We start from the raw sequence: 72,089 nt of genomic DNA, 5'->3' as shown, positions 1-72,089 counted from the left end.
ATAGCTGCCTCAACTGCCGCTCTAGCTCGAGAACGGCGGCTAGTCAGGGGCCTCTCGTGCACCCATACACCCCAGGGAATAGTAACTTCCTTGTCGTCGTCATCTGGAGGTGGCGGTGTCACGTCATTGTCCTCCCACGGGACATAAGCTAGCTCAGCTAAGCTAGTAACCAGTGTCGGAAACGGTAACAAGCCGCGAATATGAGCTCTCCACATGCTATGCCTAATCAGTCGGGGAAAATATACTTCCTTCCCCTCCATGACACACCCAATCAAGACTAGCATATCCATCGGAATCTCTGAAAAGTAAGTGGTAGGGAAGACATAGTGGGCAAATATTTGTTGCCAAGTCCTAGCCTCCCTAGTCAGATATGCAAATAGCATGCCCTTGGGCTTTGTGTTGCTCGAATCCATTACCCAAGAAGCATCTGGTGTAGCAATCACGCGCCTAAGCGCCTCATAGTTGAAAGTCATGGAGAGGAGAGCTACCTCTGCCTGCTGGTAGGCACAAGTCTCAGGAGTACCAACTCTGCAGAGCAGTGCATCCCTCAAGGCATCCTCAGTGATCATAATCTCTCTACCCCTCAAGTATACTGAATCCAAGCTTGGTCGAAAGAAATTGCAGTAAAATTCCTTGACCCACGAGATGTTAATCCGTCCCAAGTCCCTATCGACGAAATCCAAGCCCAGCTCAGAAATACGGGCGTTTATGGCACGCCTCACATCATTGGGAAGATTCAGCTTCTTTTCAATATTCAGATTTTTCTTTGCATAACGGGAAAGGCGTAGCTCGCAGTAGAGATTTGGAAATTTAGTTGGATCAGTGGACGGGAGAAACTGATTTTCTTTCTCCTTCTCATTCAGGGGATTCCTCGCATAGTTAGCATATGGTGAGGGTGTGGAGGTCTTGGAGCGCTTCCTCTTTTTGGAAGCAGTGGCGATAGCTTTTCCTTTATCCGACATCCTGAAAACATAGGTAATATAACATGAGCCTATAGCCAAGTAGATACACGGCATCCAAAGCAAAGCATATTCATGAAGTGAATAAAGGAAGAATGTTTCTTGGAATGCAAGCAACAGAATATAAAATTCAAATCGAACTTCAAACCAAGAATGCAAACCATGTCTTGCACATTATTCATTAATTGAGTTCAGAAAGCACCATATCCAAAAGAATGACATAAAGAGTTAGGAGGAAAACCAAAAGAAGTTAGTTGGTTGAACGAGTTAGACTTAGAAATCAGTTTGAAAATTAGTGATATGGTAATTACTATCTCAATTTGAAATGAGTGAACAAAACAATGCTGTAGGCACGTTCACAATCATGAATTGCAACAAGTCATGGATGAGGAAATATGATATTGCTAGAAAGCAACTAATATGAAGCAAACCATCAATCAATGTGAAGATCACTAAAATCATAGGAATTTATGTTGGTGGAATCAATTCATCAAGGAATGAACCGATCAAAAGGCAATCAACAACAAACCCAATGATACATCAATGTCACAAGTCGACAGAGACGTGAAAAAAAAGATCTTCAACTTGTGTGTTGATGGAAGAGAGGCATGAATAACAAGCAATGGTCAATTGAAAAGCTTACTCAACTATGCAATGCAAGGAAGCAAATCGGCATGACTAGCAAGCAAGAATACGAAAAGCATGACCAAAGAACTTGTTCTTAAGGAGTTTCAAAAAAAAACATTTAAGCAACAGCGCCCTAATTGAACAGAACTTATCAACTGGGGTTGTTACATTCATCAAATAAGAGCAATATAAAAACTGTGGTTAATGAAAATCCGGCAGCATTTCAGCAGCAAATTGGCTAATCCCCAAAATTAAACAGTCGCAACAAATTCCATACGGATTCATTAAGGAATCAGAAACACAGAAATCAGGTTTTGAATTCATATGAATGGGCGAACAAGCCAGTAATGCAGCACAAACAGCAATGAAACAGAGCAACTCCACAGTGACAGGAAAGCAAACAATGCCTAAATCCACTACTCAGCCCAGATTCGCTAACCACCTAAATCAAACTAAACTAACTAACTAACCTAATTCTAAATACATTAACAAAAACAAGAAGAGGCAGGAAAGGGAAATAGAATAGGGGGGTATGGAACCTGGGGTGCTGGAAACTGAGCGGAGCAAAGGGAAAGAAGGTGAAGCGGAGTGGTGAAAAGAAGAACTGGCCGGGGCAGCGCGGTTGAACTTGCGCAGGCGGCAGCGGCGGTCGCGGCGAGTGGCGCTGGGCGGCACTGGGACGCTGAGAGGCAGATGGGTAGAGACAGAGAAGAAGGGTGAGTGGAAGAGAGGGGGCGATGAAGGGAAAAGGGCGAGGCAATGATGGCAGCGGCGTCGACGTAGCGCTCGCCGGAGGTTGCTGGGAGTTGAGTGGTGGGAGAAGAGAAATGGAACGTTAGAGGGGAAGAAGTGTGGTGCGCGAATGCGCTAGGGTTCGCGTCTCTGGGGTAAGTGAAAATTCGAATCCGCACGCGCGCGCACTGTGCGCGTTCGCGTGAGTGGAGGGAATGGATGAACGGTGCGGAAGCGCCAGACGCGCAGGCGCGTATGTGAAGGAATCGGGATGGGCGCGGGCGCGCAAGGTGCGCATCGGCGCGGATGTGCTGGGCTGGAGGTTTAAAAGAGGCCCAAAGTTGGCACAACTCTCGGGTCCTTTGGCCCTGGGTGATGCTAATACGCATCGATGCGCACGCGCACTATGCGCGTTTGCGTGGACGGCTTGAGCTTATTGGATAGTTGCGGAGGCGTGATATACGCCAACGCGTGGACAGCGAAACAGAGAGGGGTGCGGACGCGTACAGCGTGCGTTCGCGTGAGTTGAGTTGAGCTGGGGGCTTAAAGTTGGCCCAGATCCAGCGCAACTCTCTGGATATTGGCCCAGAAGTCGTAGCAGCGGATCGACGCGTATGCGGCAGGTGCGCGCACGCGTGCGTTTCCTGATAGCTTTATAGGCGCGCACGCACGTGGTGCGCGTCAGCGTGGATTGAATTGGGCTCGAGGCACAAGGCTGGCCTAAGAGAGGCCCAACTCTCTGGAAAATGGGTGATGAGGCATCCGCTCAGGGGCGCGTGCGCGTATGGTGTGCGCACGCGTCCTTCCCACCCTTCTTCTCTCTTCTTTTTTTTTTTTTTAAATTTTCAAACATACTAAAACCAAAACTTATACAAGTAAAATGCAAATTAACAACAACTAAACTAATCAAAACAAACTAAGAAGCAACCAATCAATCAAAGCAAAATGTATAAGAGTATAGAAAATAATAAAAACTACCTACAATGGTAACTCCAATCACTTATTAACCAAATCTAAAAGAGGGTGGAAAGAGTTTACCATGGTGGGGTGTCTCTCACCTAGCACTTTTGGTTTAAGTCCTTAAGTTGGACATTTGGGAAGCTCTTTGTCATGGTGGCTTATGCTTGTACTCATCCTTGAATCTCCAAGGATCATTGTTCTTCAAATGGTTGACAGAAATTCCAACCAAATTCACCATCCTTGGGCAAAGTTCTACCCAAGAAATGAGCTCCCATAGTTGGTTGACATGCTTCGATCCGGGATCCCATATCTTATTCTCACACCCATCTTCTAGTTGATTGTCATGATTCTTCCATCCGGGTGGTTGAGACATAGAATTCTCTTGAGTATACCAAGTCTTCCTCCTAGACCAACACAAGGTAGCATGCATCCAATCATAGTTCCCACATTTTGAAGCTTTGACCTCAATGAGCTTAATTCCAAACTTCCAACCACTACACAACTCATTCTTGCTTTTAATTCCACAAAGAGCTCTAAGTTGTCCATCCGTTTCAATCAAACCATATTCAAGCGAGAAAGCGAAGCTTATGGATAGGAATATTACCCACTTGAATGTTGTGTTGGATGGTGACTCGGGAAGGGAGACCTCCCCACACTTAGACAATGCAAGGTCTACTTCCTTGTGCTCTTCTTTGTGTATTTCCACCTCTTTGCGAGCTTCCTTGATTTCAACCCTTCCCCTTTTATCACATGGCTTAGTGTTGTCTTCAAGAACTTTGATTTCTTGCCTAATGGGAGGTGGTTCGATTTTGGATAGAAATTCATTGATGAATAAATCCATTTCTTGGTCAACCTCTTCATATTCTTCAATTTCAATGTACACCATGCCGACGTTTTCCTCTTGGTAGCTCTCTTTCTCATCGCTCACCAAGGGTATAGGTTGTGCACACTCTTTTATACTTTCAACTCCATGTCCAATGGGAGAGGATTCCATTGTAGAGAGAAATTCATCCATGATTGAATCCATCTCTTGATAAACTGCTTCCAAGTCTCCAACAACGGTATGCCTTAGAGGTTGCGCACCTTCTTCAACTTCAATATCGAGCTCCTTGGAAGAGTGCTCCATGAGGCTACATTGCCTTGGACTTTTAACATCTCCTAAATCTTCAACCACTTCTTCCTTTTCTTCAATGATTATAGCTTCCTCTAGTTGCTCCAATACAAAATTTGACTCCTCCTTCTCCACCGAATTTTCCAATTTCTCTTTCATGCTTTGCTCTTCTTTTGACTTCTCACATGTGGTCACGGAGGTACCTTGAGTATTCAAGCATTGGTGGGCTAAAGTGTGCACCACCTTGGTCAAATTGGTCACAAATTCAAGTGTATCCCGCTTCATGGATTCTTGTCTTTGAAGTAACAAAGTGAGAGGATCGTCTATTGGGGCTTGGGGTGGGTGGAGAGAGGGTCCATGGTAGGAAGGTGGTTCTTGGGGGTAATCTTGATAGGGTTGTGGTGGTTCTAAAGGTTCTTGCTCATAATGATCACAAGGATGTGGTATGGGTGATTGGTTATATGATAGATAAGGGTCACATAGAGGTACTTGGTAGAAAGGGGCTTGTGAGTATGGTTGGGAGTTATGTTGAGGGTATGGATCATAGGCATATGGTGGTGGTTCTTGAAAATCGCAAGGTGAGTCACCATAGCCATTGGATTGGTATGCATCATAGAATGGCTCTTCTTCATAGTGCATTGGTGGAGGTTGTTGCCATGAAGATTGATCATATGCATATGGCTCCTCCCACCTTTGGTCATCCCATTCTTGATACACATCTTCATTATAGTCCTCATTTCCTTCAACATGTTGATAACCAAACTCATAGCCAAGGTGAGAATTCATGATAGCAAGAAGAAAATGAAAACAAAATCAAATAAGAAGCAAGAAAATTAAATCCTAAAACTAGCAAGAGCTAACAAAAGCAAACATATTCACACTATTCACATATATACAATAACCAATAACATAACACCATTGCAATTCCCCGGCAACGGTGCCATTTTGATGATTGGATTTTTGACGGTTTAGAATTTCACTAATGAAATCTCGTTGTAAAGTATAGTTTCTAAACCAAGCAATAATCCTTTCATACAAAAAGTTGTTTGTCACTAGTACAAACCCCTAAAATTTATAAACCGAAGTATTGGACCTCGGGTCATTCTCCCTAGGAATTACAATAAAGTGTCTTGTTATTGGTTGTGAGTTATTTTGGGGTTTTGGATAAGAAGCATGAAAAGTAAATGGCAATGAAAATAAACTAACAACTATAAAAGCTCTTGGCAAGGTATGAAAATTAGAAGTCCTATCCTAGTTATCCTTCTCAATTGTGATGAGAATTGTTCATTGCTCCCACTTAGTTAACCTCTAACCATGGAGGAGAGTCAAGTGGATGAATCAATTTGATTCCTCAAGTCCTAATTAACTCCTAAAGGAGAGACTAGCTTTAGAGGCATTCAAATCAATTAGCAAACTCTAATTATCAATCAACAAAGGAATTAGATAACTCAAGAGTCACTAATCACTCTACCTAGGCCAAGAGGAACAAAATCTATACGAAAATCCAACCAAGCATTTCATCAAACACTCGGAAGGCACAAAAGAAAAGTAAAGCAAATCACAACAAGAACGAATTCTAACTACAATTGAATACAAAGAATTAACAACAACAATCAAGGAAATCACAATTATCATGAATTACCTCAAATTTCATTATTGAAAGGGAATAAAAGAAATAACAATCTATCCAAAACAAAGTGAAGAATTACAAGAATTAAAGTACATAACTAAAGAGAGGGAGAGGAGAAGATTAAGAATTGGCAAAGGAGAATTGAATTAAGGCATGAATTAACCCTAGATCTAAGAAGAGATATTAACCTAAACCTAATCCTAATCCTAGAGAGAAATGAGAGCTTCTCTTTCTAAAACTGCTTTAAACTAAAGCTATCACTAACTTCCAATCTCCTTCTTCCTACCCTTTCAATCCTTGATCCTTTTATTCCTTGCTATCAGCAATTGGCGCCAAAAAATGGGTTCAGAAACCCCTCAAAATCGCCAGGCACGTGTTGCCTTAATGAAGTCATGTGCAGACATCGACGCGTGCACGCACGGTACGCGTGCGCGTCCCTGGCTGATTCTGCAATGTGCGCGCGAGCGCCTTGTGCGCGTGCGCGCGCTTGGCCGTAATCAATTCTTTGGCTTTTTGTGCTTCTCCCCACTTGCATGCTTCCTTCCTTGCTTTCTTTGATCCTTGCCTGGCCTATTTCAATCCTGGAATTGCTAGCAAACACATCAAGGCCTCTTATGGAATCAAGGAGAAATAAAAATTCATCAAAATAAGGCCTGAAAAGCATGTTTTTACACTTAAGCACAAATACGGGAGAGATAACAAAACCATACTAATTCATAGGTTAAATGCGGGAAAAGGTCATCAAAATACTCTAAATCCAATACAAGATAAACCCTAAAAATGGGGTTTATCAATGCCTATACTTGTGTTTTACTTGCATTGTAATTAATTGTGTTTTCTACTGGGATTGAGGAGGCTCGGAATGCGGTGGCGATGGGATCGCATGGAGGATAGCTTGGTGAAGGCTGTGGGACAGCGGAGAGTTGTTAGTTAGAGAATCCACTAAGTTAGATTACCATTTTATTGTTAAGTTTTAAGTTATGCTTTACTGTTTTAGTCATGCTTTAAGATGAATCTTGTGATGGATATGAAGTTCTAGGATTGCCTCTGGCGTCCCGGAGTCTTATATCTTACATCACTAAGCACTGTTACCATACTGAGAACCTCCGGTTCTCATACCATATTCTGTTGTTATTTTTCAGATGCAGGTCGCAACCCACCTCAGTGAGTTGTTTCGATGGTGACAGAGTCTTTTTGCTTCTTTTGTTTATATCTCTCATCTTTTGTATTTACTTTTGCCTAGAGGCTTGTTTTGAGAGGAAAACTTGTATAAGATATTTTTTAAACTTTTAGTTTTCTGTATGGTCTGTATATAGCTAGCCGGCTTAAACTCTGTGAGCCATGGCTAGATCTTCATACTATTATACTATGATATTTTGTTATATTATATATATCTTGTGCATTAAGTTAGTAGCTTCGTGTGTACGTTTTGCGCTTTTCAAATCTTGTTTTTCAGCTGTATCATTCATCGGGCTTCTAGAATATATTACTCCTTCCATATATAAATATGTAAAAGTTTTAGAATTATCGTAACCTTTGATTAACCTTTGCTTTACGACGCGAGGTAAGGCTTAGGCTAATTAGGGTGTTACAAGTAGTACCAATTTTCTTGTATAAAAATTCTGAAATTATAAACATGAGTAACAATTTGTTTATTAACTTCTCTATATATAGAGTGTGTGAATGTAATGTCTTGCAATTATCGATCTCTTCTTCTCTTTCTAATGCTCTTCTTCTACTTCTTATTCTTCTTATTTCTCTTCTTTGTTGTGTGTAAGTTTTTTTATTAATATTTTGGGTAATTTTTTTTATTCATTTTAGTTATATAATTTTTTAAGACTATGATAGTTAGTTAATTCGTTTTATTTATTGTAATAGAAATTAAATTTTCGTAAATCACAAAAATGAATAATAATATTAGTTTTAAAATTTATTATAATGGTCAAATTTTATCTGAAATAGCTGAAGGTGTGATATTTATGTGTAATAATTCTTGTACATCTATTCTTTCTTTTATGGTGTCATTCGAAGAATTTAAGAGTTATATTTGTCAAAATATAGATCCTCATATGCTAAAGAAGGTGACAAATATTTTATACAGACGACCTATATTAGTGTTTGGTAGGTTCGTTCAATTTCAGGCGATGTACATCAATGATGACACAAGTCTGCAAGAGATGTTCTCAATCTACTATCAAGCCCAATCACAATTGTCTGTTATTGAGCTGTATGTGGAGTTTGAACAATTACCAAATACCGTCGAAGAACATGATCATGATTTCAACTGGAAAAGTTATAACGGTGACAGCGAAGAGGAATATGAAGGCAATTACGATTTCATTGATCTAAATGCAGACGAGGAACAAGAGGACTGCACCGTTGAGTCAGACATGGAAGACGTTGCAAATGCACTAGCAAGTGAGCATCCATTCGAAGAACCATCTTTCATGTGCGCTTTGGATCTCGATGCCATGAATGCTTCAGAATTTTCAGAGTATGCCAATGTGGGTTTGTAGTTGCATCACACGGTATTTGGATTAGTAATTTAAATATTATGTTTGTATATTAATATTATGCACTGTATAAATATGGTGTTGCGGTGTTACTGCAGATCCACCTGTGGTCGTAGATGGTGAATTTGTCATAGGGATGGAATTTAATTCTAGATAGGCCGTGATAAAGGCAGTTAAAAATTATACCATTCACAGAGGTGTTGATTATCGGATTTTTGAGTCTGAGCTGACGGCATTTTACGCAAAATGTGTGCAATATGGGCAAAGTTGTGATTGGCTTATCAGGGTTAGTATGATGCGAAGAAAGTATTGATGGGAGATTAGATGATACAATGACAACCATACTTGTACTAGAGCCATCATTTCTCAAGATCATTCGAAGTTGGACTCAAACACTATTGCAGAAGCGATTAAGCCATTGAAATAAAAATCACATTTCTGGACTTTACTATGAGTTTGTGTGTTTTTCTGTGATTTCAGGTATTTTCTGGCTGAAATTGAGGGACCTGAGCAAAAATCTGATTCAGAGGCTGAAAAAGGACTGCAGATGCTGTTGGATTCTGACCTCCCTACACTCAAAGTAGATTTTCTGGAGCTACAGAAGCGCAATTGGTGCGCTCTTAATTGCGATGGAAAGTAGACATCCTGGGCTTTTCAGAAATATATAATAGTTTATACTTTGCTCGAGATTTGATGGCCCAAACAGGCGTTCCAAGTCAGCTTAAGAATTCTGGCGTCAAAACGCCAGAACTGGCACAAAAGCTGGAGTTAAACGCCCAAACTGGCACAGAAGCTGGCATTTAACTCCAAGAAAAGTCTCTACACATGGAAGCTTTAATGCTCAGCCCAAGCACACACCAAGTGGGCCCGGAAGAAGATTTCTGCATTAATTACTTATTTCTATAAACCCTAGGCTACTAGTTCTCTATAAATAGGACCTTTTGCTATTGTATTTATATACTGAGATAAACCTTTTCACGTTTGGGGGCTGGCCTCACGGCCATGCCTAGACCTTGTTCTTATGTATTTTCAACGGTGGAGTCTCTACACACCATAGATTAAGGTGTGGAGCTCTGCTGTTCTTCATGAATTAATGCAAAGTACTACTGTTTTTCTATTCAATTCATGTCTACTTCTTCTCTAAGATATTCATTCGCACCCAAGAACATGATGAATATGATGATTATGTGACATTCATCATCATTCTCACCTATGAACGCGTTCCTGACAACTACTTCCGTTCTACATGCAAACAAGCTTGAATGTGTATCTCTTGGGTTTCTAATCTAAGATTAGAACCTTCGTGGTATAGGCTAGAATTATTAGCGGTCATTCCTGAGATCCGGAATGCCTAAACTTTGTCTGTGGTATTCTGAGTAGGATCTGGGAAGGGATGACTGTGACGAGCTTCAAACTCGCGAGTGTTGGGCGTGTGACAGACGCAAAAGGATCAATGGATCCTATTCCAACATGATCGAGAACCGACAGATGATTAGCCGTGCGGTGACAGCGTGCGTAGAACATTTTCACTGAGAGGACGGGAAGTAGCCATTGACAACGGTGATGCCCAACATAAAGCTTGCCATGGAAGGGAGTATGAATGATTGGAAGAAAGCAATAGGAAAGCAGAGGTTCAGGAGGAACAAAGCATCTTCATATGCTTATCTGAAATTCCTACCAATGAATTACATAAGTATCTCTATCTCTATCTTTATTTTATGTTTTATTCATCTTTTAATTATCAATCCTCCATAACCATTTGAATCTGCCTGACTGAGATTTACAAGATGACCATAGCTTGCTTCAAGCCGACAGTCTCCGTGGGATCGACCCTTACTCACGTAAGGTATTACTTGGACGACCCAGTGCACTTGCTGGTTAGTTGTGCGGAATTGTGACAAAGTGTGATTCACGTTTGAGAGCTCCAAGTCTTTGGCGCCATTGTTGATGATCACAGTTTCGTGCACCAAGTTTTTGGCGCTGTTGCCGGGGATTATTCGAGTTTGGACAACTGACGGTTCATCTTGTTGCTTAGATTAGGTAATTTTACTTTTTATTTTCGAAAAAATTTTTAAAATACAAACAAAAATTTTATTTTGTTCTTCAGATTTTTTAAGAATGAATTCTAGAGTTTCATGATGATCTGTTGAAGTCCGGCTGGCTTTGAAGCCATGTCTAATCTTATTGGACCGAGGTTTCAACTTATCATCACAAGAGCTTGTTGATTTCTATCGATTTTGCTGTTGTTAGTAATGATCTGCTAAAGCTTGGCTGGCCATTAGCCATGTCTAGTGTTTTGGACCGGAGCTTTCATTGAAAGCTTGGCTGGCTAGTAAGCCATGTCTAATTCCTGGACTGGAGTCTTAGACTAGCATTGCAATGATTCCTGGAACTCTTATTAAAAATTTTGAACCCCTTTATTTTCTTTTCCACTCAATTTTCAAAAAATCACAAAAAAAAATTATAAAACCATAAAAATCAAAAATATTTTATGTTTCTTGTTTGAGTCTAATATCAATTTTTAAGTTTGGTGTCAATTGCATGTCTTTATTCTTTGTTGCATTTTTTGAATATATGCATTATGTTCTTCACTAATCTTCAAGTTGTTCTTGATGATTTCAGTGCTCTGATCTTTAATTTCTCTTATTTTGTGTCTTTTGTTGTTTCTTATATGTATTTTCAAATTGTTATAGTCCTTAGTATACAAACTTCTAAGTTTGGTGTCTTGCATGCATTGTTTATTTGATCTTAGTTGTATTCTTCTTATTATTGTTTCTCATCATTTAAAAATTCAAAAAAATTTTAAATTGTGTCTTTTCAAGTTAATAACACAGAGAATTGAAGATTCAGAACATTCACCAGAGGAATTACACAGAAAAAGCTAGGCGTTCAAAACGCCCAATGAAGAAGGAAAACTGGCGTTTAAACGCCTTGGCTGGGCGTTTAACGCCAGGAAGACACTAGAGGGAAGATTTTGTTTTTAATTCAAATCTTTTTCAAATATTCATAATTTTTCAAAATCAATTTTTTTCAAATCATATCTTTTCAATCATATCTTTTCAAAATCAATTTCTTTTCAATTTTTTTATTACTACTATTTTCGAAAATCCTTGCCACAATTAGTGATTTAATTCAAAATTTTCAAGTTATTACTTTCCTAGTAAGAAAGGATCAAAAGTTTTAATTCTAGAATCATATCTTCTAATTTCTTGTTAGTCAAGTAATCAACTTTAATTTTCAAACTTTCCTTTTTCTATTTGATTCCCAATCATATCTTTTCAATCATATCTTTTCAATCACATCTTTTTCAAAATTAAGTTTCAATCATATCTTTTTTATTTCTAATTTCACAATCTCTTTCAAAAATCACTTAATTTCTTTCCCAATCTTAGTTTTCCAAAATCATCAATAAAATTTTCAAAATTTCTTTTAATTATTTCAAAATCTTTTACTTTAATTTCGAAAATTCTTCCCCTCTTTTCACACCCTTCTATTTAAGGACTAACACTCCTCCACTGAGCAATTCGAACTCTATTTCCCTTGATAAATTCAAATTCTCTCTTCTCTACCTCCTCCTTCTATTCTTCTTTTCCTCTGACATCTCAAGGAATCTCTATACTGTGACATAGAGGATTCCATATTTTCTTCTTCTCTCTTTTTATATGAGCAGGAGTAAGGACAAAAACATTCTTGTTGAGGCTGATCCTGAACCTGAAAGGACCTTGAAGAGAAAGCTAAGAGAAGCTAAATTACAACTCTCTGGAGAGGACCTAACAGAAATTTTCAAACAAGAAGAAGCCATGGCAGCCGAAAACAACAACAATGCCAACAATGCAAGGAAGGTGCTTGGTGACTTTACTGCACCTACTCCTGACTTCTATGGGAGAAGCATCTCAATCCCTGCCATTGGAGCAAACAACTTTGAGCTTAAGCCTCAATTAGTTTCTCTAATGCAACAGAATTGCAAGTTTCATGGACTTTCATTGGAAGATCCTCATCAGTTCTTAGCTGAATTCTTGCAAATCTGTGACACTGTCAAGACCAATGGGGTTGATCCCGAGGTCTACAAGCTTATGCTTTTTCCCTTTGCTGTAAGAGACAGAGCTAGAACATGGTTGGATTCACAACCTAAAGAAAGCCTAAACTCTTGGGAAAATCTAGTTAATGACTTCTTGGCAAAGTTCTTTCCACCTTAAAAATTGAGCAAGCTTAGAGTGAAAGTCCAAACCTTCAGACAAAAGGAAGGTGAATCCCTCTATGAAGCATGGGAAAGATACAAGCAATTGATCAGAAGGTGTCCTTCTGACATGCTTTCAGAATGGAGCATCATAGGTATCTTCTATGATGGTCTGTATGAATTGTCCAAAATGTCATTGGACAGCTCTGCTGGAGGATCTCTTCATCTGAAGAAGACGCCTGCAGAAGCTCAGGAACTCATTGAAATAGTTGCAAATAACCAATTCATGTACACCTCTAAAAGGAATCCTGTGAATAATGGGACAAATCAGAAGAAAGGAGTTCTTGAGATTGATACTCTGAATGCCATACTGGCTCAGAATAAAATATTGACTCAACAAGTCAATATGATTTCTCAGAGTCTGTCTGGAATGCAAGCAGCAACAGGCAGTACCAAAGAAGCTTCATTTGAAGAAGAAGCTTATGATCCTGAGAACCCAACAATGGAAGAGGTGAATTACATGGGAGATTCTTATGGAAACAATTACAATCCTTCATGGAGAAATCATCCAAATCTCTCATGGAAGGACCAACAGAGGCCTCAACAAGGCTTCAATAACAATAATGGTGGAAGAAATAGGTTTAGCAATAGCAAGCCTCTTCCATCATCTTCTCAGCAACAGACAGAGAATTCTAAGTAGAGCCACTCTGACTTAGCAACTATAGTCTCTGATCTAATTAAAACCACTCAAAGTTTCATGACTGAAACAAGGTCCTCCATTAGAATTTTGGAGGCACAAGTGGGTCAGCTGAGTAAGAAAATTACTGAACTCCCTCTTAGTACTCTCCCAAGCAATACAGAAGAGAATCTAAAGAGAGAGTGCAAGGCCATAACCACATCTCACATGGCCGAACTTGGAGAGGAGGAAGAGGCAGTGATTTCCACTGAGGAAGACCTCAATGGATGTCCACTGGCCTCCAAGGAGTTCCATAATGAGGAACCATGGGAATCTGAGGCTCACACAGAGACCATAGAGATTCCATTGAATTTACTCCTGTCATTCATGAGCTCTGATGAGTATTCTTCCTCTGAAGAGGATGAAGATGTTACTGAAGAGCAAGTTGCTAAGTATCTTGGAGCAATCGTGAGGCTAAATGCCAAGTTATTTGGTAATGAGACTTGGGAGGATGAACCCCCTTGCTCATCAAAGAACTGGATGACTTGACTAGGCAGAGATTACCTTTGAAGAGACAAGATCCTGGAAAGTTCTCAATACCTTGTGCCATAGGCACCATGACCTTTGAGAAGGCTCTGTGTGACCTAGGATCAAGTATAAACCCCATGCCTCTCTCTGTAATGGAGAAGCTAGGGATCATTGAGGTACAAGCTGCAAGAATCTCACTGGAGATAGCAGACAATTCAAAGAAACAGGCTTATAGACTTGTAGAGGATGTCTTGGTAAAGGTTGAAGGCCACTACATCCCTGCGGATTTCATAATCCTAGAGACTGGGAAGTGTATGGATGAATCCATCATCCTTGGCAGACCCTTCCTAGCCACAGCAAAAGCTGTGATTGATGTTGACAGAGGAGAATTGATCATTCAAGTGAATGAAGACTCCCTTGTGTTTAAAGCTCAAGGATATCCCTCTGTAACAATGGAGAGGAAGCATGAAGAACTTCTCTCAATACAGAGTCAAACAGAGCCCCACAGTCAAACTCTAAGTTTGGTGTTGGGAGGTTCCAACATTGCTCTGAACATCTGTGAGGCTCCATGAGAGCCCACTGTCAAGCTATTGACATTAAAGAAGCGCTTGTTGGGAGGCAACCCAATTTTTACTTATCTATGTTAAATTTCTCTTTTCTTTTGTTATTTTATGTTTTCTGTAGGTTGATGATCATGTGAAGTCACAAAAACAATTGAAAAAGCAAAAACAGACTGAAAAACAGAATTAAAAACAGAACACCCTGGAGGAGAAACTTACTAGCATTTAAACGCCAGTAAGGGTAGCAGAATGGGCGTTAAACGCCCAGTCTGGCACCATTCTGGGTGTTTAACGCCAGAAATGGGCACCAGACTGGCGTTTAACACCAGAAAAGGGCAAGAAGCTGGCATTAAACGCCAGAAATGGGCAGCAGCCTGGCGTTTAACGCCAGGATTGGCAGAAAGGGGCATTTTTGCACGTCACTTGGTGCAGGGATGAGATATCTTTGACACCTCAGGATCTGTGGACCCCACAGGATCTCCACCCACCCCACCTCTCTCTCTCTTCTTTACCCATTCACGAATCACCTCAATACCTCTTCCCCAAAAACCCCTCACCTATCAAATCCCACCATTCTCTTCACCACTCACATCCATCCTTCATAAAACCCCACCTACCTCACCATTCAAATTCAAACCACTTTTCCTCCCAAACCCACCCATAATGGCCGAACCATACCCCCCCCCCTCTCCACTCCTATATAAACCCATCTTCACTCATTTATTTTCACACAACATACCCACTACTTCTCCCCCTTGGCCGAAACACTAAGCCCCCTCCATCTCCTCTATTTCTTCTTCTTCTACTTTCTTCTTTCTTCTTTTGCTCGAGGACGAGCAAACCTTCTAAGTTTGGTGTGGTAAAAGCGTTACTTTTTATTTTTCCATAACCATTTATGGCACCTAAGGCCGGAGAAACCTCTAGAAAGAGGAAAGGGAAGGCAAAAGCTTCCACATCTGAGTCATGAGAGATGGAGAGATTTCTCTCAAGGGTGCATCAAGACCACTTCTATGAAGTTGTGGCCAAGAAGAAGGTGATTCCTGAGGCCCCTTTTAAGCTCAAAAAGAATGAGTATCCGGAGATCCGACATGAGATTCGAAGAAGAGGTTGGGAAATTCTCACCAACCCCATTCAACAAGTCAGAATCTTAATGGTTCAAGAGTTCTATGCCAACGCATGGATCACCAAGAACCATGATCAAAGTGTGAACCTGGACCCTAAGAATTGGCTTACAATGGTCCGAGGGAAATACTTAGACTTTAGTCCGGAAAATGTAAGGTTGGCATTCAACTTGCCTATGATGCAAGGAGATGCACACCCATACACTAGAAGGGTCAACTTTGATCAAAGGTTGGACCAAGTCCTCATGGACATCTATGAAGAGGGCGCCCAATGGAAAAGAGATACAAAAGGGAAGCCGGTTCAACTAAGAAGGCATGACCTCAAGCCCGTGGCTAAGGAATGGTTGGAGTTCATCCAACGCTCAATCATTCCCACTAGCAACCGGTCTGAAGCTACTATAGACCGAGCCATCATGATCCATAGCATCATGATTGGAGAGGAAGTAGAAGTTCATGAGGTTATATCCCAAGAACTCTACAAGGTGGCGGATAAGTCTTCTACTTTGGCAAGGTTAGCCTTCCCTCACCTCATTTGTCACCTCTGCAATTCAGTTGGAATTGACATAGATGGAGACATTCTCATTGATGAGGACAAGCCCATCACTAAAAAAAGGATGGAGCAAATAAGAGATCCCACTCATGGACAAGAGCATGAGGAAACTTCTCATCATGAAATTCCTGAGATGCCTCAAGGGATTCATTTTCCTCCACAAAGCTATTGGGAGCAAATCAACACCTCCCTAGGAGAATTAAGTTCCAACATGGGACAACTAAGGGTAGAGCACCAAGAACATTCTATCCTCCTTCATGAAATTAGAGAAGACCAAAGAACCATGAGAGAGGAGCAACAAAGGCAAGGAAGAGACATTGAGGAGCTCAAGCACTCCATAAGATCTTCAAAAGGAAGAACAAGCCGCCATCACTAAGGTGGACCCGTTCTTTAATTTTCTTGTTCTTTATTTCTCTATTTTTTCGAAAATTATGCTTTATGTTTATCTATGTTTGTGTCTTTATTACATGATCACTGGTGTCTAAGTGTCTATGCCTTAAAGCTATGAAAATGAATCCATCACCTTTCTTAAATAAAGAGTGTTTTAATTGAAAAAGAAAAAGAAGTGCATGAATTTCAAATTTTAAAATAGTTTAGTTATTTTGATGTGGTGGAAATACTATTATTTTTCTGAATGAATGCTTGAACAGTGCATATTTTTTGAATTTGTTGATTCATGAATGTTAAAATTGTTAGCTCTTGAAAGAATGATGGAAAAAGAGAAATGTTATTTGATAATCTGAAAAATCATAAAATTGATTCTTGAAGCAAGAAAAAGCAGTGAAAAGCTTGCAGAAAAAAAATATATATGCGAAAAAAAATGCGAAAAAAATGCAAAAAAAAGAAAAAGAAAGAAAAGCAAGCAGAAAAAGTCAGTAACCCTTTAAACCAAAAGGCAAGGGTAATAAAAAGGATCCAAGGCTTTGAGCATCAGTGGATAGGAGGGCCCACAGGAATAAAATCCTGGCCTAAGCGGCTAAACCAAGCTGTCCCTAACCATGTGCTTGTGGCGTGAAGGTGTCAAGTGAAAACTTGAGACTGAGCGGTTAAAGTCGTGGTCCAAAAGCAAAAAGAGTGTGCTTAAGAGCTCTGGACACCTCTAATTGGGGACTCTAGCAAAGCTGAGTCACAATCTGAAAAGGTTCACCCAGTTATGTGTCTGTGGCATTTATGGATCTGGTGGTAATACTGGAAAATAAAATGCTTTAGGTCACGGCCAAGACTCATAAAGTAGCTGTGTTCAAGAATCAATATACTTAACTAGGAGAATCAATAACGCTATCTGGATTCTGAGTTCCTATAGAAGCCAATCATTCTGAACTTCAAAAGGATAAAGTGAGATGTCAAAACTGTTTAGAAGCAAAAAGCTAAAAGCCCCGCTCATCTAATTAATACTGATCTTCATACGTGTTTTTGGAATTCATTGTATATTCTCTTCTTTTTATCCTATTTGATTTTCAGTTGCTTGGGGACAAGCAACAATTTAAGTTTGGTGTTGTGATGAGCGGATAATTTATACGCTTTTTGGCATTGTTTTTAGTATGTTTTTAGTATATTTTAGTTAGTTTTTATTATGTTTTTATTAGTTTTTAAATAAAAATTACATTTCTAGAATTTACTATGAGTTTGTGTATTTTTCTATGATTTCAGGAATTTTCTGGCTGAAATTGAGGGACCTGAGCAAAAATCTGATTTAGAGGCTGAAAAAGAACTGCAGATGCTCTTGGATTCTGACCTCCCTGCACTCAAAGTAGATTTTCTGGAGCTACAGAAGCTCAATTGGTGCGCTCTTAATTGCGTTGGAAAGTAGACATCCTGGGCTTTCCAGCAATATATATAGTCTATACTTTGCCCGAGATTTGATGGCCCAAACAGGCATTCCAAGTCAGCTTAAGAATTCTGACGTCAAAACGCCAGAACTGGCACAAAAGCTGGAGTTAAACGCCCAAACTGGCACAGAAGCTGGCGTTTAACTCCAAGAAAAGTCTCTACACATTGAAGCTTCAATGCTCAGCCCAAGCACACACCAAGTGGACTCGGAAGAAGATTTCTGCATTAATTACTTATTTCTGTAAACCCTAGGCTACTAGTTCTCTATAAATAGGACCTTTTGCTATTGTATTTATATACTGAGATAGACCTTTTCACGTTTGGGGGCTGGCCTCACGGCCATGCCTAGACCTTGTTCTTATGTATTTTCAACGGTGGAGTCTCTACACACCATAGATTAAGGTGTGGAGCTCTGTTGTTCTTCATGAATTAATGCAAAGTACTACTGTTTTTCTATTCAATTCACGTCTACTTCTTCTCTAAGATATTCATTCGCACCCAAGAACATGATGAATGTGATGATTATGTGACACTCATTACCATTCTCACCTATGAACGCGTGCCTGACAACCACTTCCGTTCTACATGCAAACAAGCTTGAATGTGTATCTCTTGGGTTTCTAATCTAAGATTAGAACCTTCGTGGTATAGGCTAGAATTATTGGCGGTCATTCCTGAGATCCAGAACGTCTAAACCTTGTCTGTGGTATTCTAAGTAGGATCTGGGAAGGGATGACTGTGACGAGCTTCAAACTCGCGAGTGTTGGGCGTGTGACAGACGTAAAAGGATCAATGGATCCTATTCCAACATGATCGAGAACCGACAGATGATTAGCCGTGCGGTGACAGCGTGCGTAGAACATTTTCACTGAGAGGACGGGAAGTAGCCATTGACAACGGTGATGCCCAACATAAAGCTTGCCATGGAAGGGAGTATGAATGATTGGAAGAAGGCAATAGGAAAGCAGAGGTTCAGGAGGAACAAAGCATCTTCATACGCTTATCTGAAATTCCTACCAATGAATTACATAAGTATCTCTATCTCTATCTTTATTTTATGTTTTATTCATCTTTTAATTATCAATCCTCCATAACCATTTGAATCTTCCTGACTGAGATTTACAAGATGACCATAGCTTACTTCAAGCCGACAATCTCCGTGGGATCGACCTTTACTCACGTAAGGTATTACTTGGACGACCCAGTGCACTTGCTGGTTAGTTGTGCAGAATTGTGACAAAGTGTGATTCACGTTGGAGAGCTCCAAGTCTTTGGCACCATTGTTGATGATCACAATTTCGTGCACCATGCGCACATACAACCAACGAAGTTTTACAAGATGTGCGCACGCACACATTAGAAGGTGCATTCTGTTGAGAGTGTTCACACGCCTTGTGCGAGTGAAAAAAATTGGAAAATCTTGAACTTGTGCGTACGCACACCTCTATGTGTACGCACACTTTTTGAGAATCTCCTTGGGCGTGCGCACGCACACCCCTGTGTGTACGCACATGTCCTCTTTTTCAACTAAAACTTTGTTTTTAACTATTTCACCTTCCCAAGAAGCTTGTAACCTTCTGTGACACATATTTAAGACTTTTTGACTTATTTTTAGCTAACAAAACATGGGAATGGTCCTAGAAAATTTAAATTGGTATTACTTTGAAAAGTTAGAGAATGGAGGCTTAGATTTCTGGTGTACTGAGGATGGGTTTGGTGGAGTGAGAAAGGAGAAAGATATATGAATTGAGAAACTGATGAACTAACGAGTTCGGAATGGAAATGTTGAATTGGCAGTGATTGATATGAGTCGAGGACTTGGAATTGCAATGATGAATCATTGATATACTAAAAATATTTTTTGAAAACCACTGTATCACTGTTTTATATTGAGATTGTTGAGACGCTATGCGCCAGCAGGGACGGTGGTTGGATCCTGCCAGTCGAGGTAGCGGCAGCAGCGTAAGGGCGGTGGTTCCTCCCGCTTGCGTTGAGATGTGAGGTCTGTGGCAAGAGTATCCCGCTCGCATCCCTTCAGATTACTAGAGTGTGCAGGCACAAAATCTTGGACGGTGTTCCGAGCACCATATCTCGGGGGTTTCCAATTATGATTCCGAAGGGCGACATCTTCATGGAGATGTGTCGGGTTGGCAGTTGAACCGACAATGTGATATCACAGCCAATAGGACAGACATTCATCATGTGCATTTTCTATTTGCTTGTATGCTTTGCCGACTTGTAATTGCTTGCCTAATTGTATAACATGTCTAATTGCCTATTTGAATTACTTGATATATATGCCTATACTTGTGTTTTACTTGCATTGTAATTAATTATGTTTTCTACTGGGATTGAGGAGGTTCGGAATGCGGTGGCGATGGGATCGCATAGAGGATAGGTTGGTGAAGGCTGTGGGACAGCGGAGAGTTGTTAGTTAGAGAATCCACTAAGTTAGATTACCATTTTATTATGTTAAGTTTTAAGTTATGCTTTACTGTTTTAGTCATGCTTTAAGATGAATCTTGTGATGGATATGAAGTTCTAGGATTGCCTCTGGCGTCCCGGAGTCTTATATCTTACATCACTAAGCACTGTTACCATACTGAGAACCTCCGGTTCTCATACCATATTCTGTTGTTATTTTTTAGATGCAGGTCGCAACCCACCTCAGTAAGTTGTTTCGATGGTGACAGAGTCTTTTTGCTTCTTTTGTTTATATCTCTCATCTTTTGTATTTACTTTTGCCTAGAGGCTTGTTTTGAGAGGAAAACTTGTATAAGATATTTTTTAAACTTTCAGTTTTCTGTATGGTCTGTATATAGCTAGCCGGCTTAAACTCTGTGAGCCATGGCTAGATCTTCATACTATTATACTATGATATTTTGTTATATTATATATATCTTGTGCATTAAGTTAGTAGCTTCGTGTGTACGTTTTGCGCTTTTCAAATCCTGTTTTTCAGCTGTATCCTTCATCGGGCTTCTAGAATATATTACTCCTTCCATATATAAATATGTAAAAGTTTTAGAATTATCGTAACCTTTGATTAACATTTGCTTTACGACGCGAGGTAAGGCTTAGGCTAATTAGGGTGTTACAAGTAGTACCAATTTTCTTGTATAAAAATTCTGAAATTATAAACGTGAGTAACAATTTGTTTATTAACTTCTCTATATATAGAGTGTGTGAATGTAATGTCTTGCAATTATCGATCTCTTCTTCTCTTTCTAATGCTCTTCTTCTACTTCTTATTCTTCTTATTTCTCTTCTTTGTTGTGTGTAAGTTTTTTTTATTCATATTTTGGGTAATTTTTTTTATTCATTTTAGTTATATAATTTTTTTAAGACTATGATAGTTAGTTAATTCGTTTTATTTATTATAATAGAAATTAAATTTTCGTAAATCACAAAAATGAATAATAATATTAGTTTTAAAATTTATTATAATGGTCAAATTTTATCTGAAATAGCTGAAGGTGTGATATTTATGTGTAATAATTCTTGTACATTTATTCTTTCTTTTATGGTATCATTCGAAGAATTTAAGAGTTATATTTGTCAAAATATAGATTTTCATATGCTAAAGAAGGTGACAAATATTTTATACAGACGACCTATATTAGTGTTTGGTAGGTTCGTTCAATTTCAGGCGATGTGCATCAATGATGACACAAGTCTGCAAGAGATGTTCTCAATCTACTATCAAACACAATCACAATTGTCTGTTATTGAGCTGTATGTGGAGTTTGAACAGTTACCAAATACCGTCGAAGAACATGATCATGATTTCAACTGGAAAAGTTATAACGGTGACAGCGAAGAGGAATATGAAGGCAATTACGATTTCATTGATCTAAATGCAGACGAGGAACAAGAGGACTGCACCGTTGAGTCAGACGTGGAAGACGTTGCAAATGCACTAGCAAGTGAGCATCCATTCGAAGAACCATCTTTCATGTGCGCTTTGGATCTCGATGCCATGAATGCTTCAGAATTTTCAGAGTATGCCAATGTGGGTTTGTAGTTGCATCACACGGTATTTGGATTAGTAATTTAAATATTATGTTTCTATATTAATATTATGCACTGTATAAATATGGTGTTGCGGTGTTACTGCAGATCCACCTGTGGTCGTAGATAGTGAATTTGTCATAGGGATGGAATTTAATTCTAGATAGGCCGTGATAAAGGTAGTTAAAAATTATACCATTCACAGAGGTGTTGATTATCGGATTTTTGAGTCTGAGTCGACGGCATTTTACGCAAAATGTGTGCAATATGGGCAAAGTTGTGATTGGCTTATCAGGGTTAGCATGATGCGAAGAAAGTATTGATAGGAGATTAGACGATACAATGACAACCATACTTGTACTAGAGCCATCATTTCTCAGGATCATTCGAAGTTGGACTCAAACACTATTGCAGAAGCGATTAAGCCATTGAAATAATTACTTACATATAAATGATGATTAAGATATTTCACAATGTGTTTATCCATTGAAATTTTCTTCTTTCCCATCTTGAAAAAAATAAATCTGGAGTTTCAAAGAACATGCAACCTTCAAATGGAAAAAAACAATGGCTTTTGAAAGAAAGGAGCCGAAGCAGAGAGCCGGAGAGTTAACCAGTAGTTGTGTTTTGGTGTTTTGGTCTTCTAAATGATAAGTGAGGGAGTGTGGGAAGAGAGGAGTCACGGACCACACATGGACTCCTCGCATGCGAGCCACGTGGACACAACAACAAATCAGTTCTACCGATTTCTTTCATGCGTCCCAACCGTTGATCACCAATCTTACGGTTTTATCCACTGTCTCTCTCTCTCTCTCTCTTCCCGTGGAGCATCTCCTTCTTTCTATCTTTCTCTCTCACCACGTGCTCACCCCCATAAAATTGGTACTCATTTTTTTTATTGATCCTAGCCGTTCCTAACTTATCCAACGCTTCCTGTTTATCTTTTTACATTCTCTCTCCTAATAGAGAACGTTACTAACGATTTGTTTGAAATCGACATTGCCGATTCCTGAAGACACTACTTATGAATCCTATATATGTGCATAACACAACCGGAGTCTCATTTCTGGGTATTACACACAATCTTCTCTAATATCAAAAATAAAAAGCCTGTTATCACTCACCAATTTCATATATAGGGATAAGGGAACACAAAAAACTTCTAAACATACAAAATATACTAGCAGAACACCACATCAACAGATATCCAACCTAAATTCTACTATATTAAACATAATCAATTAAGATAACATTATTAAGTGTTAAAATGTGTTTATCAGCTTCATATAAAATTATACAACAGCAATGCATATATATCATTATTTTCACCCTTTTTTTTTATCAAAACTGATTTATAAATTGGATGATTTAAGAAATAAAATAAAAAATTACAAATTGAGACTTATTTGAAAATTGAAATTTTTTAATTTGAAAAAAATTACTATAGTTAAGTTATTTGATTTTTAAAAATAAGGAAGAAGAGATGGTTAATATTAATTATGGTGACACAATTAAATTTTAGGATAATTCACACTAATAAATGGAATAGAGTTTAAAATTATGCAGATGGCCTTAATCAATTTTCGTTACACTCCTATTCTAGAACATCTTTATGTAAATCGAATTAATTGGATTCGATTTACTACTTATCCAGTTTATTGATACAGTAAATTAAAGTTAATTGTTTATTTATTCTATATTAACTTTAAAACATAAATATCAATAAGAAAATACTTCCATTTATATTCAAATAAAATATCAAAAAATTAAAATAAATAAAAATAGAAATCTAACTTTTGTGTTTTAATTCAAATTCGAAAAAATTTATATTTTTATAAACATGTGAATTTAAAATGGAATAATAAACGATTTCTAAAAATTCATTAAAAATCATTCTTTGATTCATTAGTGTAAGACCCAGATTTTGAAAATTTAAACTATTTAGGATTTATTTTATTTATTCGAGAGTATATTTTTAGAAATTTTTATATTGAGTACTTTCTTATTATTGATTTAAAGTTTTAGTGATCAAAAAAATAATAAGAGTTTTATCTGCTTTAATTTAAATAATTAGATTTTAAATTTTATTTTATGATTTAAAAAAATTAATTCAATTATCTCTAGTTATTGAATTAGAGTATTTATTTGAAAATAAATTTATAAATTGATAATTAATATAGTATTTTCATAAATATTAGTGTTGGATTAAAATTAGTTTTAATTACTCTATTATCCTAATTTTATTAAAATTACTAAAATTACCCAAAATCCCCAATTTCATACACAAAATCCTAATTTTGTCCTAAATCTAACCCTAACCTAACCGCCTCACCTCTCTCACCCTCCCCAAGCACACACACGACACACAAACACACACAACACCTATTACGTGGTCAGGAGGGCATTTCCGTCATCTTAGAGCTAAGGGATGGAATGATAATTTTGTCATATTCAAGGATCTGAATTCTAGAAGAATTGTGTCATGCCAGTCTTGGACATCAAGAAAACCAAGAGTCCGTCTCAAAAACAGTGGTGCTGAAAGTGCAACAATTCATAAGGCTCATTGGGCTAAGGCAAGACAACAAGAAGTCCAATAAAGCTTTTCAAATTCAATGGGAGACATAATTTTTATTAATTTTTGAATTTCAGTCACTTATTTTTAATTCGTTTTGCTGTTAGAGTTTGTTAGAAGATTTTATTTACTTTTGATTTGCTTAGTAGTATTTTTAGGGATTTTAAATTTAAATCAAATCCGATCTAATCTAATAAGATCAAATTTGATTTAAATTAGTTATCATATCTTTAGGATTTTAAAATTTAAATCAAATTTGATCTAATCCAATAAGATCAAATCTGATTTAAATTAGTTATCTTATCTTTAAGAGACTTAAATTAAGTTATCTTATCTTATCTTTTAGTTAGTTTGTTAGGTGCCTATTTAAACACCTTTGGTGAGACAATTTACATAATTTTTTATGAATAAAATTTCTTTAGTGCTTTATGCACGTTTTTTTTAGTGTGATTAAGTGAGGTGAGTGATTTGCTTTGCTTGTTGCATGGAGAAAATTGAGTGATTCAATTTTCAACCCTCTGATCTAGGTTGTCAAGGACAAGTTCTTTGAAGGTCTAGTAGAAAATTCTTTCTGGTGACCTAGATTGCTAAGAACAGGTATCTTAAAGGTCTAGTAGAAAAATCCTTATCTATCTTTTATGTTTCCACTGTGTCTTGGGTATACCTTTACTGAATAATCCTTATCTATTGTGATATAACCCCTAATACCCAATATAATTTTTATCAACACCACACACTCACACATAGCAGAAGAAAAGGGAGAAAGAGATAAATGGCACAGAGAGGGAGAATCAGAGCTGTAGGAGAAGAGAGAAGCAGAGAAAGATAGTGCCAGCGCCGTGGGTCTCACCACCACCATTGACGCTGCTATGGGCTGCGAAGCTGCCACCGCTTCCACTGACGAAGAGGAGAGAAGGGGACGCCGTTGAACAAACCGTGCGAGAGAGGGAGCTGTCTTCCGCGCGTCGCCATCATCGAGTTTGAGGCGGAGAGGAAGGGCGCGAGCGGGAGGAAGAAGCCGTCGCCGTCACCGTTCGTGCTCCGTCGTCGCTGTCGTTCGTGAACCAGACGCCGTCGCCATCAGAATCTCCTGCCGCCGCCAAGAATCCCGTCACTGTCAGATCCATCGCATCGCCGTTGGGGGGCTTCGAAGGGGGAGAAGAAGCTGATTCCGTTACACCTGCTGCCGGAGGGGGAACCAGCTGCGCCACCGCGCCTCTGTTGCCGGGAAACGCTGCTGCTGCTGCCGAGATCCACTGCCGCTATGTTTCTATGTTTTCCCTTTGTTACAGTAAGCCTTTTTATTTCAAAACCCTCACAGCTAGTGTATATGCGTTATGTTATATTTTTGGTAAAAATTCTGAAGTTTTGGTAATGTAGGATTGATTCTTGGTTGTTGCATGTCGCGTTTGGGGTGCCGCCGTTACTGCAAGGGTGGAATAGGTTGTGGTTGTGACTGCTGAGGGTATAGGCTGAGAGGAAACAGAATTTGTCACGTAGTTAAGTCGCGAACGAGGTAGGGACGATTTCCTAAACTTAATTCACTACTAAGAATTGTTTTAAGTCGATATTAGTAGTGAAAATATATTTTTATGATTTTGCAAGTTTTATGAATTGAATTGAGTTGCCTGGAATGAATATAAATGCTAGTTTGAATGGTTTATTGATTGATTGGAAATGTTTAGTTGACTTTTGTACTTGATTTAAGGTTATTATGATGATGATTGAATTTTGACTGTTTCTGATTATTAAGTTGGAAAGTTGATTTGATTAAATACTATGTAAAATGATTTTCTTGGTTTGAGGTTAATTTGATATTGAGAATGAATCTGTATTTGAAACGATCTGAGATATTGGGAATGAGTTTTATTGATTTATCGAAAATAATTTCTGATATTGGAACTAGTCTGAGTTATTGGAAATGGTTGAAAAGGGATTGAGAATGGTTCGGTTGGGACTCGAAAAGGGTGGCAAAGTCCAAGTTTTAGGGGAGATGTTGTTGAAATTTTATTATGAAACTTAAGACTTTGTTTATTTAGAAAAAGGTTGGACTTGAGAAATTGTATTGTTTGGTTTTTGATTTATTAAGAAAAGATTTATGTTTGGGTTTGATTTATTAAGGAAAAACTTTATGTTTTGAATGTGATTTGTTAAGAAAAGATTATGTATATTGAATTTTTACTCATTAAAGAAGACTTTATGTTTTGAATTTGATTAAAGAACTACATTTTAAGGAATTATGATTCAAGGAGTTTATTAATTTTAAAGAACGAGTTTGATTGTCGTCTTTCCTAAGTCTCAAGACTTGAAGTTGGTGTTGGTTTTAAATAAAAATTATTTGAGTTCGGTTTATTAAGAAGAAGAAAGAAAGGGAAAGGAGAACACGACACGTGTGATTTATAAAATGATTAAAAGGTCACGAGAGGGTGACGAAAAGTAAGTGGTTAAGGTGCTTATGTGAAAATGTTAAGCCAAGGGCTTTATGTGTGAATGATTGTGCGGAGATGCCGGTGTATATGGAATGGCTTCCAGGAGAAAGGGGCACATGCTTCAGCTAGATAATCAGCGCTTGCAAGTACTTGCAGAGGTCATGTTCAGCATACTTCAGCTGGAGAATCAGCGCCTGCAAAGGTTTGGGACCTTCAGAGGTTATGCCGCTGGAATGCCTTATCTGACTTGTGAGTCGGATTGCGTTGGGTGCGGGTCGAAACCGATAAATGAGCTCATTACCTGCATTAGGGATAGACATGCATCATGTTGTATTTGTGTGCTTTGTTTGGGTGTGCTTAAGTGTTTTAGTTTGCTTGTTTGATGAATTCTGTTTAACCGGTAACTGTTCTGTATATTGTTTTCCTTGAATTTGATTGTGTTTGTGATTGATTATGTTGAGATTGAGTTTTGATGGTAAATTATTTTGATTTGGGCCAAAGGCCAAGATTTAGTTATGTTTGGGCCGGAGGCCATGATTGACTGGATTAGAGATAAGTTTTGATTAAAATATTATTTCACATGAAATTTTTGTAAGAGAAATACGAATTTTAGATTTGATTAAAACTATGTTTTGAAAATAGTTTTAATTACAATATCTTCTTACGACAATTCTTAAAAATTCTCTACTGAGAATCCTTTCGAGAACGATGTTCTTACTCCTCTACAAACTTTTTTTTCAGAAAACGGACGAAGACGCTTATGAAGAGTTTTTTTTAGTTTAACTTATGCGATATGGATGTATTAGTTTAGTTATTATTATTTTTCCCTCGCCATTAATATTATAATTTTTGTAAGAGGGATAAGAGTTGTATGATTTGTATGTATCTAATATATATAAGTTATCTGAGTAAGAAGTTTTATTTATGTACATGCTTGTTTATTTTATTGTAAAAATATTTTTTTAGTTTTTCAAATAAAATAGTGACACGGTTTCGAGTCAAAAGCTCATATTTTATTATTAAGTACATGAAGTCGTCGTAATACCTCCTGCTATCAGAGTGGCACAACCGGAAGCGTGACATTCTGATAGTGAGGGTGTTATAATTAGTATCTAAAAAAATTATTACCGAGGCTTTTGATGTTGAAAAATTAATATAAAATATAGCTTTCTAAGATGGTATAGGAGTTAAAACTTAAAATTTTCCAAGGTCAGAAGTAACGGATAATTATACAATATAAAATGACCAACTATATTTATACAATATATAATTTAAAAAATAATTAAAATACTATATTAAATAAATTATCATTTAATTTGTGAAATTAGGTACAAATTTATGCTTTGATGATGACGTTATGCTTTGATAATTAAATGATACTTAATTTCACAAATTAAATGATAATTTAATTGATATAGTATTTTAATTATTTCTAAAATTACATATTATATAAATATAGTTAGTCATTTTATATTGTATAACTATACGTTATTTCTGATTTTAGAAAAATTCAAATTTTAATTTCTATGCCACCTTAGATGACTATACTTTATATTAATTTTTTCAACATCAAAAATTTCGGTAATAATTTTTTAGATGCTAATGAATCAATGAATGATTTTTAATAAATTTTTAGAAATTGTTTATTGTTCCATTTTAAATTCACAAGTTTATAAAAAGATAAATTTTTGGAATTTAAACTAAAACATAAAAGTTGGATTTCTATTCTTATTTGTTTTGATTTTTTTTATATTTTATTTGAATTCAAATGAGAAGAATGTTTGCTTATTGATTTTTATATGTCAATTAGTTGTATAAATAGTAAATCAAATCTAATTGATTTACTACTAATATAACTAAATCGAATCCAATTAATTCGATTCATATAAAGATGTTTTAGGATGGGTAATGAAAATTGATTTAGAACATTTACGTAATTTTAAATTTTATTTAATTTATTAGTGTGAATTATCCTAAATTTTAACTCTATTTATAAAAGGGTTGACTAGAAATCACCTTATTACTACTAGTTTGTTTAGAAAAATGGATAATTTGAAATTTCTTCTGTTTGGCAACGGTGAATAGTAGGTGTAGTAGAGCTAGTGTAGTCTCTCTTATTTCGCAATATTCCAATGGTTTGTTGAATTTCCGGGACAAAATTATCGGCTGAAGGTAATTTGCCTAGGAAACATAGAAAAGATGGATAAACATGCCTTGTCCTTTCTTTCATCCTCACGAGCAAACAGCAATATCGATTTTGGTCCTGCCAAAGCTAATAAAGGATCATTAATTAATTAAATTTAAGCATAGCAAGTAGCAAACATTTTGGCGTATATATATAGAGATGCGAATTGCGATACATAGTGGAAGCCGATTTGAAATGTAATTATAGGAACTAGGGATGTTGATTTATGTTGGGGCAAGGCAGTGGGAGTGGTGGTAGACAAAATAATAATAATATAATCACTGAAAACAACAAGGCAACACGATAGAACAAGTTAAGAGGGACTTACCTGTGTTTGTATTAATCCATGCGAATATACCTTCTTGTTGGGGGCTCCTACCATGGTCCACTCTTACATCACCATGTCATGAAATCCAACGGTATCTGTGGCTTCTTTATTTTAAGTGTTATGGTTAAAACAATTTGTACTTCTCTTCCCCTCATCTGGCGCATAAGCTATCATTCAATAAATTTGCATTTGCTTTTTTTCTGGTATGTGGGGTCATTTGCCGCTGCTTTGAAAACCATTATGATTCAATTTCAACAACAATTATAATGTAGTACTGGTATCTTCTTAGAATATCTTCCTTGTCATTTTTCCTCTGTTTTCAACAAGTGGAAAGATTAAAAGAAATTAAGTACATTTATGTATTCAAATATTTTGAATACTTTTTTTCTTATTTAGAAATTTATTCCCTGTTTTGATTTCCTGGAATCTCAAGTGCCTCACTGCAAGGTAAGACCAGCCTCACTAATTAAATACACCATACTTTCAAAATTTAGGCATGTCGTATATTCAAATTTTCTAATCATTGATCATTAATAAGTAAGATGATTACTTTAATTTAATGCATTGTGGAAAATGAATGGGGCCAATAAAATAAAGAATTTAGCTAACAGTTAAGATTATTACTAATAGAAAACTTTAAATATTTTATTTTAATAGATGCATAATATTTATATCAAAACCTAAATTTTACGATTTTGTTATAAAAAAAAAAATTTAATTAATAACTTTAACATATATCTTAAAAAAATACATGTTAACTAAATCCTAAAATAAAAGGCTACCTTCAAAATAATTTCCCCTCATTTTTTTTTATAATCTTGCTATTGAATCAACTTACTAAGATTTTAATTACTTGGTATGAATTATTGAATTAGTATAATAGAAAAAACAGGTCCCAAAGTGCTTACATCAAGAGCATTGGAAATAAAAGAAATTAATTAAAATAATATTTTTTATTCTCATAGTATTATCTAACTCGATAGATTTTGTGAATCAAAATTTTATTTAAAAATTTATCATTAATGAATGAGTTATTATAGCATAATATAAAATTTGAACTCTTACCACTAATTTAAAGGACGAACAATCAACCTAAGTTGATTAATAAATATATACTAAAATTAAATTATACAAGCCTATACAAATGTTATACATTTATGCTTAGATTTTACTAAGAAGTTTGGGCCAAACAAAAATTTTGGTCTAGATGGAGCTATGAAACCCACTAGCATATAAGGTATTATTGTTTGAAAATTTGAAGGTCCAGACAAAATCAACTTATCTGAATATAGTCACTAAAATCAAATTGGATTAGTGTAGTAATTAACTTATTAATCTATTTAAATAAGTATCAAAAGTTTAAATATGATTGACAACATATACTCTACTTACGAATATCTAACCCAATCCAATCCGATCGGATAGGATTGCCTATCTGACTCAATGCGAATAGAATAGATTACAGTGCGAGTTTGCTTGCGACTAGAATCAGATACAAATTCAGGATATACCATATTTTATCCTATCTACACGCTTAATATATTATATAATATATATTTAAAAATTATATGTGTAGTAAAGGAAGTGTGAATTAAATCTAACTTCCTTCTTATAAAACTTTAGAATAACCACTAAAGTTAATAATTTAAATTACTAATTTAGTACATTTGTTATTTAAAGAGTAATATTGTAAGAATTTAGAGTTAGAAGAAGAGTGATAAGATATTTATTTTTACTTGTGTTATTTTAGTTTTATTAAGAACTTGATGATTATGCTATTGTAATTTTATGTTAAATTTTTTTAAGATTTTATTATTTTTAATTTTAATTTTAATTTAATTTTTTATTTTTTATTTTATTAATATGTATGAAATATAGAATGATTGAACTTTATATTTGTTTAAAAAAATTGATTTTTTTTTGTGTGGGTAGAATAGGTTTGAGAATGATAGAGATACAGATAGGATTAGAGTCGATTGAGAGATTCTCAACCAGCGAATAGAATAGGGCTGAGTTTAAAAAAGATTTTTAACCTACGGATAGGATTAGAGTAGAGTCCAAATTTATCATACATTTCATACTCTACTTATTGTCATCTCTAAATTCGAAAACTTAAAAAATACGGTAAAAAATTAAAAACAAATAAGGCGTCTAATGTAAAAAATATATGGATAATAGTGAATATTTTTTTAAGGGATTGTTCTATAGGTCTCAGTTAACAACACGAAACTCATTTCAAGTACGCGACAGTGCTAATAAGATTTTATTAGAAAAAAAAAAGAAAAAAAAATGCATAATGATAACATAATTTGAATTCATAATTTCGCATATACTATTTAAATTTGAGAAACAATACCGTGCATAATTTTTTTGTTGTACTTCAAATATATTTTTTCGATAATAATAAATGAATATTTTACATTTTCTCTTTTCTATCATTTAATTTAAATACTAAAAGAAATACACAAACAAGGATATATACAGAAGTGTACATATAAGAAGATTGTTTGTTTTGCGTTGTGTGATGAATTATTATCATGGAGACCAGGTACCAATATGATTCGGGATTGTACAAAAACCACATAAGATGAGGGGATTTTGTCCATTGCGGTTAAGGGGGGATATACATGGCAAATAATTGAGATGCACAGTGCAGAGAGAGAGAGAGACTGACAAATACTTACGAGCTTGGTCCCTACTGGCAATGGCAATGGCAATGGCAATGACAGGCATAGCTGCCACACTGACTTTTTGGTGGTTGCAGGGTTTTAAAGGCACTGTCTCTCTTTCGCCCTATTCCTCTCTACTTTTATTTATTTACGCCTTTATTATTTCATTTTTTTAAATAATAATAATACTCTTCCTTGTAGCAACTCTCACCATCCAACCATTTGTCCATTACCATCAACTCACCTCTTTTATATTGGGTAATACTAAAAAATAAAAAAATATAAATTTGTTTTATTTAATATTTATTAATTCTAAAAATAATTAATAAATATTAAATAAAATAAATTTTAATTATTTTTAATTAATTTTTTATTATTAAATATTTTCGATAAATAATATATTTATGAGTGTTTGTAGTACAATTTGAATTGAATAATTTTTTTTAGATAATTTGATCTAATTTTAAACAGTTTAGATTGAATTAGATTTATAATTTTATAAATAAAAAAATTAAATATACATAATCAATTTTAACATTAAATTTTAAATAATTAACAATAATATAATAATAAAAATAAAATTATAAATTAATTAAAATAAATAAATAATTTTAATTTATAAAATATTTATTAAAAATAAATTAAATATATTATAAATAAATATTAAATACAATACTAAAAAATAATATTATATCACATTATGTTATTTAGATTAGATTGGATTTCAATCTATGGAGTTTGTTAAAAATATAATCCAATCAAATTTAAATTAGTGTGATTCTAATTAATTTTAAATTAAATTATATTAGATGAACAATTTAATTTAAATCGATTTGGATTTGAACGCCAATAACTCATTAATTGTATCTTCATCTCATCCCCTTTTACAATTTTAATTATTGAAATATATTAAAATAACCAATTATATTTATTTGAGAAATAATATATTTCAATAATTAAAACTTTAAATATATTATTTCTCAAATTATATATTATATAAATATAATATTTAGTCATTTTATAATGTATAATTATCTGTTATTTTTTACTTTGAAAAAAATTCAAGTTTTAAGTCCTATGTCATTTTGGAGGGCTATACTTTATATTAATTTTTTCAACATCAAAAATTCCGGTAATAATTTTTTACATGCTAATGATTCAAATAATGATTTTTAAAAAATTTTTAGAAATCATTTATTGTTCCATTTTAAATTCATAAATTTATAAAAATATAGATTTTCTAGAATTTGAACTAAAAAACACAAAAATTGGATATTTATTCTTATTTGTTTTAATTTTTTTGATATTTTATTTGAATCCAAATAAAAGATATTTTTTTATTAACGTTTATGTTCTAAAGTTAATAACAGTTAATTTAAAAATAATAAATATTAATAATCTGTACCAGTATTAAATCGAATTAAACTGATTCGATTTACTATATAGACTGTTCAATAATAAATTAAATTAGGTCAATTCGATTTATTAGTATTCACTATATATATTCCATGTAAATCAAATTAGATCATTTTAATTTATTACTAAAAAATTAATTTAAATTAGACTAATTTAAATTAGATCAATTCAAATTAAATATGTGCATAGGACTTTGATGTATCAATTTTTGTTTTAGAACATTCATAAAATATTAAAAATGGTTTGGTCTAACTATGTGTTTTTTCCCCAAATTTATATGCCTGCTGGAAATTTAGATACAATACAATGCAGTAATCTTTCATGTAATTTATATTTGTTTTGGATCGGATAATCTGAAATTTTAAATACTCTTAAATTTGGGAACCGACGTTTCTAAAAATTTTATTTACAGATTATTATAGTATTTTATTTTATTATTCTTTAAAATATGAAATTCCATCGAGTTCAAAAGATAAACAATATTTAAATTAAAATAGTCTATAAAAAAGCATACATAAGTTAATTGATCTTTTAAGAATCTATTTGATTTATTTGTAATTTTTCTTTCAGTCCCTATTTTAAGCATTAACCCAAAGTTTAAACTTTTGAATTGGAGAGAGAGAGAGTCCAAGTAATACGGGCTTCATAAGATAATACCATAAAACTACCTACATGGCTACATGCATCCAACCCCCTCTTCAGCAGCGGAAGCCTAGACCAAGTGATAATCATATTGCTTCTTAATCAAACTACACCAAGTTTGAACCTCAGCTGAGATTCGGATGAGATTTGATAAAATCTTAAAGTGCGGGTGCGTAGATGTGTGTTGTGATACTTAAAATTGAGAGTTAAAAAAAAAAAAATCTCATCACTTTCTAATCTTTCCCCTCAATCGCTCTCCACCTCCGTAGCTATCACGCTTCGGACCTAATCGTTTTATTTGCGTCATATTTTAGGATAAATTATACTTTTAGAGATTATGTCATTATTTATTTATTTATTTCTTTTTAATCATGCCTGCACAAACTTAACGAAGAAATTGGTGTGACTATTATAAAAGTTAAGAAAATAATATTTTTATAATTTCATTTAATTTCAAGAGATATCAATATTTTTTTTCATTTATTTTATGTATTATATTAATTTATTTCTTAAACTGTATGGATTATTGAGATAGAAATGGTGATCAAGAGAGCCTCAAATAATCAGTATAGAGTATAGACATATAATTCTTTCGGGTCATCCAGACTATTTTTAGACTTTTCTTAACTCTATGATCCAGCTAATTAGATTCCCCCCTCCCCTCCATCCTCTATCCCCCCTTCAAATGGCTAGATCTCTATAAGCCAAAGTGAAAAATATTTTTCAATAAAAAGAAAAAAATATATTTCTATAATGGAAAAATAAAAAAAAATTAAAATATTACGTGCAATACATGCTCTTTTAAAAGATTATTTTTTATTTTTATTTTCACCCAACTTCATTTAAAAGGTAATTGTTATGGTGCTTAAAGATAATATCTAACCTTTCTTTTTTTTTTTTTAAGTTATGAGTGAGACTAAAACTCGTAATTTCTAGGTAAATATGAATAAATTATGCCATTTGAATTATAACTCTTTGGCATAGTATCTAACTTATTTAAAAAAATAAAAAATTAATATATTTAATTTAAAAATATAAAAATAAATTAAACAAAATTTAGACATTAAATAATAAATACCATAGAATTCATCGTTTTTTTATATTAATTAAACATCTTTGTGAATATGTTTTAAGTTGCCCAAGCCTAACTTTGACAGAGTTTAGGGTTTAAGCTATTTAAGATAACTTTGGCTTACAAATTTAGGAATTGGCATAACAATTCTTCATTTTATTTAAGGTAGCTTTTATAACTAGCTTTCTAACATTGATTTGTTTGGAAACGTATATTATGCCAGATAAGCAATTATTTGAATGAAGAGATAGCGTCGTTACGTGCATATTAACACCGTCCACATTTACAATCAGTTGTGAATTATTCTTGCAGTTTCCTAGCTAGCAACACATTCAACTTCATTATACTATTTGTTCAGAGTTGAATTATCGGTTGAGACTGATCATCTTGTCGCAAGTGAATAGGGCATTAAATACAACCACCAAAATCAGATTTTCTCTGAACCGTGAATAAGTGTGGTGCAAATCTAATGTAATACCAATTATATGCAAATTAAAACGATGCTAACCAATTCTACACATGTATGACATCGCAAGGCCCCATGCAAACTTAATCGGTATTAATTGCCTCCCTCCCATAACACAAAACTCTCCTACCCACATACACTTTAATTCATTATTCCTTTCTATCTCCTACCTCCCATATTATTGTTGAGTACTACTAAAGAGCCAATGGACTAAGCGTACAATGTGTATAATGAGTTAAATTTTTGGTCCATGAATAAAATGAACATATCACTCATACTATTCATACTATCCAGAATAACCATAAGCTTAAACTGATTTTAGGATTCACCAAAGATCGAACTCTTGACCTTTCAAATCTAGAACTCTAATACCATATCATGAAATTACTCATTTCAAAAGCGTAACCTGACAGGACAATGTAATACTAATAATCATATCTCTAATACTTTCTAAACCTCCATTATATACATTATACGCTTAAGCCATTGACTCCTTATATTTATTCTATTATTATTATATCCTGGCGTTAATTGTATTTATGAATAAGTTTGCTAGTATTTTGAATTTTTTTATACAAATTACAATTTATACAATTTTTTACGTATACAAAACTAATTTTGTTTATCTATAGATAAATTTATGAATATGATAGTTTATTCTTTATTATATATAATATTTTTTGACAACTGAAAGATATGGCGGTCAAACATGAGATTTTGACATTTTGTTCCCAATAAAATATCTAGGATTGTCATAGCTGAATAATTAAAGTATTGAATATATATGCAGCAGGACTGAAAATGCTCATTATTGTCATTCATACACACTCACTTTACAGGCCAACCAACCTATGGAATCAACATAAATATTTACCACTTATTATTTTAATGATATGTGGCATATGTGGATTAGAATATTTATATATAATGTCAAACGTAACCAACATTTCTCTTAAAAAACTACCGTCCCTTAGCTTGTAATGTTTTACTAGTTAAATTAGAGTGTGAGGATTTGATTATTGCGTTCGTACTCTAAGAACCCTCGTGACATCATCATAATTAACGACTGACATGCGATAGATGGATGTGCAAGTTTGGTTAAAAAGGATTAAAAACATAATGGTAGGGCAACTTATTATGTTAATTAATAATTAAAAGTGATGGTGTACTATGTGGCATCATAAATCTGTAAAAAAAAAAGAATGGTCACGTGTAGATAAGAGAGGGGGAGGGGATGGAGGGTGTGGTGGGCATGGGAAGGTGTCACGGTGAGTCATGGGTTGCTGTGGCTTAAATCAGCAAGGGCACCTAAGCCTGGAGCCCTCTAAATTAATAGTGGCCATCTACTCTCAGGCCCACCAACATGCACTCATCATTATCATTAGCCTTCTCTCAACAAATTACTATAAAGTATTCACATTACCCTAAGCTAAGGCTTAAATTAAACCCTTCCTGCTTTTACTATAACTAGTATGTATCCAATGCCTTACTAATTAAAGACCCATATATAGGCCATAGGTGACAACTTCTGAGAAGTAGAACAACACCATTCCCGAACAGTAACATGGGGAGGAGATAATATCACCGTCATCAAAGACTTTTCTACTCTGACTTTCTTCGGATAAATTTTTAATGTTAAAATTATGAATTTAATTTACTTGTATTTTAAGGATATATTTTTAAAAAATAATAATAATTTTTTTTTAAATATTTTTAATGTATTCAGTGTGTCGAAAACATAAAAAAAAAAATTAATTTTTACAATAACTTTATAAAATATTTTTTTATGATATATTTAATCTATATTTCTAAGATACAAGTTAACAAAATCTTAAAATTATTTATTCTTTTAAAAGATACAATTTATTACTTTGATTATAGTCTTACTAAACCAAACTATACAAACATACTAAAAAGCACAAACAGACAAAAATATAAATCTTACACTGTTAAAATTATTGGAAAAATAAAAAACATTTTGTTTAAGAAAGAAACTTATTAGAAAAACTCAAATAATAAGTAGAGTAGTTTATTTATTTATTTTTACCTTGAACTATGGTAGGAGCCTAGGACCTTGAGTTATTGTGTTCAAATTTGATGTGATTTGAAGTGGTAATGAATTATTTTGGATTGTTCCCCAAGACTGGGTCCAAGAGGGTGTGGGCAACACTTTACACTTGCAAGTTCGAAATTGAATGCCACGAAAAAAAAAAAAAAACGAAAGGGAAAGAAAGATAGAAGGAAAACCGAAGGGGGAAAGGCATGCCATGAAATGTGAAACACAATGCCACATGCCTTGTCTTGAGCATCCATTCTTTGTACTTCTTTTTCCTGACTCGTAAAAGTTGAAAGCAACCAACAGCCTGTCCTTATTATATATCATCTTTATTTCCTTTCTCAAGCAATGCATTCCCGCAAGAACCCCTATTTTTGGAAAAACAATATATAATATGTATATAACAAAATAAATTTATATTAATTAAAATATTGTGTTCAACTCACTTAAACACGGCATATCATCCCATCCCACACCCACCTTTTTGAGTTTCCATTGTGTTCTCTCTCTCTCTCTCTCTCTCTCTGTGAGTTTCTACTTCAACTTTCAATACATTATCCGAATTCCTGTCTGCATAAATCCGCAACTTCATCTTCTTAAGTGGCTAACAAGGTAGGTCTGTGGGGATTCCTTCTTAACACATCATTAAATCCTTTCTCCTTCTGTCTCTTTTATATTATTTTATTCATTCACTTCTTCCTTAAAATGAAGAAAGTTTCAATTTTTTTAATAAAAAAATCTAGTTCATTAATTTCACTATCCACTCACTCACTCAGTCACTCACTTACTCCATTGAGTATTCCTGGAATCTAATCTATGGCTGGCAGTGGTCTTGGTGAAGGGAAGAAGTAGAAAGCAACATTCTAGCTGCTTGCTGCAAAGTATTCTCTTCCTTCTTCCAATTACCACTTACTTTTTTATTTTGAATTTCTCGGCATTGAGTTGCTTCATTAGGATACTATACTATTTACTATTTTATATGTATGTATGCTGTTGTAATCTTTTCTAAATTGTAACTTGTAACTTCCAGTTTCCTTGGAACTTGTACAACATGGCCACTAGGTGTTTAATCTGCTTGTGATATTTATTCCCCTGATGCATGTTTCTTCCCTACTTTTTAATAATTTTCTCTACTCAAATACAGACAAAGATTGGTCCAATAATGTGTTTGTTTAATAAGTGAAGTGCCTATGGCTAATTGGCTGTTTCCTCTTCTATCGGTTATATTACTGTGATATATTTGTCGAATTGGAATTTTTCATATATTTGCCCTGAAACCAAATGAAGACACACAATTTCTTGAAGTCCTTTCATTTTACTTTGGTTAACTCTCTTCTCTTTTTTCCATGCAATTTGAGAGCAGAGAAGAGTGAAGCAAACAATAGAGGAAGTGGAAGCATTCATTTAGTTATGGATTGGAATTTGAAAGCACCACCGTCTTGGGATTTGACAGAAGTGGATGAGGCAACCTTACCAAACATAGAAACAGTGGATGGCTCAACCAGATTTGGTGTTTACAGAACAAAAGGAGGGGAATTCTCTGTTGACTTGAAACTTGGCCAGGTTGGGAATTCTGCAACCGAACCAGTGTTGGTGACTAATTCAAATAAGTCCAACAAAGATGCTGTTGCTGCTGGTGTTGGTGTTGGTGTTGGTGTTGGGGTGTCCAACTCCAAAATGGTAATGCAATCACCTTCCTCAGGGTCATCAAAGAGAGCTAGAGCCATTAACAATGGGACACAGACAGTGTCATGCCTCGTTGATGGGTGCAATTCAGATCTCAGCACTTGCAGAGACTATCACAGGCGCCATAAGGTCTGTGAACTCCATTCCAAGACTCCTCAGGTCACAATTGCTGGCCACAAACAAAGGTTCTGCCAACAGTGTAGCAGGTACCTCTTATGCTATACTGCTATGAAATTTATTTGTTTATTGTTTGTTTGCCTATGCCTTATATTTGTTGTTCTCTTAATTAGTTCTTTTTTTTTTAAGTTGTTTATTTGACTACAAAATTCTAATCTCAGGTGCTTCTTCCGTATCTAATTTTTCATGTTGGCTTCACAAATACGCGAGCCAGTTACTTTGTTTTGCTTTCTGCCGCTCTTAGCATCTTAATTTTAGCACATTAATCAGCATGATCTCCTGCTTAGTTACAATGTAACATTCGCAAGCCCTCTTACCAGTTACCAGTAGATTCTGCAAATGGGGGAAACAAACTGAAGTTATATATATATATATATATATATATATATATATATCTATCAGTGGTACACTATACAAAGTTACAAAACCTTTAATGGAATCTGAGAAAATGACTTGCCTGTACATTGTTCTGTTAATAAGCTCTGTACAGTGCACATTGCTTGTATTATTTCCGGTTGGTTTTTTACTTCCATTTTTTACTTGTTAGCTTCATGTGCATTTGATTTTTACTTGCTGCAATATTCCATGCCATTATTGAGTTATTGACACAAGACATGTGCTAAAGTTCCTGAAGTAATTCAAATTGACTTGTCCTTTTTTCCTTCCTGAAAGGTTTCATTCACTGGAGGAGTTTGATGAAGGAAAGAGAAGCTGCAGAAAACGCTTAGATGGACACAACCGAAGGAGGAGAAAGCCACAACCAGAACCAATCACAAGAGGTGGTAGTTTTTTGTCCAGTTTCCAAGGTTAGCTTAGCTTCTTCCCAAGTTACAGTTTCTAGCTTAGCTTAGCTGCATTTGCATTATCTGAGTGGACCCACATGTGTCTTGATTTGGGGCAGACACATTCTGAGGATCCCCCACCCCCCCCCCCCCCCCCAAACAGGTACACAACTCTTAAAAAAGAGTAAGGAATTGACACAATTGCACAATGCACTTAGCTAACCTCAGTGCGCTGCCAACATCCCTGATTTGGTCCATTGATGTCCTCTCTCATATCACAATCTAGTGGCCACTAAAATAACATGTCAGTACACACTAGTAAAAATTAAAATAAAAATAAAGGTTCTTGCTTTTTTGAGAGGGCAAGATAGACTTTTCACATTTTGAGAGACTATGATTTGTGAATTAGTTATCTTTTGCTCAGATATCTACTTTGCTTTGTTTGGACATAAATGTTCATGACTTGCAGGCTGCAAGATAACAACAAAGTAAATAAAGTCACTGTTTTTTAGAAAATGAAAAATATATGTATGTTTCATTTTTCTAGTGCATTGACTTAGGATTATCATCGTATGGTGGAGTGTGAGCTGACAGAGCTCCCATTTGAAGCAGGAGCTACACTTCATCCTATCATGATAAAGTAATGAATCCCAAAGAGTGATACTATCCCTATTATTTGAAAATTTTAGTTGACTAGTACTTTTGTGTCATTAATTTTTGTTCAGGCAGCCAGTTGCTACCCTTCTCAGGTTCGCATGTGTTCCCCTCATCTGGCGTGGTGAATGCTGGGTGGAGTGCAGGACTTGTTACATCCTGCGGAGATGTCAGGCTCCACAGCCACAGCAGCCAGCAACAGCAACAGATGCACATGGTTGATAAACAAGACCTGTTCCTTGGATCCTCACCAACACCCTACAATAACAACAAAGAAGGGAAGCAACAACTTGCATTCTTACAAGTTGATAACCATCACCACCATCATGCTGGTGCTGCTTCTTCCATGTGCCTGAGGAACATGTTCTGTGATAACACCCTAACAAGCTCGGTTCATGACTCTTCCTGTGCTCTCTCTCTTCTGTCATCACCACAGACAACACACAATCCTGGGAATGGATTGAACCAATTGGTGCCGCAGCCTCACACTCATCATACTCATCACTCTTCCCTGATGCAACAATCCTTAGGCCTCAGCCTCCACGATAGCAGCAGCATGGAGTCGGTGGACCCGGTTATGGGCCACAGTGAGACTGAACATTGTTCCTCAATGTATAATATGGATTCTCATGGATCCCATGGGAGTGATCCCCCTCAACTATTCCCCTTTCAGTGGGAATAAAGACTCTGACACACACCCTTTTGCTTGTTTTCATTAACTTCGAATGAATTTTTGAGTTATCATTGTATCTTTAATCTTTAAAGAAGTTGATGTCTATCCCACAAGGAAAAACATTGGCATGATTTTTTTTTTTCTTTTTTGGTTAAAAGCGACGAGGTTGCCACGCTGCGCATGGTCCACAATTTACAGCACCTATTCAATGTATTTTATAATCTTATGTGTTTAATTATATTGTGAATTTAATTGGCTTTATATCAGTGCATGATTCATCAAATGGATAGACCTAACTCATCTGTTCCCCTCCAAACTATGTCTGATAAACAATTTTTTTAACAAAAAAGATGAATTCTTGTGTGCCTATCAAGTACGATGCAACATGCATTGTTATTCGCTATAAGTTCATTAAGTTCCCTATCGAGTCCCATGCACATGCTTTACTGCTTCGCTAAGTCAAGTATCAAGTACCAACAAATGGTGCAGCCTGCCGTTTTGACGTTGCTGCCGGCGTTCTCTCTGCTATTGATTGTGCTGACGTGCTTGGTGCTTCAATGGTGAACCTGGAGAGGAGGCCCAATGATGTTAGAAACATAAAAGAGAGACCATACCAAACCACCAACAAAAGTTACCTATGGCTATGGGACTGATCAGCAGCAAGTTAAGCCAAACATGGCAGCAGCATTGATACTGCAAAACTGAGCAGTCAAAATCAAGAAGACTAGTAAGATCCTTCACTGCGTCAAATCAACTCGATTCATTTTAACCCTTAACGATAACTAAGTTTAAATCTTAAGGAGGTACTAATTTGAATGAAAAACAATGCTAACCGGAGAATGTTATAGAGGATCCTTCTTCTCTGCAGTGGTTTGCTCACGCTGCTGTTCCTCAAAAAAATTGCATCGCCAAACTGTCAAATACCAATCGAACTAATCGCATAACTATTCTTCCGCTCTTTCTTGAATCGCAGCATTGAAATGCCAAACAAAACAATCATAAGCTGATGGCATTACCGTTCTTCCATTCAGTCTCAGAAGATACAAACACCGAAAGGCCCCAACCTAAACATTTCCGGACTCCGGAGAACTACGCAAAGCATATCAGATACAAGTACGATTGATGCTATTGGGTCTACTCTGGTCCATTTATTACTTTTAAAATCATGGGATATAAATCAAACATGAAATGTAACCATGACTGGAAAAAAAAAACAACTATTGGGTCTACTCTGGTCCATTTATTACTTTTAAAATCATGGGATATAAATCAAACATGAAATGTAACCATGACTGGAAAAAAAAAAAAACTATTATTTACCAATGATCATCGAGGTAATACAAATTTAAAACACAGAATCCAGTTTTCTTTTGGTACAAATTAATATAACTTATTAATCAAATTAAGTCCATTTTTAATACACTTGCTTCAAACAACCAAAAAGAGACATACCCCCATCAAATGGGGAAGTAGAAAAAGAGTGCCCATATCTCGCAAGATGCATCTCGTCTCTTGACAGATTACTCGAGTCAATTATATGGGACATCATGTCTTAACTCTCGTAACTTGCAGCAAGGAATACAACAAAAACACAGAAGTTTTCTCTCACTGTTCACATTATTATTTCCTTACAAGCAAAATTCCAGCTAACATCAACATTGAGGAATGGCAACCTGGGATATCAAACAGAAATACCTAATGATTTCTTGAACTTTTCAACTTCCAAATATACTGTAGAATAGGGAAGGAACTCTGAGTAATGATCTCTGCTCAGATCGTTTATCGCAATAGCGAGCTTGGGGATTTCTACTATTTCTTCATGGGTCAAAGACCTAACAAACCTGGCAGGATTTCCTGCCCAAAGTTCACCTGATGGAATTCGCCTCCCTGGCGGAAGAACTGACCCAGCTTCAAGGATTGACTGTGTTTCCACTAGTGAACCTTCCATGAGGATGGAGCGCTGCCCAATGATGCACTCTGGCTCAATAGTGCAGGACCTCAACAGGGAGTATGCCCCAACCGTCACATACCTCTCTATAGAAGTCTCAGCTGGAAGGCCTAATTTACAGAAGAAAGCATATGCAATAAATAAGCAATACATACACAAATATATAACCACCACCAGCAGCAACAACAACAACAAAGTTTTATTCCACCAGATGGGGATGATTAGACAAGGATCAAATGATTCACTGATGTCATATCAAACCATGCTACAGTTTTTCTTGGCCTCCCTCCACCATTACTTGGATTACCCCCATCAAATTCACTCTCTTTATCATAGCTTCCATAGACATTAGTGTATCAACTCATTTAATGCAACACTGTAAAAGAATCGAGCCTTCAAAAGTGAAGTAACTGGATTAATTACCCCCCTTATCCACATTTCTCTATCTGAAAAGTCCAAATATGATAGGAAACGACAATTTTTGGTTTATATATATGGCTTATCCACATTTCTTTATCAAGCCTTCAAAGGTGATTCTTAATAAAGGAAAGCAGGAGCTTGGAAATCTATGATGTATTAAGAGTTATAAGTATAAGCAACAGAATTAACATAATGAACTTGTAAATCTCTAAACAATTAAGAAAAACTGAATTGTACTTCCACCATAAACAGCACCAACAGCAAAGAATTCAACAATTAAAGAACATAAATATAGGGATTAAAGTATTTCGATGATGCCAAAAATTATTACATGCTTCCGTCCCTGCTAAAAGCAAATTAATGGCTTTATACTAGAAGCTCATATCTATCGAGGCACAGGTAACCATCCAATTGTACTCCAGCTTCTCGAGTTAAATGACACAGTGACACAATAGTTGAGAAAGGGAAGAAAGCAATTGGAAACGGTTGAAAATGACCAGAAAACTGAACCATTCATCAATTTACTATTAGAAGTTAAGAATCCATTAAATCGTGAAACAAAAAGAATAAATCAAAGGCTAGCTAATAATATATGATGATTATGTGCCAACACTAAGAGATTTGAAAACAGATTATCAAATGAACTCATTTAAGCTAGTTTATCTTTCACCATTGCAATATGGCATTACAAGTGTTGCAGAGGACATAACATCAAGCATATTTACAAGTTAAAGGCTTACATCACGCAAGATCCGATATAAAAATATGAAGCACAGACAAGTATGAAGGATAAGGATATAATGCGAATAAAACAATGTATAAAAATCTTAGGACGCAATTCAGCTGCAAGACATTATATTAGGTGAATTATGATTTCAATTTTGGCATAAACTGTGGCGAACATGCTAAAATACACAATCTTGATTGTTGTAGAATTTTCATATACATATACATAGGCATAACATTAAAAAAATAAAATAAAAAGGCGAAAAATCCAATTAATAGGATAAAACATTTCCAAAGCATGAATTTTATGAATCTAAACCCCTAGAAACTAGCATGTGGCTACCTGCTCAGAAAGAAACCACCTGCTCAAATAAATGAACAATTTGCAACGCCAAAACAAAACTCCCGCTGTTTGATGTTATATTTCATCAGAAAGCAAACAAACTCAACGAAAATTACAAGCTATTGTAACGGTAATAACCTAACAGAAAAATATAAAGGGGGAAAATAACCTAACCTGTGGGAGAAGACCAAGCAGCGTGAAGGACGCAGCGCTCCTGAATGTTGGAACAGAATCCAACAGTGATCTTGTTGAGATCGCCGCGGAGGACGGCGCCGGGCCAGACGGAAGCAGCGTCCCAGACAGTGACTTGTCCGGCGAGGACGACATTGGGTGCCACGTAGGCATCGACAGCGACCTTCGGGAGCCACTGACCCAGCGGGATTATCTTCCTTTGCCCTCTGTAGTCCCAATTCACCCGATCCGGCGATGCAGTTATCGAATTGGGAGCTTGCGTCGCAAAAGCGCGCTCAGCTGTGTGCAGCAGCTGTGGCGATTCCACGTGGCGGTTTGCTATTGTGTGAGCACTCCTTAGGGCTCTTCTAGAGAAGCGTGCTAGACTCGCCATGAGACACAGTGAAAGAGAGAACTGTGATGGTGAAACAGTGAGTGTGGAATCGGAGATGGTGGGTGTGAGACGACAACAGAGAGTGAGGGAAGGGGGAATGTGTCTCTGGACTATCCAAGAGAACCCGGGTATTTTAAGCCCAATATATGATTTACTGGTTTCACAAGTTGGGCTAACAATTTTAGCCCGGTCCAATTGCTTGTTTACTCTTACACTACATTCTTTTTATTATTTTTTTCAATAATTTGTATAGTGATATTAATTTTGAAAAAAAAATGATAAATACTAATATCCTAAGTTTTATAGGAATATTTTGCTATATAAAACTCCATAATAAATAACTAAAATATTAATCTATATCTATCTATATTAAATTATTAATAAAAAAAATTTACTAAATAATCATATTTCGATGTCTAATATGTTCTACAACTTCCTTAAACGGAATTTTTTTTCTAAAATAAAATAAAAAAATTTTGTTTATATCATGGTCCATTACAAGAGTCAGACTCAAAATGATTAAAAGTTCAATCAACACTCTATAGAGCAAGAATTCATATCTATACCGTGGTCTACCCGACCTGAAAGAGGTCGAACATAGCATATGGGTTTAACCCTACTTGTTTAAATAAATAACTAACTCTTATATATTTTCTTACTGATTTAGAAAGGATATCTACACAACTCCTAGATAAAAGGGAGAAAATAACTACTAAGATAAGTGGATAAGCTACCAAACAAGCAACGGATTGAAGGAGAGGACTCGACTCAAGATCTCGACTATACGTATAGAGCTTTTCGTTTCACTACGTTCAACTTATTCCACTTGTTTGGATAACTTATCCCAAGGAGTGAAGCTACAATAGACCCAACCCTATTCATAAAGATAATTTATTTTCCCTACTATTATAAGTACCTTGACACCTTCAGGTATTTTTCGAACTCCAATCTACTAAAATCCTGCCTAAAATTCTTGTTAATTTGAGCATCAGAGTTTCTTGCAGGTTATCCCACCATCCTCTCTAAAGAGCTCGGACAACAACCCCTTACTAAGGAGACATAGGAGTATCTCATTTCAAAAGAAGTCTGGACCTCACGTTCAGACTCAGATCACATTGATTCTAGGTAAACCTAGGAACATTGGCGTCATTATCGGGGACCTGAAAGTCTATACCCAACCATGGCGGACAACCATCCTAAAGATGGACATACTGTATCAGAATCAGAACCTGATCAACACAATGACGATCATGCAATTGTCATACCCCTGTTCCGTAAAGCATGTTTAGAAATTTAAAACTTTCCTACTGAAGCAGCAATCATGGGGCTCGTTAATGGCCTCAAGGAAAGTCTCTTCTCACAATTCATTTCAAAGAGACATCCGACCTCTTTGTATAAGGTTTAGGAGCGAGCTGAAAAATATATCAATATGGAACAAACTGCACAATTAAGAAGACTTACCTCTAAAAAAATCAGTATCAACTTTGGGAAAAAGAGAAGGAGACCAAGAAAAAATAATACAATAACTCAGACAAACCCAGAAGATATCACTCTTACAGTCCTCTATAGGTCTCACTAGTTGATGTCTACAAAGAGATCTGTCACATTGAAAAAATATCACCTTCCAAGCCCATTAAAAGTAAGAAAGAGAGAAATTATTCAGAATATTGTGAATATCCTAAGATCTACGACATTCTACCGACGATTGTTATGACCTCAAAAACGTAACTAAAAAGTTGGCCAGAGATGGTCGGCTGGACAAGTACCTAGCTAGGAGGTCAGACGACAATAGTAAAAGAAAGAGAGCTTAATACCGACTATAATGAACCCCTGAGAGGCATATCTACATGATCGCTGGAGGATTCACAGAAGGAGAGATAACAAAATCCTCTCACAAAAGATACTTGAAAGAGGTCTACCAGGTCGGAAAGAACACTGAGACGCCCGACCTGCCTACAATAACCTTCACAAAAGAGGATGCTAACAGTATCGTGCCTGGATATGATGACCCAGTAGTAATCACAATGATCCTCGCTAATGCAAACTTTCACAGAACATTGGTAAACCAAGGAAGCTCGGTCGATATTCTATTCAAACTAGCTCTAAGAAGTTAGGCCTAGAAGAAAAGGACTTGAGAGCATATCCAGACATACTTTTTAGTCTAGGGAACTTTCTTATCCAACCTTTGGGGTTCATATCCCTCTACACCACCTTTTTTGATACAGGTATGAAGGCAAGAACCCTAAGCATAGATTACATCATAGTGGATATATCATTAGCCTACAATGCCTTGATAGGTCGGTCAACATTAAATCGACTTACGATAGTCGTATCAATACCTCATTTTTGCATAAAATTCCCTACCCTAAAGAGAATAGTAACCTAGGGGGAGACCAGAAGTTAGCTAAAAAATGTTACAATAAAAGTTTGAATCTACGAGGTTGCATAAAGGGAAAAGAGGCCAATTCAATAGAGCTTGGAGGACTCCGAATTTGTGAAGAATTGAGACCTCAACCTGAAGAAATAATAGATGTACAAATATGAGAAGAAGCCGAAAAAATCATAAGTGTGGGAGCCAACCTGGACTCCAAGTTGAAATAAGAGCTTGTTCAGCTCCTACAAGAAAACTCTAACTTCTTTCCATGAAAAGTTGTGGATATGCCTACCTCGACTTCATGTGCCACAAGCTAGCTGCGTATCCCAGTTTCCGACCCATGTAGCAAAAACAACGAAAACTCAGCCTCGAAATAGCACAAGTCGTGAAAGAACAAGTCCAAGAACTACTAGAAGCCGAATTCATAAAGTAAGTTAAATAACTTTTATGGCTGGCCAATGTCATATTTGTAAAGAAGCAAAATGGGAAGTGGAGGATGTATGTTGGTTATACTGAGCTCAACAAAGCATGTCCAAAGGACCTTTACCCTTTCCTTTATGGATGCCTACTCGGGATACAATTAAATCTCGATGCATGAACCAGACCAGAAAAAGACATCCTTCATCACCCCTAGGGCCAACTATTATTATGTTATCATTCCCTTTGGGTTGAAAAATGCTATGTGGATAACGTGCTAGTGAAGAACAATGATGAATCCATCCTACTATCCGACTTGTCACAAGTGTTCAGCATAATAAGATAGTACGGGATGAGGCTAAATACCACAAGGTGCATTTTCAGAGTAGAAGCAAAAAATTTCCTGGAATTCATTCTCACTCAAGGAAGCATTGAAGCTAACTCGGACAAATGTAGGGCCATTATAGATTTGCAAAGCCCGACCTACTTGAAAAAGCTTCTACCATTGTTTGCAATACTTAAAAAATGGTATGATTTTCAATGGACTCAAGAATGTGAATATGCCTTTCAAAAATTTCAAGAATTCAAAAAATTCTGAAGCGAGCCTCCCATATTAACCAGACCTAAAGTGGGAAAAGAGCTCGTACTATACCTAACTGTCGCTGACAAGGCTATAGTCTCAACCTTCATATGAGAAGGTGAAGAAAGGAAGAAGCCTGTTTATTTCACAAGCAACGCATTGCAAGGGTTAGAATTAAACTATCAAAGGATAGAAAAATTTCCTATGCTCTTGTCTTAACTTTCAGAAGATTGTGACCTTATTTTCAAGATCACACCATTAAAGTTTGAACAAATCAACCTATGAAGCATATCCTATAAAAAAACAAATATTGTCAGGAAAATGATGTAGTGGGCTACGAAAATGTTTGAGTTTGACTTAAAATATGAAGCTCGAACAACCATTAAGTCGTAGTATTTGGCCAACTTCCTTGCAGAATATATTGGGGAATAATAAGGGAGCCCCAGGACTTCGAACCTGTATTTAGATGACTCGTCAAATAAAGCTGATAGTGGGACACGGATCATCCTTGAGAATGAAGAAGAAACTCGGGTAGAACTCTCACTAAAGTTCGACTTCCTGGCCTCCAACAACCAAGCTGAGTTTGAAGCCATGCTTGCAGGTCTGCGAATGGCCAAAGAAGTCGGTGCCTTAAAGGACACAGTTTTTAGTGGTTCCCAACTAGTAACCTCGCAAGTAAATAGTGATTATCAAGCAAAAGATCACAATATGAAGATGCATTTGGAGAAAACACTAGCACAATTGGCCAATTTTTAGGAATATGAAATTAGGCCTATAACTTGGGAGCAAAATACCCGAGTTAATGCTTTCTCCAATTTAGCCAGCATAAAGCCAAGAGGCAATAATAGAAGTCTGATATAAGAAATCCTATAATCACCCTCAGTGGCAAAGGAAATAGGCCACTCAGACATATTGACAGTCTCTAACATGAACTTGGTACGGATGACCCCATTATCAAATATTTAAAATTTGATATCCTTCCGAAAGGAAAGCAAGAAGGTTAATAAGGAAAGTTCAAAATTACACACTAGTTCACAATGTCCTCTACAGAAGGAGAATCCACTCCCTTGTTAAAGTGTGTCCCAACCTTAAGAACAAAAGAAGCCTTAAATGAAGTCTAGAGTGGCATCTGTAAAAATTTTCTAGAGACAAAATCACTCACAAAGAAAGTCTACGAGCTGGCTTTTACTGGTCGATCTTGAAGCATGATGCGACCGACTTCGTCAAGAAATGGCCACCTCGTCAGCTACATGTAACACCCTTACTATCAAAATGTCATGCTTCTGGCTGCGCCACTCTGATGGCGAGAAGTATTACGAAGACTTCATATACTTATTAATAAAATATGATCCTTTGACTCAAAACTATATCTCTGATTTCTTCAAAAATTGGAAAAATACTTTATCTTGAAAACAAACAAGCATATATTTATATACAAGACTTCTTACATAAGTAGCTTATAAATATAAGGGTAAAGTATACTTTTTGTCCCTGAAGTTTGGTAAAAGTTTAAAAAATACCCTTAAGTTTTATTTTGTTTCAACTTTGTCCCTGAAATTTTCGATTTGCATCAAATATACCCTCGACGGCTAAATTTTCAAAAAATTTAAGACCAATCTAACAATAATGCATAAAAATTATGCTTGATTCGCTTGTGTTGAAGGTTGTTCTTATGAAATTGTTGTTGAATTGGTCTTAAATTTTTTGAAAATTTAGCCATCAAGGGTATATTTGATGTAAATCGAAAACTTCTGTGACAAAATTGAAACAAAATAAAACTTAGGGGTATTTTTAAAACTTTTGCCAAACTTCAGAGATAAAAAGTATACTTTACCCTAAATATAATATACATATAAAACATACAACTCCTATCCCTTTATAATATTATAATAATAAGAGCGAGGGAAAAATCTATAACATATGTAAACAAACAGAAATAACATATCTAAGTACTTAACGAAAACTACACAAGCTTTTTTGTCCATCCTGAAAAGATAAAGCTGTAGGGGGTGAGAACATCATCCTCGCTGGTTCTCAGTAGAGGATTTTAAAGAATTGTTATAAGAAGATATTTTAAATAAAATTATTTTCAGTCGTAATAAACATCATTTCATTATCCAAATTTAAAACTTATATTTTTCTTATAAAATTTCACACAAAACAACACTCCATACATTGCACCGCTTACTAAGAAAATCCAACCAATTTCGGTCTCTGACCCAAATCAAATCAATCAACTCGGCCTTCGGCCCAATCCAAAATAAATAACCGCTATCATCAACCCACCACCAATACTTCAAAATATAAATCAATCACAAGTACAAACAAATACAAGGCAAACACATTTTAAGAATAGTTACAGCAAGTATCACAATTACCAGTTAAACAGAATTCATCAGATAGGCAAACCAAAACACTTAAGCACACCCAAACAAAACAAATAAATGCAACATGATGCATCTCTGTCCTACTGGCCATGACGTGTCGGTTATACTGCAAGAATCTGACATATCCGATAGCTAACCCGGATACTGTCTCTTGACTGCGCATCTCCAAGAGGCATAAGATCGGGGGATTAGTGTCCTGCCACCTTTTTCTGGAGGCAAAAATTAGCGAGAATAAATCGGGGGATTAGTGCCCTACTACCTTCCTCTAGTGAGGCTGTGTCGAGAGATTAGTGCCCTACCACCTTGCAGACAGAGAGAGATAGAATGCGAGGAAAAACGTTGGAGATTAGTGTCCTACCACCTTCCTCACATCCCATAAAACACAAATCACAAAGAATGCGGGGGAATGAATCAAGGAATTAATGCCCTACAACCTTTCCCACATCCCACAAAACATAATTCACAAAGAATGCGGGAGAATGAATCGAGGGATTAGCGCCCTACCGCCTTCCCCACAGCTAACTCATCGGTATCATCATTGCCATAATCATGTCTCATTCATTCTCAAATTCCTGGAGCTAACTTCAAAACCATTTTCAAATTTAAACTCTTTTCAAAAGATTCAATAAATCATTTAGTAGACTTTAATAATCCATTCCTTCAGATTTATTAGAAACCCCGAAACATAACTTTTAAATTAGACTTAATTGAATAAATCTCATTTTAAGTTTTAAAAACCCTTTCCAAAAGATTTAAAACTATTTTAAATCCCTAATTATAGATTCTAATTGAAACATAATCGCTTATCCTTTAATACTACTTAAAAATTTGCTAAAATACCTCAGAACCTATCCCTTCCTTTAGCAAAAAATAATATCAAATCAAATAGTTCTTTAATCAATTTAACCAAAGCAGAACTTTCAATTTCTCATAAAATTTTGGTAGCATCCCCTCTAAAATTCGGACTCTGCCACCCTTTTCAAGTCCCATCCAAACCACTTTCAAATCTCAAATCCTTTTTCCAAAATCGAACAAAATTCAAACTTCCAAATATCAAATCATTTTCTAATTCTTAAAATCATTTCCGATAAATCAACAAAACCAAATTTCAATATTAAAACAATTACAGATCTCAATTTATTTCAGCAACCACCAATTTAACAAAATATAAATCAGAATTCTCAATGACTCTAATGCAATTAAGAAACCAATATAACCATCAAGTGATCACATCAACAACAACTAACCATGCAAGTAATTGCTTTTATTCAAAGCAACTCACTTCAGACCATAAGACTTACAAAATTATAAAAATATATTTTTCGGATTAATAACAACGTATAACAATTCTTGAAAGTAAAATGAGTTTAAGAAATCGCCCTTACCTCAATCGCGACTCAACTACGCGACAAAAACTCAGTTTTCCCTTGGCCCGCAATGGTGGCAGCTACAACCACAGCTCCATATAGCTCTCTCGCCAACAACTGTAATCCTAACAACAACATACAAGTACCGATACTCAACCCTATGACAAATAACACCGTAAAACCTCTGTATAAGATAACAGAACAGCGACTAAAATGATTTCGGAGGAAAATAACTTACTGCATTAAGAAGGAACCAAGACGACAGAATAGCGGCAACCCCTGCACGGGTCCAGTGAACTCCATCAGCGGCGGTTTTGACCACCGCGACTCAAATAGTGGTGAAGACGGCCTCTGGTAGCAACGGTGACAGAACGATGACTCCAATGATGGCGTGCAACTCATCGGCGACTATGGCAACGGTGGAGGATGACATCAACGGTGGCGAAGGCAGCAAGAGGTGGTGACGAAATCTGCTTAGCCTTGGACCCATCTCTCTCTCTCTCTCTCATCTTCGCATACTTTCTCTCTCTTCAAAGCTCGACCTTCACCCACGGACGACAACGTAGCAGCTCCACGGCGTCAGAATAGCGACAGCAATGGCTGAATCAATGGTGAGGCATGATGACGGCTCAACGGACGACGGTGACGACTCCCTCCGCATCTCCTCTCTCGCATTCGTTCTCCATCTCTCTCTCTTTTCCTCCACGATGGCTCTGCTTTCCAATGGCGGCAACAGACGCAGTTTCTCTCTCTCTTCCCGATCTCCCTCTTCCCGTCAAGACAGTAGCGGTGACGGTGGCAGTGATGCCCACCGCGCCACCTCCCTCTCCTTCCTCTCCCCCTTCCTTTCTTTCCCTCTTCTTTCTCCCTTTTCTTTCTTTCTTTCATTTGCCGTGTGAGTGTGTATATGGGAAGGGGATGGCGGTGGGTGAGTGGCGGTGAGGTAGTGGCTAGGTTAGGATTTTGTGTGTGTGTGTTTTGAAATTAGGGTTAGTGTTAAGGTAGTTTAGGTAATTTTAGTAAAATTATGGGTAATTGAGTAATTGAAAACCAATTTTAATCCAACACTAATATTTATAAAAATACTAATCATCAAATTACGATTTATTTTCAAAGAAATACTCTAATTTAATAATTAGAGATAATCAAATTAATTTCCTTTAAAATCATAAAATAAAACTCAAAATCTAAATATTCAAAATTAAACATATAAAATTTTCATTATTTTTCAATCACCAAAATTTTAAATCAATAACAAGAAAATATATCATTAATATAAAAATCTCTAAAAATATAATATTGAATAAATATAATAAATCATAAAATAACTTATTATTAAATTTTCAAAAATCTGGGGTCTTACACTACATGCTAATTTCCATGTGACACCACCAGAAGAGCTTATCAGTGTTACTTTTGCAAAATGAGGATTAGACTTACTCGAATCGTTTCTACAAGTGGCCAGGCAAATAAAATACTTCATAGTAGGGATCGACTACTTCAATAAGTGGATTTAAGCAGAGTCCCTAGCATCAATCACAGCTCAGCGAAGTAAAAAATTCCTCTATAAGAACATTGTCACGAGGTTTAGAGTTCTATTCTCCATTACCACTAACAATGGTATTCAATTTACAGACTCAACATTTTAAAGCTTAGTGGAAAGCCTAAAGATTAAGCATAAATTCACACCAGTCAAGCAAACAAACATACAGAAGCTACAAATAAAGTCATATTGACAGGGCTCAAGAGAAGACTATAAGACGCAAAAGGAGCATGGGCTGAAGAGCACTTCCAAGTCTTATGGGCATATCAAACAACTCCCTATTGAGGTCAATAAAGAAAGTACAAGGGTAAGATTCTACAATGAAGTCGGTAATATTCAGGCCCGTAAAGAAGAGCTTGACTTCCTCCCAAAAGTCAGAGAATAAGCTCGGATAAGAGAAGGGCACTAAAACAAAGAATGACAACCACATACAACAAGAAAGTCATAAGGAGGAAATTCGCCATGAATGACCTCATCCTAATCCGAAATTACATCAGAATATAGAAGTCGGGTGAAGAAAAACTAGCAGCCAATTGAAAAGGACCTTACAAGATTGCTGAAATCTTAGGAAGAGGTTATTACAAAGTGTCCGACCTCAAGGGCAGCGAATTACCCAAGTTATGGAATGCTTGTAATATGAAGAGATACTACAACTAGAAAGCGAATCTTGCTCCCTGGTGTACTCTTTTTCCTTAACGAGGCATCATAGCAAGAGCTAAAGTTATCAAAAAACTCTTGGTAGCAATTAGCAAATACTTGTAAATAATTTTGAACAAATAATAAATTCCCTTTCCGAAATTTCTTTACGTAATTCTTTTTTACAACGATCTTTTAAGGTCGGTCAAAATAAGTTAAAAAGGTTTTTGGATCATGCATATGAATAAATTCTCCAAAAACAGCTTGGACAGAATGAGCTATTCTATATACAAGGAGGACAACCTTATAAAAACTTAAAAAGGGAAGGAATAAGTATGTAATCCCTTCACCTAACGCACCAATTCATGCTCGGAAAAATGCAAAAATCACGAGCCAACCTATTAAGTGGCGTTCGGATAAAGCAACGAGGTTCAAATGAGTGTCTAATAGTTATAATACAACTTGATAATTTGAAGCAGCTCATGAGTTGTACGAAATCAAGCAAAAAATAACATGTATTTCATATGAGTTGTTCTTAAAAAAGTCATAAATCTCGAAAAATAATTTGGATCTAAACGAGTTGTACAATATCAAACCCAGAAAGTAAGCATCGCTATGGTTAAACAATTTGAAAGGCTACAAATAAACCTTAAAACTACTCACATCAAATAAGTTGGACGAGGTTATACTAGTAAAATGAAGTTTCAAAGAAAACGATTTGTATCAAAACAAATCGTATGAAATCAAAATGGTTTTAGAAATGATTTATACCACCACAAGTCATTAAGTTTTAATAAATCGGACTGCCAAGTTATGCAAGTCAGATCCAAAATACGACTTGGTAAAAAAACAATTCATTCAAAAAATGACTTGTAACCTTTCTGAACACAAGCATGCTTATTAAGTAAATGATGCAAAATCATAAGAATAATAAATCATGGTAATTAAAAAGCAAGCAATTGAAGTAAAGTACTGTAACAAAATCCCAAGAAAGGGATAAAACAATATTAAAATATTATAAAATAAATTTATTCTCACAAGACCCACAAGGGGTAGCCTACATGACCTATCGGGTAGAAGTCAGATCATGGATCTCTTTGATGACTGAAGCAGAAGCTTTGAGGCTCTGAAGAGCTATTATGGTTTTATCATCCTCCAAAATTAAGACAATCTCACCATTAACCACGATCTTATTGGGATCAATAGTTGAGAGGTCAATATCGAGGGCAATTACTTGAAATTGGGCCTTCAAATTCTCTACAAGAGTATCCATACCCTTTATAATAGAGTCTTCCAACTCCTCATGCTCCATCTTTAACTCCTCTAACTTGGACATTAGCTCGAAGTTTCCCTCATAGACCTAGGTATAACTCTCCTCTGCTTTTTTCTTCAAAGCCTTCACCCTATCAAGCTTCTCGTTGGAGTCCTTCACCATCCCTCTCAGCGTAATAGCATCCAACTTAAAGACATTCTTCTCAACCTCTCATTTTTTCTGGCTTTTTTCAGCTTGCCCATCTCCTTACGAAGGTCGGACACTTCTTTCTGAATAGTGTTGAGAGAAGTCTAACGGAACTTCTTCAAAAGGGCAGTACAAACGCTCCCCTTTGCTACCATTTCAATGTTCTTCTCTAAAGAGACATCATTCATGGCAATAGAATTCCCAGGGAGAATGTACTCCTTGCTAAAGGAAATAGCATCAAATCCATGGTCATAGATACTGCCGTACTTAATGGAAGGAGCTTTACATTTGCGAAAGGTGTTCGAGTTCGACTCATTCTCTGATTCTGAAAAAGGAGGGACGGGAGGAACAACTTGGGTATTAGAGCCCTTGGGAGGAGGAGAAGCCTGATGCGTGAGCAACTTGTATCCTTTTTTCCTTTATTTTCTAGTTGTTTTTAGTTAAAATTTATTAAGTTTTAGAGTAAAGTATCGTTTTGGTCCTCAACGTTTAGGGTAAGTCCCAAAGTTGTTTCTAACATTTCAATCGTCCTATTTAAGTCCCTAACGTTTCAAAACTGACTCAATGTTGTCCTACTATTAAGGATCCATTAACAGAATTGACGGCGGGACAAAATTGAGACGATTTTGAAACGTTAGGGACTTAAATAGGACGAAAACGTTGGGGACAAAAATGATACATAGAATTAAATTTTAATTTTATCCTTCAATATATCAATTTTTTACTATACATAGTATTTGTTCCGAGGGTTACCTGAAGCTGTAGGTCGATCTCGGACGAGATCTTCTGTGCTGGTCGGAACCGATGTGTCCGGTTGGTGAATGGTGACCGGAGCTGGTGCGTCCGACTTGTTTGGACTTGGATGTACTGCTGATCCTCTGTCACCGAAGGGTGGGGGGTACCTGCAAGAGACTCCGATGCTTAAGTTAGCATGGGTATTAAACAGGTGTTATGTAGAATCAGAGTATGAGTTATACCTGGGTGCTCCAGTGTATTTATAATGGTGAGATGTGACCTTTTGGATAAGATAAGTTAGTTATCTTATCTTATCTTTATCTTTGAGTTGAGGTCAGTGTATCTTCAACGGAACCGCCTTCATCTCTATAGGCTTAGGCCGCCTTAGGATTCGGGTCGTGCTCCTCTATTTGGGCCCTTAACTGGGCTCTTCTGTCGATTTGGCCGAGCTCTTTGAGAAGAGGTCAGATAGTCTGACCTGAAGAGGTTGGTCGCTTTATCTCGAATCATCCCAGATCGGATAGCTCGACTCAGGGTATGAACAGTGCCCCTGCTTGAGCTCGATCTTCTTTTTGAGATCGAGTCCTTGACTTCGGTCCTTCTTAAAGTCGAACTCAAGAATTTGTTGATTCCTTTCTTTGTAAAGTCTTTTTTGAATGTAGAACGTTTTCCTCTAAAAGCGCGCGCTTTTGTATTAGCGCTTTTTTGGGAACGCAAGCAGTTTTAATATCTGCATTTAATTGGCATTAATTTGCCCTTCATTCTCTCTTGGCTTTTATTTTGAATTTCACGATCAAAAACAGTTTCTCTTCTTCATTTCTTCTTCGTAACTTCTCCCTTTACTCTCTTGTTTTCTGTTTCTCTCATCTGCTCTCTGTCTTTCGCTTGCGCTTCTGTTTTCTTGTGTTTGCGGCGTCGCTTGGCGTTTTTCTGGGCAGCCCTTATCTCTGCGCTTCCACTCTTCCTCGAAGCTTCTTCCGTCTCGAGGTTAGTCCCATTTCATATTTTCCTCGTTGTTTTTGACTTTGCGATGGAGTTTTTCTTTTTGATCTTCTTTTTGGAGAAAGTTTGGATCTTTCTGTTTTTATCATACTTGATTTGTTGCATGCTCTAGAATTTCTTCGTTTTTTGGTGCGAATCTTTTTCTTATTGCTTGAATCTTTTTTCTTTTGCACGTTGCCGCCGTTTCTGTTTGTGCCTTGGCTGATGATTTTTTGCTTGATTTAAAAAAGTTTGCGCCTTTGCTGCTTGGCCTTTTTGGTATTTCTGATATACTGTAGAAGTAGTGCTTTTTGCTGGTAAACTGTAGAAGGGTGGACCTTTTGCGTTTTTGCTTCCTTTGTTTTCTTTCTGGATTTTATTTTGATGAGTGCTAGGATGTAGGCTGTAGAAATAACTTGAAGACCTTGCTTGTTTATTGCCTCCAAGGGATGCCCCGAGACTTTTTGTCTTAAATCTTGGGGTTTTCCCTTTTTTGTTTATCCGCCCGTCGAGATGTTTTTAAGTAATCCATTCTTCTTTTCTTTTTGTAGGATTTAGTTGACCTCATGTCTTCCCGAAATAACGTTGTAGAGATGCCTTCCCAGGTCCCTGCGGGTATGGCCGATTGGGTGGACTTCATGGTTCTCATGTGTGTCTTGCTGGTTGATTCTGAGTTTTGTGCTTAGCTTAGGCAGTTTCATAGTGTCTGTAGTAATTCTGGTGATGAGAAGAACTACGAGCTTATTCCTCCTTCTTCTGACGAGAGAGTCTGCTTCTCGACTCAAGTTGTTGACAATCGCCCCTTCTTTTATGCTTACGATTTTTTCTTTGGTCAACTGGGTATTACCCTTCCTTTTACTCCATTTGAAACCGACCTGTTATGGTCTTGTAATGTTGCCCCTTCTCAACTTCACCCCAACTCCTGGGGTTTCATAAAAATTTTCCAATTGCTGTGCGATGGTTTTGGTATTCCTGCTTCCCAATCTCTCTTTTTCTATCTGTTTGTCTTGACTAAGCCCGGTGTAGTAAAAAAGAAGTCAGCCTGGGTCTCCTTTCGTTCTACCTAGGGGAAGAAAGTTTTTTCCATGTTTGACGAGTCGTTCCGTGATTTTAAAAACTACTTTTTCAAGGTCCGAGCTGTTGAAGGAGCTCAGCCCTTTTTTCTGGATGAGAATGACGAACCTGCTTTTCCCTTGGAATGGCAAAAAGATGTGAGGGTCTCCAGGTATTCGTGGGAAATGTTGGATGAGGCTGAGCGAGCCTTTGTGACTATCTTGGAAGAACGCTGGGGTCAACCTCCCCATCTTGACACAAAGAAATTTCTAACCAATCATTCTCTTCTTCAAACTGAACTGGGTATCTTGTGTTTCTTTTATTATCTTGTTTTATGTTGCTTGTAGCTGTCCTTTCTGACTTATCCGACTTGTAGCTGAATTTTCTGTTTTGTTTGCAGAGGCAATGAAGAATAATGAGGTTATGAAAGCTTTTAAGAGGACACAGAGGGCGACTGCTTCCAGAAATGTTGCTGCCAGGGCAGCTGGGGAGGGATCCTCCCAGGCGCGCGAGAAGCCATTAGTGCAGAGTTCTGCCGGGGTGAAGAAAGTGATCCCTACACCCCGAGTTCGTTTGGTAGATCCTCACGTTGCCTCTGCTGCTCCTTCTGTTGCTCCTCCCAATAAAAAAATAAAAGACTGCTGAGCCCTTCGACCTCGATGCTCCTGATTTTAATGCTATTGAATTCGTGGATCAACAAATCGGTCCCTACGGCGCTCTCTCCATGGACGATGTGTCCATCCTTCATCACTTGGAATTCATGGCCCGAAATCATGTGAAGATGGCGTATATGTCGGCTGCCATATATCGTACTGCTCAGAATCTCCCTCTCCACGCCACTAAAGTGTTTATGGAGGAGGCGAAACAAGAGTTTGATCGGATGAAAGAGTTAAAGGAGGAGCTTGAGACGAAGGTGGCCAAGCTGGAGAAGGACTTGAAGAATGAGGAGGCGAGTTCTCAGTCATTGGCAACTTTGTTGAGGTTGGCTGAGGACGCAGTCTTGATGCACAAGGATAGTTACGTTACCTCTTATCGAGAGGTGCTGCGCTTGAGGGAGGAGCTCGACCATGCCCGAGAAGATTATTCTGAGCTTCAAGGTCATCTCGTTGGCGGCGTGACTGCTGCTTACGAGAACTTGAAGGAGCAAGTTCGGGTCATTGCTCCCGAGGCCGATCTCACCCTTTTTAGCCTGGATAATATAGTCAGGGATGGCCAGATTGTCCCTGATGATGAGGGTGATGATGATGATGTTGTTCCTCCCCCTGTGTCTTCTACCAAAGTGCCGACCTCTTCGGTTCCTCCTGCTGTGCCCAACTCGGATTGCCAAATCCTAAATCGGGAGGATGGAACTGTGGATGCTGTGCCGATCCAGACTCGCCCTCCTTCTCCTTGTCCTGATGCTGCCAAGAAGGTTCCTGATGCTTGCTAATCTCTTCTTGAAAATTTGTGTAGTTGGCCCGGCTTGTGGGCTCTTTTAGAACTTTTTTATTTATTTGCTGACGCTTTCTAGTTGCTTTTCTAGCAACTTTTTATTTTGAAAAACAAAAGGTAACTTGTTATCTCTTTGTGGTAGGTTTTGGTGGCCTTCCAGGCCTGATAACTTTATAAAGTAGAAGTAGTTGTTGGACTTGACATCTTTTTTGTTTTCTATTGACGTTTGAAATCTTGCTGCTCGACCTCCTTGGATTACTATGTTGTTTGTAGCTTGAATCCTTTGAGGTTACGATTTGTGGGGTCCAACTTGTTTCTCGGTTTTCCGTATTTGTGGCCGGTTTCCTTTGCGTTGGTCCCTTTCTAAGTTATTATTGTAATCCCTTCTTTCAGAGATTACTTTTATAACTTGTTTGTAGGAGATTGACTTCGTCAGGTCGATCTCTTTTTAAGTTATTTTTGTAATCCTCTTTCTTGGACCTTTGTCAGGTCTCTTTCATAAATTACTTTGATAACTTCTTGGTAGTAGGAGTCCGACTTGGTTATGTCGGTCTCCCTTAAGTTATTTTTTTGTAGTGCTCTTTCTTGGATCTTTGTCAGATCTCTTTTAGGGACTACTTTGATAACTTTTTGGTAGTAGGAGTCCGACTTGGTTATGTCGGTCTCCCTTAAGTTATTTTTTGTAGTCCTCTTTCTTGGATCTTTGTCAGATCTCTTTCAGGGACTACTTTGATAACTTTTTGGTAGTAGGAGTCCGACTTGGTTATGTCGGTCTCCCTTAAGTTATTTTTTGTAGTCCTCTTTCTTGGATCTTTGTCAGATCTCTTTTAGGGACTACTTTGATAACTTTTTGGTAGTAGGAGTCCGACTTGGTTATGTCGGTCTCCCTTAAGTTATTTTTTGTAGTCCTCTTTCTTGGATCTTTGTCAGATATCTTTCAGGGACTACTTTAATAACTTTTCGTTTTGGGCTGACTTTGTTATGTCGGGCCCTTCTAAGTTAAAGTAATCCTCTTTAATAGGGTTGGCCAGACCTCTTTCCAGGGTTTACTTATAACTTGGTTTGACTTGGTTCGACTTCTTAACGTTCGACCAGTCTTTAAGTTATTATTTTAGCGATCCGTAAGACCTCGTCAGGTTCTTTTTTAGATCACTTTCGATAACTTCTTACATTATTCTGTGTTCATCTTTGCCAATTTGTAGAAAGTGGTTGTCATCTCTAGATCGTCCTTTGAGTGAATCGCGTTTTCACCTTTATCGGACGGTTGTCTTTATCGTGATCGTGCAGTAAAATTCTTTTTCACTTTCTGCCGATCTGTTGCTTTATAATCGGACGATGAATGCTTCAGATTAATGTGTCTTGAAATCTTTGTAGAATATCTAAAATATATTTTATTTAAAGGAAAAGTGCGAATAGATACATATGAGATTGTCTGAGTCTCAACTTGGTGCCTCATTAAAAAACCTTTTCAGGAAAAAGAGTGCATCCAATGATGAGATCTTTTATCTCTTCTTAACTGTAGTACCTTCTTAGGTTGCAAGCGTGCCACGACCTGGGAAGCTCTCGTCCAACGAGTTCAGACAGTCTGTAGTAGCCCTTTCCAAGCACTTCTACAACTCGGTAGGGTCCTTTCCAGTTTGCTGCCAGCTTTCCTTCTCCTGGTCGAGTTGTTCCGATATTGTTTCGGATTAGGATTAGATCATTCTCTGCAAAACTTCTCGGCACTACCTTTCAATTATATCTGGAAGCCATTCGGCGCTTTAGAGCTTCTTCCCTGATTCGAGCTCTTTCCTGGAGTTCGGGTAACAAGTCGAGCTCTTCTCTCTGAAGTTGGGAGTTTGCTCCCTCATTGTAGTGAACTACTCTGGGCGACCCTTCCTCGATTTCTACTGGAATCATTGCTTCTATTCCGTATGCTAATCGGAAGGGGGATTCCTTCATGGTGGAATGTGGCGTTGTTCGATATGCCCATAAGACCTGTGGAAGCTCTTCTGCCCAGGCTCCCTTTGCATCTTGTAATCTCCGTTTTAATCCGGCCAGTATGACTTTGTTAGCAGCTTCGGCCTGTCCGTTGGCTTATGGATGTTCAACGGAGGTGTACTAGTGCTTTATATTCAAGTCGGCTACTAGTTTTCTGAAGCCTGCATCCGTGAATTGAGTGCCATTGTCTGTGGTTATCGAATATGGAACCCTGAACCTCGTGACAATGTTTCTATATAAAATTTTTTGGCTTCTTTGAGCAGTGGCATTGGCCAGGGGCTCTGCCTCGATCCACTTTGTAAAGTAATCTATCCCGACTATGAGGAATTTAACTTGTCCTGATCCTTGTGGGAAGGGGCCGAGAAGATCGAGTCCCCATTTTGCGAACGGCCAAGGCGAGGTCACGCTGATAAGCTCTTTTGGCGGGGCGATGTGAAAGTTGGCATGTTTCTGACATGGTGGGCATGTCTTTACAAGTTCTATGGCTTCTTTCTGTAGAGTTGGCCAATAAAATCCCGCCCGAAGCACTTTTTTGGTGAGAGCTCGTGCTCCGAGATGATTGCCACAGATACCACCGTGTATTTCTTCTAGTACTTCTCTTGTGTTGGAGGTTGGCACGCATTTTAGTAAAGGTGTTGAGATTCCTCTTTTGTACAGGATGTTGTTTATGATGGTGTAGTACTGTGCCTCCCTTTTTAGCCTTTTTGCGTCCTTTTCTTCTGTGGGGAGCGTTCCTGTTCTGAGGTAGTTGGCTATAGGGGTCATCCATCCTTGGTCCTGACTTGTTATAGTCAGGACTTTTTCCTCTTCCGAGATTGACGGGTTCTGCAACATTTCCTGGATGAGGCTTCTATTGTTGCCCCCTGGTTTGGTGCTGGCTAGTTTTGAGAGTGCGTCAGCTCAGGCATTTTGTTCGTGGGGTATGTGGCAGATCTTATACTCCCCTATTTGTCCGAGCTGTTGCTTGGTTTTATCCAAATACTTTTTTATGGTGGGATCTTTGGCTTGGTAGCTCCCTGTTATTTGTGATGTGACCACTTGTGAATCGTTGTAAATGTTGAGTTTTTGAGCTCTGACTTCTTTAGCCAGCTTCAAACCAGCTAATAATGCTTCATATTCCGCCTGGTTGTTTGAAGCCGGGAACCCGAACTTGAGGGAGAGCTCAACTTGGGTTCTTTGGTTGCTTTCTATTATCACGCCCGCACCACTTCCAGTTTTATTTGAAGAACCGTCCACGTAAAGATTCCATTCTGTGGGGGTTTCTAGGGCATCTGTGAATTCTGCGATAAAATCGGCCAGATACTATGGTTTGATGGCCGTCCGAACTTCATATTGGAGGTTGGTGCACGAATTGTGAATCACACTTTTCACAACTCGTACCACTTACCAGCAAGTGCACTGGATCGTCCAAGTAATACCTTACGTGAGTAAGGGTCGAATCCCACGGAGATTGTTGGTTTGAAGCAATCTATGGTTATCTTGTAAATCTTAGTCAGGAAGTCAGTTATGTTTATCAGTTGAATTGCGAATAACCAAGAGAGCATAAATTAAAGGTTACTTGTTATGCAGTAATGGAGAATATGTTGGAGTTTTGGAGATGCTTTGTCTTCTGAATCTCTGCTTTCCTCTGTCTTCTGATTCACGCATGCACGTCCTCCCATGGTAAGCTGTATGTAGGGGATCACCGTCGTCAATGGCTACATCCTATCCTCTCAGTGAAGAATATGCTCACATGCTCTGTCACAGCACGGCTAATCATCTGTCGGTTCTCGATCATACTGGAATAGAATTCTTCATCCTTTTGCGTTTGTCACTAACGCCCAGCACTCGCGAGTTTGAAGCTCGTCACAGTCATTCGATCATTGAATCCTACTCGGAATACCACAGACAAGGTTTAGACTTTCCGGATTCTCATGAATGCCGCCATCAGTTCTAGCTTATACCACGAAGATTCTGATTAAGGAATCTAAGAGATACTCATTCAATCGGATATAGAACGGAGGTGGTTGTTAGGCACACGTTCATAGGTTGAGGAAGGTGATGAGTGTCACGGATCATCACCTTCATCACAGTTAAGCGCGAATGAACATCTTAGGTAGGAACAAGCGTGTTTGAATGGAAAACAGAAATACTTGCATTAATTCATCGAGACACAGCAGAGCTTCTCACCCCCAACAATGGGGTTTAGAGACTCATACCGTCAAAGATTACAAAGTTCAGATCTAAAAATGTTATGAGATGCAAAATAAGTCTCTAAAAGTTGTTTAAATACTAAACTAGTAGCCTAGGTTTACAAAAAATGAGTAAACTATGATGGATGATGCAGAGATCCACTTCTGGGGCCCACTTGGTGTGTGCTGGGGCTGAGATTTAAGCAATTCACGTGCAGAGGCCATTTGTGGAGTTGAACGCCAGTTTTTGTGCCAGTTTGGGCGTTCAACTCCAGCTTTTGATCCTTTTCTGGCGTTGGACGCCAGAATTGGGCAGAGAATTGGCGTTGAACGCCAGTTTACGTCGTCTATCCTTGTGCAAAGTATGGACTATTATATATTGCTGGAAAGCCCTGGATGTCTACTTTCCAACGCAATTGGAAGCATGCCATTTCGAGTTCTGTAGCTCTAGAAAATCCACTTTGAGTGCAGGGAGGTCAGAATCCAACAACATCAGCAGTCCTTTTTCAGCCTGAATCAGATTTTTGCTCAGCTCCTTCAATTTCAGCCAGAAAAATATCTGAAATTACAGAAAAACACACAACTCATAGTAAAGTTCAGAAATATGAATTTTTCCTAAAAACTAATGGAAATAAACTAAAAACTAACTAGAACATACTCAAAACTATATGAAATTAACCCCAAAAAGCGTATAAAATATCCGCTCATCACAATACCAAACTTAAACTGTTGCTTGTCCTCAAGCAACTAGACAAATAAAATATAAGACTAATAGGTTGAGAAGCAATAATATCTCAGAGTTTTTGAGTGAAGCTCAGATTCTAATTAGATGAGCGGGACTAGTAGCTTTTTGCTTCTGAACAGTTTTGGCATCTCACTTTATCCATTGAAGCTCAGAGTGATTGGCATCTATAGGAACTTAGAATTCAGATAGTGTTATTGATTCTCCTATTTCAGTGTGATGATTCTTGAACACAGCTATTTTATGAGTCTTGGCCGTGGCCCTAAGCACTTTGTTTTCCAGTATTACCACCGGATACATAAATGCCACAGACACATAATTGGGTGAACCTTTTAGATTGTGACTCAGCTTTGCTAAAGTCCCCAATTAGAGGTGTCCAGAGTGTAACACCCTAACTACCAGAGCTCACACTTCCGGCTGCGCGACTCTGATAGCTCGGACATTACGACGACACTTATACTATTTAATACTAAAATATGAGCCTGTTTAAAACTTTAAACCGTGATACCGCTCCCAAAAATACTTTCGTTCGATAACGTACATCTATAAATACCATACAACTTGCAAAAACTCATAAAGAGTACATCCATATATATATACATAAATACATATAAATAACTTTACAAGCATTAACCAATACAATTCCTATCCCTCTTACAGATTATATCAAGATAAAGGCGAGGGTACAAATAATAGTCTAAAGCAATACAGAGCATTTCAACCACAACTAAAAGAACTCTTCGTAACTTCTGCGCCCATATCCTGAAAGGGAAAAAATGTAGGGGGGTGAGAACATCATCCTCGAAAGGGTTCTCAGTAGAGGGTTTTTGGGAATTACTGTAATAGGATACATGAAGATAAACCGTACCAGTGATTAATAACCTTCTTATGCCTCTTTTCAAAAACACGGTTTTCAATAAAAGCAAAGTCAAAAATCTTTACTGAAAGAGGAACCATTCAATTCTCAAAACTCAAAAGCCTTTCAAAACGGTTTATCTATGCGGAACCAAAATAGCCTTTCATAATTTTATTCCAAACCAGAAACACAAAACCGAAATCAACCATCAGTTCATCTCTTTCCAACCACGGCCCTAGGCCCAAACAATCCAACCAACAACCAGTCACCACAAATCCAACAGAGTCCCAGATGCAAACACAGATAGGAAGTTCAAGCACAAACAAACAGTTATTACAAGTAGAACAGTTAGCAATTAATCACATAGCGCACGCCCTCTGTTCTTTGTGGTGCTCAGTCGGTGATGGCATGAGCTCCGACGGAAGTGGACTGCAGAGAGGTCAACGGCGGCGAGGCAAGGCATGGTGGCGACGCAGCTGGATGTGCGACTGCTCTCCCTTCCTCCATGCCTCTGACAGCGGCGACCAGGGCCCTAGCGATGGCTTCGTTCCTCGCCCCTTCTCTCTAGGTCCCTCGCTCTCCTCTGTTCGTGCGGCAACAAGGGCAAGGAACGACGGCGAGGCGACGGCTCCGGTGGCTCAGCACCGTTCGACAGCGATGCTAGCTCCTCCTGCGACGGCGATGGGCGCGAGTGATGGCGCAGGCAAGACGCGTCGGACTGTGGCGGGAGCACCGCGCGGCACGGTGAGGGCAACGGCGGCGCGGATTGGGCAGCGACCTCGTTCCCCTTTCCCCCTTCCTTTCCATTTTCGTTCTTTCTCATCCCCTGGTTCAGGGAACCGTGAGTGTGTGTGGGATAGGGCTGCGCATCAAAATGGAGAGAAGGGGAGATCTGCTGCTGATGGGGAAACCGGGTAACCGGGTTAAAGTTTTAGGGTTAGGGTTTTTGAATAAAATTAGGGTTAAGGGCATTGTGGTAATTTCACATAAAATTGGGAATAATATAGTAATTGAAACCCAAATTAAGTCCAACACTAATTGTATATAGGAAATACAATTTGCTCATCAATTTCATAAATTATTTTTCATAAAATGCCCAAATCAAGATAATTAGAAATAATATAATTAAACCCCTTTATTTTTCCAAAGTAGCAGTATTAATATTTAAAATATTACTTATCTAGTCCAAATCATATAAAATCCTTATTATTTCACAACTACCAACTTTATAATATAATTATAGAAAATAATCCAATAATTATCAAATTGGATAATAAATCATAACTTGTCTCAAATTCAATAAATCACAATCTGCCTTAATTATCTTTAATAAAATAATTTCTGAAATTAAGGCTATAAATAACTATATAATTTTGAGACTTGATCATAATAAGACTTTTCAAAGTCCTGGGTCTTACATTCTACCCACCTTATAAAAATTTTCGCCCTCGAAAATTGATACAAAATGAAGGAAATTCCATAACGGTTCACCTTTGAACACATTTAAGGAAGAAGCAAAAATATCTCAAAATATAATCATATATACGATTTTCAAATACTTTGATTGTCATATGCATAAGGGTGCAAAGGTAGGAGTGTGATTGCAAGGCAAACGTTACAAGGTAGGCTCAATGCACAAGGTCACATAATCTCAAGACTTTTACAAAAACTTGAGGTAACAAAATAGGGTGCAAACCAAGATAGGCGTTCACAAAACAAGGCGGTATCAATGTGACATAAAGGCTACCAAAACAGGTTGGTAATAAAACAACGGCCACAACGTTCGCCGACAAATCTCGTTCTTACTTCAGAACTTCAATTTCCCAACTCCACCAATCATTTATAACCTCATAGCCAATCATAGGCCTAACCTCCGCAAACCCGTTCACAAGGAACAGAACATCCACAACTCATAACGTTGCACACCTACCGCTTCAACTTCCGTATACACATATCACGCCTTAAAGAACTAACGCATCGCGTTACTACGTCTACAAGTCGCACGTGATATCAAAATAGTTCTCGACTCTACTCAGAAGGATACAAGACTTTAGAAAGGAGAGTCAAATGTCAAGGATAATACCCAAAGATTTGGGAGAATGTATCTAGGTCCAGATAAACAAGGACTCTCAAGCAATGAAGTTTGCTAGACTCAACTCAATTGGCAACTTCAAAGATGACCCTTGGATCGAAGTTCAATAGGATCAATAAGAAGAAAATCATTGCATCAGTTTGAACAAATTCAAGCTGAGTCGAAGAAGTATGAGGTTCACAAAAGAGAATATCTCAAACCCAAGGCAAAGCTCACAAAACTCAAGAGCATAATTAAAAGTACTTCTGAATACATTGTTCTTAAAAGAATCGAAAACTTGCAGGAAAATCACTTCGCAGTTTAAAAGAAAAGTTAAGCAACAAGCCTCCTTCAAGAGCAAAATAAAAGCATAAACGTGGTTTTGCTTTTAATACGTTTTCATGTTGAAGTAGATCATGTAGAGTTTTAAGAACAAAATGCACACAGGTTTGGCTAAGAGCAAAAATATTTCCTCAACTATTTTAGAAAGATAGTTAGGTGCACAATCTTAACCAAAAGTAGTTCAGAAGACTCGGAAGGAAATCAAATGCTTGTTCAAAAATTCTCAAAGTCCATATTCAAACAAGCGTGTATAACATTTATAGCAAGGACGAAAGAGGAAGTTAAACTCTTTTTAGAAAAGAAATTCCGAGGTAAAAATTTACTTACAATCTGGTAAGGAAATAAGTGGTGCGTTACAAACAAACCGGTTTCCACTAAACAAGGAAGCTTTTCAAAACTTCATTTAAAATAGCGCATGCCGGTTTTTAAATTAACTTCATCAAAATTGAACAATGGTTCCAATCTCAATCAAGCAACAGAAAGTAAATTCCGTTTAATATTTCTTCAAAGAGAATTCAAAACTTCTTTAAAAAGTTCAGAACAAGACTCCCAAAAGTGTCCTTAAAATTACCATCTCAGAAGAACATTCAAGAAGTTTAAGATGTACTAAAAAGGAGTCAAGCCTTGCAAGAAAGGATCTTAAACCAAGGTAGTCCAAACAAGATTCACTAGGCATGAGTCATCAAACAAACTTTCAATTGATCCAAAAGAATACAAAAGTCATAGAAAAAGACAACTCAATCATTTGTAATTTTTCAATGATAAATCTTTAACTAAAAACTCTTGTAGAGATAATGGGAGAATAAACAATGCACTATCTTGAAATGAATCAAGCTGACCCACATAAGGATGAGATTCACAAGAGGGGACAAACCAAGATCAATGGTAATGTTCACAAGATGTAAAAGATTAGTTAAAAACAGAATCACGTATGACATTCATAGAGGTGAAAAGCTTAAGAAGGAACCAGTCCGTTCATAAGAAGAAGCTATGAATCCAACATTTTCAAAAGAACAACAATGGCATAAACTATGTAGTATGCTAAACCAAACTCAATTCAAAATAAGTTAAGTAAAGCTTATCAAACGAAACTCAACCGGAATGAAAGCGAAAAATTCTTTCTTTCCAGTATTTCAGAAAATATCCAAATACACAATCAAATAAAGATGTCCATTGGAACTATAGTAAAATTACTAGAAGGTCAGAATTTACTTTTAAAATAAGTACAATTGCGTAAACCAGTAAAAGTACAGGCAAAGTATTAGAAAGAAATAGTTGTTAAACTGTATAAATAATTTCAAAGTCTCATATATAGAAAAGCATATATCTAATCAACAGCAATTTATAAAATCTCAAAATTGGCTGTGATCACTGTCAAGTAAGAGAAAAACTGAATCAACAATTTCTCAAAGAATGGACTCAGAATCCGGAGTTAAAAGTCACAGCACATTAAGACAGGTTCAAGGCCATATCAAAGAATACTTGAATCAAGAAGAACTCAAACAGAGGAAGATAGATGCAACAAAGATCTTAATCCAGCATATGCACTTAAGGTCAAACAAGAATACATATGGATAGAGGAATAGAGTGAAGACATCAAATTACTCTTCAAAAGGTCTAGCAAATAAGAACTTCAAGTTAGGATATGAAAGAACATGTCAACTCGAACAGAATTCAAGACACACAACTGAATAGCCTCGAGAAGTAGTTTCCAACTTTTCCAAAACCCGCGATTCGCTTTACTCAAAACTAGGATTTCATCTATGATAACCCATCAGTGCTTTCATATACATATTTCACTAGTATTAAGCCGGCCGAACTTAATATCAGGAATTATGCAATGCAAGACTAACAGCGTTAATCAATAGACTGCCATGTGCATAAAGCTCTAATTCTCGTCATTCGACAAGACCTAATACATGACAAACGCTCAGAGTATGCAACTGAAGCATAGTCAGTCCATTCCTCAGGCTCTACAGGAAGAACTGCTCTGATACCATAATGTAACACCCTAACTACCAGAGCTCACACTTCCGGCTGCGCGACTCTGATAGCTCGGACATTACGACGACACTTATACTATTTAATACTAAAATATGAGCCTGTTTAAAACTTTAAACCGTGATACCGCTCCCAAAAATACTTTCGTTCGATAACGTACATCTATAAATACCATACAACTTGCAAAAACTCATAAAGAGTACATCCATATATATATACATAAATACATATAAATAACTTTACAAGCATTAACCAATACAATTCCTATCCCTCTTACAGATTATATCAAGATAAAGGCGAGGGTACAAATAATAGTCTAAAGCAATACAGAGCATTTCAACCACAACTAAAAGAACTCTTCGTAACTTCTGCGCCCATATCCTGAAAGGGGAAAAATGTAGGGGGGTGAGAACATCATCCTCGAAAGGGTTCTCAGTAGAGGGTTTTTGGGAATTACTGTAATAGGATACATGAAGATAAACCGTACCAGTGATTAATAACCTTCTTATGCCTCTTTTCAAAAACACGGTTTTCAATAAAAGCAAAGTCAAAAATCTTTACTGAAAGAGGAACCATTCAATTCTCAAAACTCAAAAGCCTTTCAAAACAGTTTATCTATGCGGAACCAAAATAGCCTTTCATAATTTTATTCCAAACCAGAAACACAAAACCGAAATCAACCATCAGTTCATCTCTTTCCAACCACGGCCCTAGGCCCAAATAATCCAACCAACAACCAGTCACCATAAATCCAACAGAGTCCCAGATGCAAACACAGATAGGAAGTTCAAGCACAAACAAACAGTTATTACAAGTAGAACAGTTAGCAATTAATCACATAGGCAAACCAAGTATAATATGCACACCCAACCAATGTCACACAAATGCATATGATGCATGCCTGTCCCTAGTGGCTGATGATATCATCTGTCGGTTATAGAGCCAACCCGACAAGTCCTGGTAGCTAACCATTGGACTGTCCCTCTGTCGTGCATCCCCAACTCGAGTTGTACTCATCATAAACTTGATCATAATCATGATCCATATCCATCACCCTCACTGGTGAATATTTACGGGGGCGAGCTCATCCGAGCCTTTCACAGTGCCCGGCCACACTTACGACATAGGGTCAACAGAGTATCAAGTCTCGACCCGGAGCACGTGGTGGC

The 72,089-nt window shown here is 36.8% G+C and overlaps 2 protein-coding genes, 1 long non-coding RNA gene and 1 other non-coding gene across 6 annotated transcripts in view; 1 reads left to right on the top strand and 3 right to left on the bottom strand.

Annotated features, from left to right (window-relative positions):
- Positions 1 to 12,737: 12,737 nt before the first annotated feature.
- On the bottom strand, positions 12,738 to 12,845 carry LOC112739083 (small nucleolar RNA R71). Its single transcript, XR_003170024.1, has one exon. It is a non-coding gene; the product is annotated as a small nucleolar RNA R71 (small nucleolar RNA).
- Positions 12,846 to 37,970: 25,125 nt separating this feature from the next.
- On the top strand, positions 37,971 to 42,053 carry LOC112732833 (squamosa promoter-binding-like protein 13A). 3 transcript variants are annotated; one of them, XM_025781642.3, is made up of 4 exons: positions 37,971 to 38,432; positions 39,184 to 39,712; positions 40,356 to 40,489; positions 41,191 to 42,053. In XM_025781642.3, the coding sequence occupies exons 2-4, from the start codon at positions 39,231 to 39,233 to the stop codon at positions 41,799 to 41,801; spliced, it is 1,227 nt and encodes a 408-aa protein (XP_025637427.1). In that variant the 5' UTR covers positions 37,971 to 38,432; positions 39,184 to 39,230; the 3' UTR covers positions 41,802 to 42,053. The 3 variants fall into 3 exon arrangements, with proteins under 3 accessions (XP_025637427.1, XP_072068438.1, XP_029147514.2); XM_072212337.1 differs by having other exon boundaries at positions 38,303 to 38,701; XM_029291681.2 differs by lacking the exon at positions 37,971 to 38,432 and having other exon boundaries at positions 38,827 to 39,712.
- A 1,102-nt stretch (positions 42,054 to 43,155) lies between these two features.
- LOC112732834 (gamma carbonic anhydrase-like 2, mitochondrial) lies at positions 43,156 to 45,944 on the bottom strand. The gene is made up of 2 exons (XM_025781644.3): positions 45,404 to 45,944; positions 43,156 to 43,850 (listed from the first exon to the last, which is right to left on the bottom strand). Exons 1-2 carry the CDS (start codon positions 45,792 to 45,794, stop codon positions 43,474 to 43,476), a joined length of 768 nt encoding a protein of 255 aa, XP_025637429.1. The 5' UTR covers positions 45,795 to 45,944; the 3' UTR covers positions 43,156 to 43,473.
- Positions 45,945 to 71,097: 25,153 nt separating this feature from the next.
- LOC140178179 (uncharacterized) overlaps positions 71,098 to 72,089 on the bottom strand; it is a 3,788-nt gene continuing 2,796 nt past the window's right edge. Inside the window, exon 3 of the long non-coding RNA XR_011870432.1 lies at positions 71,098 to 71,301. This is a non-coding gene — a long non-coding RNA (uncharacterized lncRNA). The remainder of the gene's footprint in view (positions 71,302 to 72,089) is intronic.

This window comes from Arachis hypogaea, chromosome 13, assembly GCF_003086295.3.
Source record: "Arachis hypogaea cultivar Tifrunner chromosome 13, arahy.Tifrunner.gnm2.J5K5, whole genome shotgun sequence".
Lineage (NCBI taxonomy): Eukaryota > Viridiplantae > Streptophyta > Magnoliopsida > Fabales > Fabaceae > Arachis > Arachis hypogaea.
Note: the sequence above shows the minus strand (reverse complement) of the source record. Positions and strands in the feature narration are given on the sequence as shown.

Excerpts from the sequence above, each read along its gene's own strand:
- LOC112732833 (XM_029291681.2), top strand. The coding sequence starts at position 39,102 with ATGAAGACACACAATTTCTTGAAGTCCTTTCATTTTACTTTGGTTAAC. Across the intron at positions 39,713-40,355 it reads TTCTGCCAACAGTGTAGCAG|GTTTCATTCACTGGAGGAGT; the intron begins GTACCTCTTATG and ends CCTTCCTGAAAG. Across the intron at positions 40,490-41,190 it reads TTTTTTGTCCAGTTTCCAAG|GCAGCCAGTTGCTACCCTTC; the intron begins GTTAGCTTAGCT and ends ATTTTTGTTCAG.
- LOC112732834 (XM_025781644.3), bottom strand. The coding sequence starts at position 45,794 with ATGGCGAGTCTAGCACGCTTCTCTAGAAGAGCCCTAAGGAGTGCTCAC. Across the intron at positions 43,851-45,403 it reads TGCTTGGTCTTCTCCCACAG|GCCTTCCAGCTGAGACTTCT; the intron begins GTTAGGTTATTT and ends TCTGTAAATTAG.